Genomic DNA, 63020 nt, shown 5'->3' on the forward strand with positions numbered 1-63020 from the left:
TCATTTCCATAGTACTTTTCACCTTTTTTACAACAGGGTTGGCACTAGAAGCTTTCTTGGGGCCCATGATGACTTATTTTGCAGTTACAAGCACTAAAAACACTGTGATAATATGAAATGTACCATATGTATGCTTAGATGCGACCACACTGGTTGGCTTGTAAACACTGGCACCCACGGGGCAGCTGATTCTACACGTGGGACGCGTCCCAGACGAATCATGTAAGGCAAGTTTTTTATCATGAGGCGAGGCAAAATTTTTGCGTTCAAATGCTTCGTATGGCGGATTTAACGTAACGCGATGCGTTCGTAAGGCGGGGGTCCACAGTATTTGTATTTTTTCCTTACGTTCCATTGAAAAGACATTCTGTATATAAGATGCGAGCCAAAAAAAAAAAAAAAAAAAAAAAATGCCATCCTATTGGAAATCTCTTGTCACTGAACCTGCTCATAGTGCTAAACAATTCTTTAAACAGTCACACATACTTTTTCACAGACTTAAGAAACTTGTGTACATAGTGCTTGTAGATTCTATCATTACTTACAGAAATTATGCTATGGTTATTCATTACTCTGTACCGTACCCAGAAGTATATCTCCCTACATTCATGACTTTTGAGAAGAGCAAGTTTTGTGTGGTCCCACAAAAGGAATCCAAGAGTTCATACTTTGGGTTTTGCCTCCACTCTTCACTATCACATACCACAAATCATTTTATGTCTATATTCCATAAATTCAGGACACTAAGGTGGAAGATTAGGGCCTTTTTTAAGATGTGAAACACAAAGAACCCATATCTTGGCATCAAGTTCTCTAAATGAAATCTATAAACAGTCTTGGCAAAGCTCCTTGGATCAAGAACCCTTCAGCATTGAGAAAATTCCCTTGAAGGGATCTTAATTTCAGAGAAATCCATACTTTGCTTTTACAGCTGCTGTAAGTTTGCTTTCATCCACATTTGGAACAAAATAATATTCAATGAGGTACATATTTTTTATATGCTGTACCCTTGCTGTGAGACCTATATGCTGTAACACACACCAATACCTGGTTTTTGGTTTTCCTCCATGAAAACCAAACTGCCATGTCAGCTTTATTATTATTATAAAGCACTAAACCTGTGTGGGTCATATAGCTCACTAAACCTCATTTCAGTTACTTAAGATGAAGCTCAATAGCAATTATAAATACAAGACCTGAATCTTTACTGAAAATTGTTTCTTTGGTAGATGTAAGTGCATTTATGCAGTGTATGATAATGTTCCACTTTTGTATGTGGCAAGTTATGAAAAGATTTGTTTTTTTATAACAAGCCCCAGATATCTGCTCTTAGACCACAGTTTGTACTGTACATGGCAATGAGTGCTGTTTTTCAAGCAAAGTGAAAGAAAAAATAATTTAAGGAGCTAAGGTACTTTTAAAATAATCAAGTTAGTCTGTTAATTCATCAAACTAATTACCATTTAATATTAAAAAATAAATGCCATGTATGATTTTCCTGTTACACATGCCAAAGGAACATTAGCAAACATCAGATTGAACTTCTGGTGATCTATCATGAATGCTAAGATAATACCATTTTCTACAATTTTTAATTTGTTAAATCTCTGCAGATTTAACCATAATACATAATGCAGTCTTCTTACTTTATTTTGTTTGATTGTATTATTTTCTCAGTTTTGTATGTAGTACAGTATTTCTAAATCTTTATACAGTTATACCTAATTAATACAGTTCAATACTATAGACTCTACATTCATCTTACTTTGTATCTCTTTTAAAAACAATAAAACAGAGTACCAAATTTGCATTATTATATAGTCAAACTAATAAAGGTGCTGTGTGTTCAATTATGATATATTCTAAATTCATTCGTATTGTGTAAGGTAGAGCATGATGCAGTTGTGATATTGCTTGTGACTGAGTTATTAACTCAGTAATGAAACTATAGTCACTTGGTAATCACCCATAAAATACTGTATAATGTAGGTAACAGAAAAAAGTATATGTGCTTCTAATTAAAAGAGATAAAATGAATTAGTTTGTTTAATACACTGATATTATATACCTTGGTATTAATCTCTTATTTTACCACTTGGGCTAATTATTAAAATATTTTTAAAACATTCGATAATTTATAGTAATTTAGTTTTAATTTTCTAGTGGTATTTCCATAAAAAAAAAGCACAAGAAATGGCCCAAAACTGCTCCAGTAGCTTTTAATGACATACATTTTTTCTTGACCCTAATGATAAACTTCTGATCTAGCACATATTAATGGGAAGCAATGAAAATTTCTCAGAATTAGAAGCAAGATTTGTCCTTCTGCATCATAACATTAGAAGAGGCTGGTTTGAAATAATAATGCAGAGACTTCAGTAGATGTCTAGAGTGTGCTAATGAATGGTAACCAACATGTTTGTAATAAACTAAGATTACTTAGAATTGTGCCTAGTGACCATTTCAAACTTTGCTGCTCAACTGTAAATTGTACTTAAAAGCTCTCATATCACAAGTGTCATATCCCACAAATCACAAATTATCTCAAAAATCTCATTCTCATAATACTCATTCCAGGAATCTCATTTTCATGCATTGATGCCAATCATTTTCATAAAAGAAAAATGTTTTCTTCAATACACAACTATAATGTAGTTTTATATGTTTAATACTTATTTAAACTACCCTGCTCTTTTGACCTCTCATTATAAAATAGTTACAGAAACTTTACATATACAGTGTTCCAGATGTCATATGTACTGGCCTTGGTGGCAAATGTCCTCATCCTCCTCTATTACTTTATTCCAATTTATTTCCTCTGATTTTTTTACTACTAATGCTAATTATGTTTACTGCTTTCCCCATCCTATTCTTTCTATTCATCTCATTTTTATTATTAAATCTCATTATTTTTATTATTAATAAAGAATTAACTTTAATCCTTTTTTTAATACCAACCTCTTAGAAATATTTTAAATAAAATCTTTTGGTAGATATACAAATGTCTTTCAAAATTACTGTCTATAAAACATACAATAATATGAAAGCCCACAGGATGCACTTAAAAATCTAGTTTTATTTTAACCCCTTGACCGTCGCAACCCCCAATCCTGTGGTGTATACGGGTGTCAAAAAATCCCCCCCCCCCCCCCCCAAAAAAAAAAAAAAATTCTTATGAAATGATAAGAGAACTTTTCCTGATTGTAACGACACCAAAAAAAAACGAAATTTGATGGAAAACTGACGGAATTACACTCTCGCGAAGTTAGCGACCTCGGCGATATTTACAAATCGGCGATTACGCCCACTTTGAGCCCTATTTTCAGCTAATTCCATTGTCCCAGTCAACCAAACTCATAGCTATTTCTTTAGAACTCCATTTTTTTCTATCGATTGAGTACAAGAAACTGCCCATTTACCGATTTCAACTACCCAATAACGTGGTCAGAAATTTGCAATTTGGCCAATTTCACGAAAATTAAAAAATATGACAATTTCAAAATAAGGTCCAGAATGAACAAGGCAGACATTCCTGGCTCTAAAATAACATTTTCTTTGTTCATCAGTCATGTCTCCAGGCCCTTCTGATATTACTCTTGCTTTCTATTTTGAATTTTTATTCAAACAAAAAATAGAAGATTTACTGTTATGCAGACTACTGTAATAATTATACAAATAATGTCAACCCATTCATAACTGCATATCAGAATAGATAGTTGGACATTTATTGGACAATGACATCATTTGTTTATTTTTGAACATCGGCAAAAATCAAACATTTCCCCTACTTTGAGCTCCATTTCCAGGTTCTTTTTATAGTAAAACCAATCAAAATCACCTATATTTCTATATGTTTTCCATTCTATCAAATGAGACCAAGGAAACGAGAATACAACCATAAATACTATATGAAAATAGACCACAAATTCGGCATTTTAATTAAAAAAAAAAAGGTCGGAGTTTTTTTTTTTCTCATTATGCACTGCGTGCCCCAGGATTTTTTTTTATATGGTGCACACTGACCACACAGGCCCATTCTCTCACATGTGGGCCTACCAGCTTTCTCCTGCTTGATTTGAAGCCGCTAGAATTTATGAGTACAGTGGACCCCCGCATAACGATATTATTTCAATCCAGAAGTCTGTTTGGGTGTCGTTATAGATCGAATTTGTTCCCATAAGAGATATTCTGAATTAGATTAGTCCGTTTCAGACCCCCAAAAATACACCTACAAAAGCACTTACAAAAATACACTTACATAACTGGTCGAGTTGGGAGCTGATCGTTATGCGGGGGTCCACTGTATATGTATATATACGTCAAACACTGTACCTCGTAAGACATATATATATATGACCGAAACAGTCAAAGGGTTAAGGGTCTAATACACATTATTAATGGATGGAAACTTAAAAACAGATACAAGTTACAAGATACAGTGGACCCCCGGTTAACGATATTTTTTCACTCCAGAAGTATGTATGCCATATACATAAGGAATATTGTGAAGTAGATTAGTCAAAAACACTGTACCTCGTAAGACATATATATATGACCGAAACAGTCAAAGGGTTAAGGGTCTAATACACATTATTAGTGGATGGAAACTTAAAAACAGATACAAGTTACAAGATAATTCATAAAATAAAAAGTAATTGTCAAGCTCTATGGAGATGAAGAAAAAGATCAGAGTATGGTGAGTGCGTGTCTCCGAGCTGGCCTGTATAATAAACCCCAATCAACCATGCTACTATTGGTGGTACAGTGACGTCATTTCAAAGCTGCTGCTGCTGTTTTCTGCTCAACTCTGCAGACCGTCTGCTGCTTTAGCATAAAAGCTGCTCTCATACTGTAATCTGTAGCACAAGTGTCATAGCTGCTGCTGCTGCTTATGGCTTATTGAGAATCCCACAATACAAGTCAATAAAATGAAATATAAGTTCTTGGAGCATTAAGTAAGTAAGTAAGTAAGTAAGTTTATTCAGGTATACACAAATACAGTTACATAGAATTATCGTACATAGCAGCATATGTGTAAAATTTTTTTTTTCATAGAGATTAATTTGATTTCCATTATTTCTAGGATAACCCAAAAAAGTCAGACAGTGACTTATTTCCATTTCTGCAGACATGGATATAAGAAGTAAAAACAAAGATAACACTACATAAAATTATCAGTACAACACCTATGTCTGAAAGGGATTGTTTCACACAATGATATAGTATATATGTTCTGCGAGAATTATTTCTTCAGCTATGTCTAAATGAAGGAATTGCTGCTTACCTTACCACATACGGAATTTGAAAGAAAAAGCTGAAATGAATAGAAATAGGATTGAATGAAAGCAAGCAGGTTTAAGATTTGTTTATCATAGTATACTGTTGTCAGGAGGTGCTTTTAACAGTAGCCTTGAAGTGGTTGGCCTCTTCAAGGGGTTCATTGACAAGGCAAAGAGGCTTTTGGTTTGAGGAACTGGACCTTTCGGCTTTCTTCCTCCGATTGAGCCTAATTACTCCCCATTCCTCCCTCCCTTACCCCCATCCTTCCCATCCCTGTCCTTTCCTCATCCCTCTTCTTTCTTTCCTGCTCTTGGCCTTTGGGGTCTTTCCCTCTGAAATTCGAGCTTGCAGGTTGGGGAAAGGATGTTGTTCTCCATCCTATTCTTTTGAGATCCTTGGTAGTAATGTTTGCCACGGAATCAGGATCATGGGGATGTCCTGATGCCCCTCCAGAGTTCCAAGGGGTGGCTTACGGTGTCCTTCAGGTGATGGGTGTATCTGTGGAGGATGCCTGTCAGTTCCATGAAGTGGTGACCAAAGGAGGTATGCCATGTGGCAAGTTTCCATCCACCCTTTCTTTTGTCCGCCAAGGTGACTCGGTAGATGTGAGGTTGCTATCCTGGATTGCTGGTTTAGTGGCATGAAGGGTAGGGTAGGGTAGGGCACGAGTTCCATGCAACATCTGAACTGCTGGCTGCACTAGGGGCCCTCTTGGGTGCAGAGGGGGATATATGATCCTTTTCATTCCTCCTAGGAGTTCTCTCTCCACATCCCCCCCTCTTTTTTGTCTCCTCCCCCTTTTTCTTTTTAAAGAAAGGGGAAACTTATCATGGGGACCCATACTCAAGACTTGTCTCCTCCCAAACCCTTTCCTGCAACACCCCCTACAGACCCTGGCATGCCTTTGGACCATTCTTCAAACCTCTCTTCCAATCTGGTACCTTCTCTGAGCAATGTTTCATTACCCTCCTCTGGTACTACAGTTCCCACCAACCCTTTAGACATTTCTGACCTCTGCACAGCTTTGACTGTGATCCCGGCTTCTCCACATACAAAGAATCAATTTTTGGATCATATACGTAATTCAGGACAGCCTGCCTCTAACCTTCCATCCAAACAACCCTGACCTGTCAATGATGACCCTACCTCAGTTTCCTCTTATGCTTCTAAGAAATGTCCAACTAAGCAATTCCTTCCATTACACTATGTTTCAAAGTCCTTCTTGAGCAAAATTTGTTGCACTCCAACCAACTTTTACTACTATCTTTCCGACCACAGCATCAGTGAGGCACTCCTTCACCATGCTGGGCAGAACATTTCCTTCCATGTTCTTAAGAGCAGTACACATGATGTCACAGTACAAAATGCAGAGCAGGCACATAATCTTTCACTTCTTGGCATATAGCACTGTATAACCCTAGTGGGTTTGGCACGTCTTTTTAATTATAATAATCACTTCTTGGCATTGTTGACAATGCACGAGTTATGATTCACAAGCACATCTTGCTATAGATCTATTGTCCTTCCACATATGACTGTACAACGCAACTTTCTCGCACGTAATGAAAACATTCTGGAGCAACTTGAGCTCCAGAATCTCCTGATCATTCAAGTTAACACTTACATACTCCCTGCCTGTGGATGGAGGTGCTATCCTTGCAATATAGTGAGGCTAGCTTTTGACAGCCGTTAACTGCCACTATCTATTTGTGTAGAAGGACAATGCCTACAAGTGCTGGAGATGATCCCGACCCCACAGCAGTGTAGAAAATGCTGGCACCAACCACCCAGCAAAATAATGCAGGTCAGTAGCAGAACGCCCTGTCTGTGGTGCAGCTGACCATAGCAGTCTATCTTGCAGCACCCTTCCTCCTTGCTGAGGCTGCAAAGAGGTGCACCCTGCCTATTCTCACTGTTGCCCAATTTTCCTAAGAGAAAGGAAGATCCAATCATTGTCTTAAAGAGAAAGAGGGCTTCTCTTATCCTATGGCAGTTACCCATCTCTGCCTCCAAGGGAGACTCCCATGGCTCTCCTATTCCAGGGTCACTAGTCTGTAGTCAACTCCATGTCCAACCCTTATGCAGTCCTGGGCTCCGAGGTTCCAACCTCATCATCTACTGACCCTACTTCTTCACCTTCCCACTGACATTTCAATATCTATGTGCTCCCTCCTTCCTAATACTGATGCCATACATCCCTTCTCCAAAGTCTACATTTTCATTACGTCCAAATCTCCTTCAACCCCCGAACCACATAACATTCCCAAACATTATTCTTTCCCTATCTCTGAGTCTAGACCTTTACTGTGAGATGCATCTGATACTGCTGTGGAGGTTTATCCACCCCCAAGTACTGCTGCTCCCTCGCCTGTCCCTCCGGATATTTCTGCCTGCCAAGACACCTCTACTCCTCCTCTTTTTACTAAAACTATGTCTTCACCCTCTGCCACCATGCTCTCTCTCTAGAGGTCTTCTCTCTCATCTGAAACTATTGAAGCCATCTCTGCATTTATTAAGGAGACAACATCTAAAACACCAAAACTAAACATGGTGTAATTATAGGCTTCTTCCTGTGTGCACTCAGAATCTGCAGCAATGAGTTTCTTGAGGAAGAATGCACTATAATTGAACAAGTATTTTCTGAACTCCACTATCCTCGTCACTTCATCAGAGACTGCAGACGACGTGCATTAAACATCTTCAACACACCCAGAGAAGACACTGCCGAGAAAAGATACATAGTCCTCCCCACCAACTCCATTGCCAAACACGTTTCCAACATCTTTTCCAATACCTCATTAAAAGTATCTACCTCCACAACCACGACCATCAAGGATATTACCAGTGATAGACATGACAAGCTTCCACCCTCTGCAGGGGTATACATAATCCCTTGTAATGAATGCAACAAGTTATACGTGGGCGACATCAAGGGACCTCCAAACACATATTTCAGAACACCAATACACAAGCAGGTCTGACGATACAAGGAATGCCTGTGTACAACACCGTAATTCACACAACCACTTGATAAACTACAGAAACTCAAGACTTATCGCCACAGAAGACAACACTCAATACCGAAGAATCCTAGAATCATCACTTATTTCTATATCCAACAACTTCAACCAGAATAGTGGCTTCTATAACATAGCTGAACCACTTGCCAAGAAACTTCTTCATCGCTATCCCACATAAGAGCATAGGAATGGAAGAACACTGCAGAAGGTCTGCTCACAAACTTATCCAATCTCCCTTCCAAGCTACCCAAGATTTTAGACTCTATAACCCCACTCGGTACATCATCAGATGCAGCATTCTCCACCTGACCTCAGCATTCTGAACCTGAGTATAAATACTCGCATACCTTCCACCCCAGGACAGCATCCACACCAAGGGCGATAGCACTATCCAGCCCAGACTTTTTATTTTCCCATCTGTTATAGAATGCTTCCAGGTTTTCTATGAAGGCTGCTTTGATGTTATCCTCTTTTAATACCAATGTGATTATAGTCTACAGATTGATCTCATTTGGGCATACCCAAAAACACTTCTCTGGTTTAATACTGCTTGTAGATAATTCTTGGATATCTGCACAAGGGGCGTGACACCAATTTTCACAAAAGTGGCATGTAATCCATGTGGAAGCCCGTTTGTTTGATTTACTGCAGACTACACAGAATTTCATAATGTGATTTCAATGGTTGATTTACTGTAATTCTACTAGTAACCCCTTGAATATTCTACTAATAACCTCCTTAAAGTGAAGATCTGGCTATTTGTATTTCTATTTCTAACTGTACTTGTACATTAGGACAAGCTTACCCCTCTACTTCTTCTTCTTCTTCTTTGTTGGGTTTATCAGGGCCACTGACAGCATAAGCCGTATCGAGCCCGGTTTCTCGATGGTACGAGGAAGATTTGTTGCCCAAGGCTGGGCGATGAAAGAAAAGGAACAAAAGTTCCTTTGAGATAGAAACTTGAAGTTTCCAATTAGATCCAGCGGACCCCCTTGCCAATCCCCAGCAGAGAGGGACACCTACACTCCCACCTGAGTTCAGTAACCGGCTTCCCACCAAAGACCGTTAAACAATAACAAACCATGAATCTAAGTTACTTCACCTTGAGAATAAGATCAACAGCCTTGAACAACAGCTAACATCAGCTGGCACGACTGATTTTGGCAAGACCCTTCAATCAGTCATAGCCAGTCACACAAATCAAATAACTTCCCTAAACACTAAGATTGAAGATGCTGTCAAGGACTGGAAAATAAACATGGATACCCAACTGAACAATTATTTTGCTTACCAAGATGACAAGGCAGAGCAAGATAAGCTAGCCGATGCAGTAGTGATTAACAGTCCACTCTTTCCTAGTGAATTAAACCATACCAACTGCAAAGCTACAACTCTCCAGATCATACGCGACCACCTACAGGTTTAATGTGCCAGTGTCGGAAATAAAAGAATCACTAGGGAACCAAGGGAGAAAAAGTGTTATGCTCAGATTTCACACACAAGACAAAAAAAGACCTAATAAGTTCATCTATTAAAGCAAAAAAAGATATATACATAAATGAGTGTCTCACAAGAAAACGACAGAACCTCCTGTACAGAGAAAACTAAAACGTGAGAACAATGATAAAATTCACCAGTGCTTTGTACGTGATGGACAAATTCTAGTAAGAAAAACAAATGTAGGCCGTGTGTACTATATTACAAATGAAAATGAACTAGCAAACTTCCTTCATGATGCAAACATTACAGAGTCTGATATTAGTGACCAAATCATTGCACTACATTAGTGTATGTTATTATGCCATAATTGAACTAACCCTGTACTATCACCTCCTTGATAGTATTTACTACCTCATTATCCCATGTGTCCCACACAGTTTCTTGTGTGACCCAATTTGTGTTATCTTCCCAGATTTCCCTTTCACAATTTTGTATCAACTACCTCAATTAATATTTCTTTAGTGATATTAACTGTGCAAACTTTATGCTATAAGGCAAATCCTACTCTCAGATTAATTTCATATCATAGTGTCAATCTATTTAGAGGTTGTTTTACCACTACTTAATTAAGTCCCTTTTTACATTTCTCCTGAAAAAATTCTCTATATACCAACACATTGTACTGCCCTTTATTCAGTAATTGCTATACTCCTAGTTCTAACAATTAAAGAGCAACTTTCAGGAGATTTAATATTTTTTCCCTCTTGTCCATATAGTCACATTTATTAAAATACTCCAGGTGCTACTGACTACCTCAGGTGCTACTGATTTTGCTTTTAATACATTCTTTTATTATTATATTCACTAGCTCCTTTGTTCTAGCTGTAAATATCTACCGTAGTTCATAAACTCACATTTGTTGAAATAATTAAGGTGCTATTAGATGCTTAACTGTATAATTGAATTATCTGTTCTGTAATAATCCCTTTTTCTTTCAAATTTTTACAAGTTTTAGAATAATTACAGAGTCTTATTCATAAGTCTAGTTGTAGATTCAGTATAACTCTTACATTATTTTACTCAGTAAATCTAGTTTGTAAAATTACTCTCATCCTATGATTACAGGCATAGATCCTGATGTAATCTTTTTACTAAATGAATTACACAAATCAAACAGTAACGGTAATTACTATACAGCAGACCAAGCAAAGACATTACTCAGTGCAAACAATAACATAACCATCTTTAACTACAATATCAGATCCTTGAGCAAACATTATGATGACCTCACAGCATTACTCAATTCCCTTCATTCCAAAATATCAATCATCACACTCACAGAAACCTGGCTTGAACCTGATATTACAAATGTCTATACCATTCCTGGCTACATGGCGATACACAACTGTAGAACAGACCAGCAAGGGGGAGGAACAACTATTTTTTTTTTTTCAACAAGTCGGCCGTCTCCCACCGAGGCAGGGTGACCCAAAAAAGAAAGAAAATCCCCAAAAAGAAAATACTTTCATCATCATTCAACACTTTCACCACACTCGCACATTATCACTGTTTTTGCAGAGGTGCTCAGAATACAACAGTCTAGAAGCATACACATATAAAGATACACAACATATCCCTCCAAGTACCAACAATACCACCAGTCCGATAACATTCTTCTTTGCAAATATACAGGGTCTAAAGCCAGCAACAAACAACAAAATACCTTTCATCCGTGGACTGCTTGCAGAGGCAAAGGCAATGTTCGCGGCTTTCACTGAGACCCACATAAAGGATCACTTGGACAACGAAATATGGATCCCAGGTTACAACCTATACAGATGTGACAGAGTGAACAGGCAAAAGGGGGGGGTTGGCCTGTACATTGCAGAGTCACTTGTTTGCACAGAACTGCTAAATGCCTCAAATGATGTAGTGGAAGTTTTAGCAGTAAAGGTCGAGAACCAAAACCTAGTCATTGTGATAGTCTACAAGCCTCCGGATGCAACATCCCAGCAATTCCAGGAACAGCTGTTAAAAATTGACCACTGTCTGGAAAACCTTCCAGCTCCTGCACCCAACATCTTGCTCCTGGGGGATTTCAACTTAAGGCACCTAAAATGGAGGAATATAGCAAATAATATTGTTGCAGAAATAACACCAGGAGGCAGCTCTGATGAAAACTCACACTCACGCGAGCTTTTAAATCTCTGCACAAAATTCAATTTAAACCAGCAAATAATAGAGCCTACTAGACTGGAGAATACACTAGACCTCATCTTCACTAACAATGATGATCTGATAAGAAATATCACCATATCAAAAACAATATACTCAGATCACAACATAATTGAGGTTCAGTCATGTATGCGCGGAGCCCCAGACCGACATAATGAGATTAGTCACGAGGGAGCATTCACCAAATTCAACTTCAATAACAAAAACATAAAGTGGGACCAAGTAAACCAAGTCCTAACCGATATAAGCTGGGAAGATATACTAAGCAACACAGACCCCAACTTATGCCTAGAACAGATTAACTCGGTAGCACTCGATGTATGCACAAGGCTTATTCCTCTAAGAAAAAGGAGGAGTAGATGTAAAACAGAAAGAGACAGGCGCTCCCTTTACAGGCGACGGAAAAGAATAACAGAGCGGCTAAAAGAGGTCAATATATCTGAAATGCGTAGGGAGACACTGGTCAGAGAAATAGCAAGCATCGAACTTAAGCTAAAAGAATCCTTTAGGAGTCAGGAATCGCGGGAAGAACTAAAAGCCATAAATGAAATCGAAAGAAACCCAAAGTATTTCTTCTCCTATGCCAAATCAAAATCGAGAACAACGTCCAGTATTGGGCCCCTACTTAAACAAGATGGGTCCTACACAGATGACAACAAGGAAATGAGTGAGCTACTCAAGTCCCAATATGACTCAGTTTTTAGCAAGCCGCTAACCAGACTGAGAGTCGAAGATCAAAATGAATTTTTTATGAGAGAGCCACAAAATTTGATTAACACAAGCCTATCCGATGTTATCCTGACGCCAAATGACTTCGAACAGGCGATAAATGACATGCCCATGCACTCTGCCCCAGGGCCAGACTCATGGAACTCTGTGTTCATCAAGAACTGCAAGAAGCCCCTATCACGAGCCTTTTCCATCCTATGGAGAGGGAGCATGGACACGGGGGTCGTCCCACAGTTACTAAAAACAACAGACATAGCCCCACTCCACAAAGGGGGCAGTAAAGCAACAGCAAAGAACTACAGACCAATAGCACTAACATCCCATATCATAAAAATCTTTGAAAGGGTCCTAAGAAGCAAGATCACCACGCATCTAGAAACCCATCAGTTACACAACCCAGGGCAACATGGGTTTAGAACAGGTCGCTCCTGTCTGTCTCAACTATTGGACCACTACGACAAGGTCCTAAATGCACTAGAAGACAAAAAGAATGCAGATGTAATATATACAGACTTTGCAAAAGCCTTCGACAAGTGTGACCATGGCGTAATAGCGCACAAAATGCGTGCTAAAGGAATAACAGGAAAAGTCGGTCGATGGATCTATAATTTCCTCACTAACAGAACACAGAGAGTAGTCGTCAACAGAGTAAAGTCCGAGGCAGCTACGGTGAAAAGCTCTGTTCCACAAGGCACAGTACTCGCTCCCATCTTGTTCCTCATCCTTATATCCGACATAGACAAGGATGTCAGCCACAGCACCGTGTCTTCCTTTGCAGATGACACCCGAATCTGCATGACAGTGTCTTCCATTGCAGACACTGCAAAGCTCCAGGCAGACATCAACCAAATCTTTCAGTGGGCTGCAGAAAACAATATGAAGTTCAACGATGAGAAATTTCAATTACTCAGATATGGTAAACATGAGGAAATTAAATCTTCATCAGAGTACAAAACAAATTCTGGCCACAAAATAGAGCGAAACACCAACGTCAAAGACCTGGGAGTGATCATGTCGGAGGATCTCACCTTCAAGGACCATAACATTGTATCAATCGCATCTGCTAGAAAAATGACAGGATGGATAATGAGAACCTTCAAAACTAGGGAGGCCAAGCCCATGATGACACTCTTCAGGTCACTTGTTCTATCTAGGCTGGAATATTGCTGCACACTAACAGCACCTTTCAAGGCAGGTGAAATTGCCGACCTAGAAAATGTACAGAGAACTTTCACGGCGCGCATAACGGAGATAAAACACCTCAATTATTGGGAGCGCTTGAGGTTCCTAAACCTGTATTCCCTGGAACGCAGGAGGGAGAGATACATGATTATATACACCTGGAAAATCCTAGAGGGACTAGTACCGAACTTGCACACGAAAATCACCCACTACGAAAGCAAAAGACTTGGCAGACGATGCACCATCCCCCCAATGAAAAGCAGGGGTGTCACTAGCACGTTAAGAGACCATACAATAAGTGTCAGGGGCCCGAGACTGTTCAACTGCCTCCCAGCACACATAAGGGGGATTACCAACAGACCCCTGGCAGTCTTCAAGCTGGCACTGGACAAGCACCTAAAGTCAGTTCCGGATCAGCCGGGCTGTGGCTCATATGTTGGTTTGCGTGCAGCCAGCAGCAACAGCCTGGTTGATCAGGCTCTGATCCACCAGGAGGCCTGGTCTCAGACCGGGCCGCGGGGGCGTTGACCCCCGGAACTCTCTCCAGGTAAACTCCAGGTAAACTGCCAATATCCCAAACCCCTCCTTTAAAGTGCAGGCATTGTACTTCCCATTTCCAGGACTCAAGTCCGACTATATGAAAATAACCGGTTTCCCTGAATCCCTTCACTAAATATTACCCTGCTCACACTCCAACAGATCGTCAGGTCCCAAGTACCATTCGTCTCCATTCACTCCTATCTAACACGCTCACGCATGCTTGCTGGAAGTCCAAGCCCCTTACCCACAAAACCTCCTTTACCCCCTCTCTCCAACCCTTTCGAGGACGACCCCTACCCCGCCTTCCTTCCCCTATAGATTTATATGCTTTCCATGTCATTCTACTTTGATCCATTCTCTCTAAATGACCAAACCACCTCAACAACCCCTCTTCTGCCCTCTGACTAATACTTTTATAAACTCCACACCTTCTCCTAATTTCCACACTCCGAATTTTCTGCATAATATTTACACCACACATTGCCCTTAAACAGGACATCTCCACTGCCTCCAACCGTCTCCTCGCTGCTGCATTTACCACCCAAGCTTCACACCCATATAAGAGTGTTGGTACTACTATACTTTCATACATTCCCTTCTTTGCCTCCATAGATAACGTTTTTTGACTCCACATATACCTCAACGCACCACTCACCTTTTTTCCCTCATCAATTCTATGATTAACCTCATCCTTCATAAATCCATCCGCCGACACGTCAACTCCCAAGTATCTGAAAACATTCACTTCTTCCATACTCCTCCTCCCCAATTTGATATCCAATTTTTCTTTATCTAAATCATTTGACACCCTCATCACCTTACTCTTTTCTATGTTCACTTTCAACTTTCTACCTTTACACACATTCCCAAACTCATCCACTAACCTTTGCAATTTTTCTTTAGAATCTCCCATAAGCACAGTATCATCAGCAAAAAGTAACTGTGTCAATTCCCATTTTGAATTTGATTCCCCATAATTATATACTATAATTATATAACTATATACTATATAACTATATACTACTCAAATCAACTCGAATGCATCAATAAATCTTGCACAAGGGACGAACATGGAGACTATATCATAGCCAAATTTAAATCAAAAGACCTGCAAAAACCCCTCAGTTATAAACATCTACAGAGTACCACAGTCAAACATTTACCACTTTAGTGAAAAACTAGGAAACATGATTACTGATGCACACATGAATAAAGACCACCTACTACTAACAGGAGATTTCAACATAAACATACTACAAGACCAGGACCCACAAGTAACTGAATTCACAAACACAATGAGTAACTGCCTGTTGCTACCAGCAATATCTAAACCTACAAGAATCACCGAGACAAGCATCTCCTTAATAGATCACATCTGGACAAACACCATATCCCCTTTAAAATCAGGCATAATCACGGCCAACACTACAGACCACTACCCAACCTTTCTCATAACTAATCTGGGCAAACTGCCACAAGACATCACAAAAGTAACCTTCAGACTACATAACAAGACCAGTTAATAACTTTATAGCAGCTATGAATAACATCGATTGGCAAAATGAGCTCGAAACATACAGATATGAATGAATGTATAAATAATTTTCTAAAAAAAGCCCAAAGCCTCTATAACAAACATTGCCCCCAAAAAACTAAACAGATCACAGCAAAGAGACTGAATAATTCCTTGCTAACACCAAGCATCCTCAAATCCATTAACACAAAGCACAAATATGAAAAACAGTATAGAATGGGTCAAATAACTAGAGAACCGCCTAAACGTTACTCGTCAGCACTTACCAGCTTGATAAGAAGATCTAAAAATATTGTATTATGAAAATAGATTACATAACATCAAAGGTGATATGAAAAAAACCTGGAAAACTCTATCTGAAATTCTTGGAAATAAAAAGTTATCCAAAAACAAAACAATCAAACTAACAAAATCAGATGAACCCCTACTCACACCTACTGAAACAGCAAACAGACTCAATGTTTTCTTCTCCACCATAGGAAAAAATCTAGCAAACAAAATACCAAGCGTAAACACCCGTACATCAGACTACCTCATAGGTACCTACCCAAATACACTATTCCTAGCTCCAACCAACCCCATGGAAGTTACGCTCATCATAAACACCCTTAAAAACAAGACAGGAGACATAAACAACTTGCCTGCTTTTATGTACAGAAAAGCTTCTCAAGTATTGTCATCAATTATTGCTATGCTCTTTAACAAATCCATTGAATCATCTACCTTCCCAACAATCCTCAATATAGCGAGGGTCACTCCAATCCACAAAGGAGATGACCAAGCTGACTAGAATAACTATCAACCAATATCTAACTTACCACTGCTCTCTAAAATCTTTGAAAAATTAATTCATCGATGGATCTATTCCTACCTCGTCTCACACAACATATTAAACCCTTGTCATTTTGGATTCAGGAACAATAAAAGCACGAATGATGCTATCATACACATGCTAGAACTAATATATGCCGCACTCAAAAAGAAATAAGTCCCGCTGGGCATTTTCATTGATTTACGCAAAGCTTTCGATACAGTCGACCATGAACTGCTGTACTCCAAATTAATGCACTATGGTATCAGAGGCCACTCCCTCAACTACCTAAAATCATACCTTAGTAACAGAACTCAATATGTGTATGCAAATGATGCAAACTCTTCCACCCAACCAATCACAGTAGGAGTCCCACAAGGAAGTGTCCTTGGACCACTCCTCTTTCTCATCTACATCAATGATCTACCGAATGCATCACAGCTACTCAAACCCATATTATTTGCAGATGATACTACATATGTCTTTTCCCACCCAAACACAGTCATACTAGCAAACACAGTCAATGCCAAATTGCAGAAAATATCTGCCTGGATGATGACTAATAAACTTACCCTGAATACTGATAAAACCTATTTCATTCTGTTTGGAAACAAAGCTGCAAATGATCCGATTAACATAACGCTAAATGGATCATAAGTCACAAGACTCACAGAGGGAAAATTCCTAGGTATCCACCTTGACAGTAGCCTTACGTTCCAGACACACATACCTGGAGTTTACCTGTTCCGGGGGTCAACGCCCCCGCGGCCTGGTCTGTGACCAGGCCTCCTGGTGGATCAGAGCCTGATCAACCAGGCTGTTGCTGCTGGCTGCACACAAACCAACCTACGAGCCACAGCCCGGCTGGTCATGAACCTACTTTAGGTGCTTGTCCAGTGCCAGCTTGAAGATTGCCAGGGGTCTGTTGGTAATCCCCTTATGTATGCTGGGAGGCAGTTCAATAGTCTCGGGCCCCTGACACTGTATGGTCTCTTAACGTGTTAGTGACACCCCTGCTTTTCATTGGGGGGATGTTGCATCGTCTGCCAAGTCTTTTGCTTTCGTAGTGAGTGATTTTCGTGTGCAAGTTCGGTACTAGTCCCTCTAGGATTTTCCAGGTGTATACAATCATGCATCTCTCCCGCCTGCGTTCCAGGGAATACAGGTTTAGGAACCTCAAGCGCTCCCAGTAATTGAGGTGTTTTATCTCCGTTATGCGTGCCGTGAAGGTTCTCTGTACATTTTCTAGGTCAGCAATTTCACCTGCCTTGAAAGGTGCTGTTAGTGTGCAGCAATATTCCGGCCTAGATAGAACAAGTGACCTGAAGAGTGTCATCATGGGCTTGGCCTCCCTAGTTTTGAAGGTTCTCATTATCCATCCTGTCATTTTTCTAGCAGATGCGATTGATACAATGTTATGGTCCTTGAAGGTGAGATCCTCCGACATGATCACTCCCAGGTCTTTGACGTTGGTGTTTCGCTCTATTTTGTGGCCAGAATTTGTTTTGTGCTCTGATGAAGATTTAATTTCCTCGTGTTTACCATATCTGAGTAATTGAAATTTCTCATCGTTGAACTTCATATTGTTTTCTGCAGCCCACTGAAAGATTTGGTTGATGTCCGCCTGGAGCCTTGCAGTGTCTGCAATGGAAGACACTGTCATGCAGATTCGGGTGTCATCTGCAAAGGAAGACACGGTGCTGTGGCTGACATCCTTGTCTATGTCGGATATGAGGATGAGGAACAAGATGGGAGCGAGTACTGTGCCTTGTGGAACAGAGCTTTTCACCGTAGCTGCCTCGGACTTTACTCTGTTGACGACTACTCTCTGTGTTCTGTTAGTGAGGAAATTATAGATCCATCGACCGACTTTACCTGTTATTCCTTTAGCACGCATTTTGTGCGCTATTACGCCATGGTCACACTTGTCGAAGGCTTTTGCAAAGTCTGTATATATTACATCTGCATTCTTTTTGTCTTCTAGTGCATTTAGGACCTTGTCGTAGTGATCCACATCGCCAAGAAAATCTCCAAGACTGTAGGCATACTATCAAAGATAAGGTACTATGTTCCACAATCAGCTCTCCTGGCACTGTACGATTCACTCATATACCCTTATCTTACATATGTAATTTGTGCATGGGGATCAACAACATCCATTCACCTAAAACCCCTAATAACCCAGCAAAAGACAGCAGTAAGAATGATAACAAATTCCCACTACCGCCGGCATGCTCCACAAATTTTAAAAAATCTGAATCTGCTCACCATTAAGAACATCCATACTTATTCATGTGCCTACTACATACACAGAACAATATATGCAAATATAAACCCTCCACTCAAACTTCTCCTCACCAACTTAAACAGGACGCATGACCACAACACAAGACACAGATCTCTTTTTGATATACCTCATGTCCATATCACACTGTGTAAAAACTCAATGCACATAAAGGGCCCCAAAATATGGAATTCATTACCAGAAGATATTAAAGTGACCCAGTCTGAAAATCAATTTAAGACTTTTTCAAAAGCCACTTAATCACCCTAGACTAAATGCTACATACTCAGTACACACTTACTCACCTATGTACTCCCACATCATAACTGAAACAATCACTTTGAGCCTTTTATCCATTGTTGACAGGAATATAATTGAATCATTGTTTTCACAAAAAGCATTTTAGAATATATGAATATATCTTTTGTCTTATACAAAGTTGATTCACTTATAATTAATAACCTACTGTACAACTATGAAATAATTATTATCCTACTGTGCAACTATATAATCCTTATTGTTAAGTAGTCTTTAAGCTGATAATGTTAAGTTGGCCAATAATGCCTAGGCATAATAGAGGCTCTCTGCATTGCAACTTCCCCGAATTAAGCCCGAATGCCTTCCACATCCCCCCCAGGCGCTGTATAATCCTACGGGTTTAGCGCTACCCCCTTGATTGTAATAATAATAATAATCTGCATTGCAACCCACTATTGTAAATACAAAATCTCAATGTACTGCTTGCAAAGACATAAAATAAATAAATAAATAATGAATTATCTGCAGAGCGGAAAAAATGGAGCTGGCGACAGTAAGCCAATGTACAGATGTCCCTCCTGCAGAGTGCCCGGCGGGCAAAATAGAGGAGGACAAGCGTCCCAGAGAGAACGGTGGAAATTTGTCATTGATACACAGGCGAGAGAGATACGTCCACACCGAAGAAGGCTGGCGCAGAAGACCCTTACCGCTCTACGTTACTGCTTTATAGTTATTGTTTGTGTTTGATAAGGGCACCAAAAACCCCGTCTGTTTATAGTCTTTATTGTCCAACGACCTGTATAGCCCTTGTGGCTTAGCGCATCTTTTTGATTATAATAATAATAATTGTCCAACGGATCCGTTTGAAACCGGTCAAGGGTTCGGAACCAGTCAAGGGTTTGGAACCAGTCGGATCTGATCAGCGGATAAGATAAGACTCACGAAATCGTTCGGATTTTTAACCCCGGAGAGTTAGCCACCCAGGATAACCCAAGAAAGTCAGTGCGTCGTCGAGGACTGTCTAACTCACAACTTGTCCAATATCCCCGCCTAGCTACCCAAGACTCTATAACCCCACCCGGTAGATCATCAGATGCAGCATTCTCCACCTGACCTCAACATTCTGAACTATAAATACTCCCGTACCTTCCAACCCCAGGTAGATCCGTGTGTGACTTGAAAAAGCCCACTGTGTGGGTGAAACGTTGTCAATAAAGGATCACATTATACTGCATTTGTGTTTATATTTCCAACTTATTTCCATTGGGGTCCTCAATCTTGTCCCCAAGGATGCGACCCACACCAGTCGACTAACACCCAGGTACCTATTTGCTGCTAGGTGAACAGGACAACAGGTGTAAGGAAACGTGTCGAAATGTTTCCACCTGCCGGGAATCGAACCCGGGCCCTCCATGTGTGAAGCGGGTAAGTAAGTAAGTTTATTCAGGTATACACAAATACAGTTACATAGACTTATCATACATAGCAGCATATGTGTAGAGAACCTAGGATAACCCAAAAAAGTCAGACAGAGTGACTTATTTCCATTGGGGTCCTTTTACCTTATTATTATAATATAAAGGTTATAATATTTTCTTATTATTCTACAATGAAGATAACATCTTATTATCATACTAAAAAGACTATCTACTACACCAAGGTCATTAAGACTATCTACAATACGAGGGTCATTACTAGGAATATGGTAAAATTTACACGTATGTTAGCTAAAAAATAGAAAATCATTCCCCTCCCTTTCTGTAGCTACATTCATCAGACACCTTTTGGCACTCTTCTTGAACTGGCTCACGCTATGACTGGCTTTGACATGTGCGGGCAGTCTGTTCCATTCCTTTATTGCTGTACAATAAAAGGTGTTTGAAGCCTGGCCACTGACTGTGGGTACTACAAAGTTGTGCTCTCTCCCCCTAGTACTATGATTGCTTTGGTTCCCAACCTTGACAAAATTGACAGCAAGATATTCTGGACATTGTTTGTGAGCAATTTTATAAACATGATTTAGCTTCAGTTGTTTTACTCTGTCTTCAACATTCAGCATATCCAACTGCTGTAATTCATCCTGGCCTACATGTTCTCTTGGTCCCAGCCCCAGGATGAATCTTACGATTTTGTTCTGGGTGATTTGCAGTCTAAAGCGGGAGCTTTAGCCACCAGGCCACCGGGCCACAACGTATCTGGTCGGTGATTTGGGCTAACACATGAAGGAACTACTGAAAAATATTTAACCGAGTAATATGTGATTAGATTGATACAAAAGTATAACTTGCGTGTTGGAGAACCGGTGATTGCTGGCAGCTCCTACAATGACGAACGGTCGAGACCTCAACCCTTATTTACAGCCTGAAGGTTTATAGATCACTGTATTTAGCTTTTCTAGATTTTTTCCGTCTCCACCATAACAAATGCTATGTTTTCACTATAATTGGCTGGTGAAGATTATTGGAGGAAAGTCGCTTTTTCTGGAGTAATATTTGCTTTTCGTTGTGTATATTGTGACTGTAACTTGCTCAGCTATCAAAACTTTGGAGTCCAGTCCCTGGACCAATTATGTACCTCTGTAATCTTTTGACTACCGCCCACAGGATGGGTATGGGGTGCATAATAAACATATTAAACTAACTATTGTGACCGCTGCTAACTACAGGTTACATGAATTTCCACTGTATACGTCTACGTATTTCCTTACCCAGGTCTTTTCTGGTGATCTGGCAGTGGCTCCCAAAGGAGTGTCGGAGTTTGTACAAGTGATTTACCATTTACAGCCCTATGGCAGGGCCACAGCGAGCATTCTTATCAAGCGGAGTACCGCTTGCAGCCCTATGGTGGGGACAACCCTATGACAAAGATGGAAATAAATGGTATAAAATACCGACACAATGGAAATATAAACACATATGCAGTATAATGTGATCCTTTATTGACTACGTTTCGCCCACACAGTGGGCTTTTTCAAGTCACAAACAGAACTACTGTTTGTGTAGTTCTGTTTGTGACTTGAAAAAGCCCACTGTGTGGGCGAAACGTAGTCAATAAAGGATCACATTATACTGCATATGTGTTTATATTTCCATGACAAAGATGCAGGGAGCCGTCTTTGTGTCAAGTGGACAAGTGGTTACGAACGAACGAACGAAAGTTCAGGTAAGATCCCAAATGGGATTAGCGGGGGAGACGGGATAGACGAAGAATAGTGCTGGAGAGGAGTGTTCTTAGTCGTAGAAATAGAGCCAGGGCTTAACCCAGCAGCGAGGCGATCGTGGGACAGATATTGAGAAGAGAAATTCAGGCTCTTCTGTTGGGACTCCGGTGGGGTGAGCGGGAAGGAAGGGACATGCGACGTTTAGAGCTAGAGAGGAGTGTAGAACTGAGCCATGTCTTAACCCAAAGGGTAAGGCGAACGTGGATCAGAGAATGGTACCTGTCATAGAAGGTACCTCTCGGAGAATCCAAGGTTATTTGTAAATAGGGCTAGGAGCAGGATCATGCAAGGAGTAGAAAAGGTTGTGTTGGTTTGTGGGTCTGCGAATGTCTTCGTCAAGGAGAGAGGTCCAGTAGTCATGTCGTGTCACAAGTTTGTCAATCTGTCTGTCACTGAGCGTCTTCCAGTACAGATTCAGCGCAGGGATGTCTAACTGGGCATGTAGAGACTCGCATGTGGCGAAGTCCTCCCATCTGACATCAAGCACCCAGCGCAGCGCCTTGTTCTGGACACGCTGCAGTTTAAGTAAGTTTGTTTTTGCTGCAAGAGAGAGGGCTAGAGGAGAGTAAGTTATCAGAGGACGTATAAGGGATTTGTAGAGGTGTAGTTTGGTGCGTTGAGAGGCATGTTTCAGTTTGTAGAGGCCCGCAAGGGCCTTACTAGCTATTGCATGCCTTGAGTGAATGTGTCCGTGTAAGCGTAGAAGGTAGTCAAGATTAACGCCAAGGACAGTGACAGATTGTGTCATGGGGATGTAAGTGCGGGTGTCAGCTGTTCTGAGCTCGACAGGTAATGGAGGATCACGTTTTCTGTAGTTAAAATATGTAATGCTGGATTTAGCTGCATTGGTTTTGATCCTCCATTTTTGTTCCCAGATGGCTATCCTGTCGACCTCATTTTGTGTTTTGTGTGTGAGTGTATCTATATTGGCATGAGTGATAAGTTGTGTAATGTCGTCTGCATAGGCTAGTGTGATGGAGTTTTGGTATACAGGTGTTGGAATGTCGTTAGTGTATAAAATGTAGAGGGTAGGGGAGAGGACAGATCCCTGGGGTACTCCAGCATTTAGTGTGAAGTAGTCAGAGTAACAGCCTTGGAATTTGATTCTCATGGTACGGCCATCTAGGAAGTTGCAGAGGAGTTTACGAGTAGTGAGAGGCAGGTTAAAGTTAGTGCAGAGTTTGTACTTGAGCCCTTGGTGCCAGACAGTGTCAAAAGCTTTTTCAACGTCTTTTGCAACCAGGGCTATCCTGTTTCTTTGTTCTGTGTTTATGTGGATGTAGTTGAGAATGATGTTAATGGCATCTTGTGTGGATCTGTGTGTTCTGAAGCCAAACTGACCATCAGAAAGTATCTGCGAAGGCGATGGTTGATGAGTTTTTCAAAGAGTTTTCCTAAAGTTTCGAGGAGGCTGATAGGGCGATAGTTTCTAGGATCAGAGTGGTCTTTTTTGGGTTTAGGAAGGAGGATAGCAGTAGCAGCTTTGAAGAGGGAAGGGAAGTATCCAGAGGCAAGGGAGGCATTGAGGAGGTTCGTGTAGGCAGAAATGATTGAGTCAGGAAGGTGTTTTAGGATAATATGGTTTAGGCCAGAGGCGCCAGGAGCCTTGGGAGGAAGGTGTCTGAGGAGAGTTTTAATGTCTGTGTTGGTGAAAGGAGTGTCGAGTTCTTGGGAGGAGGTAAGAGAGTCTAGATGAATGTGGCTATCTGGTGTTGTATCTTGTGTGTGTGCAGTATTCCAGTGTTCTATGTTCTGAATGTGTTGGATAACGTTAGGGTGAGGTCGGTGAAGGTGGAAGATGTTCTCCCAGATGTGTTTGAAGATGTTGGTAGCAGCCTGCGGGTCTGAGATGTGTGTGTTGTTGTGGGTGATGTGTTTGAATTTGTTGGTGGGAGTAGTACCTCTTATTTTTTTGATAAAGTTCCAGAAGGCTTTAGTGTTTTTAATACGCTGTTTGTCAGCTTGTTGTATGAGTTGTGACCAGTGATTGTTGTGGTCTTGGTCTAGACTGTGTAGAATGTTGTTTCCAAGGTAAGTGAGATCTAATCGAACTTGATTAAATCTGTGTGTGTTGTAGAGGAAGCGGTTGTGGTAGCAGATAATTAGTCTTCATCGAGGACTGTTTAACTTATTTCCATTGGGGTCCTTAATCTTGTCCCCCAGGATCTTGTTCTGAGTGACGGTTTGAAGGAATAACGAGTGGTGTGAGTTTTCTTTGGTATTGCGTTGTTGGCTGCTTGTGTAATGGTGTCCTGGATGAGATCAAGTTGAGTATCGATGTCAGAGATAGGTTTGTTGTTGTAGTCATAGGTGAGGTTAATATTGTCTATGTGTTGTTTGAAAGCATCCCAGTCAGCGTTCTTGTAGGAGAAGGAAGGTGTGGTTGGAATGAGGATAGGGTTGGAGGAGATGTGCAAGATGACTGGGATGTGATCAGAGCCTGTAATAGGGCCAGGTGAGATGTAGTGTTGAAATAGAGAGCTGGCTCGGTTTGCCAGAATGATGTCTGGTTTGCCTTGGCCCGTGTGATTGAAGAAGGTATTGAAGTCTGGGCCGAGATGAATTAGGTGTTTATGGTTAGTGAAGTAGAGTAATTGGTGACCAAGTTGGTTGTCACTGGTGTGATGAAAGGCGGTGTGTTTGGCATTCATGTCAGCTAGTAGGTATGTTGGTGTGTTGGTGTAGTTGAAGACTAAGGAAAGGTCGTGTATGTTGAGAATAGTGTTTGGGCGAGCATAGGTGGTGAAAAAGATAAAGGGGCCAAGGTGGGTGTGTATTCTGACTGCAAGACAGTGTTGGTGAATAAACGGGATTGGGAGAGATTCGTGTTTTATGTTGGATTTGACAAGGATGGCAACCCCATCGTGGGGATCATAGGGGGATTGTAGTGCAGTATAACCATAATGGCGGATACGTTGAGGGGCTTTGAGGCAGGTACTGTTTAGCAAAACAATATCTGGTCTCTCTGCTTCAAGGAGCTCGGCCAGTAGGTGTCTAATAGTAAAGTAAGAACGTACGTTGAACTGAATCACTTTAAACATGATTTAATGGTTTCGTCATAGCAAAGTTAATGTCGGGGGAGGAGTTTGGATTAAAACCCGTGATAGTGGTGCCATCAGTGGATGCGAGTTTGTAGGTGTTACGGACCCGTTTCCTGGAGGGGGAGGAAGAGATGGATCTGTTTTTATGTTCTTTTGTATGTCTGTCAGAAGTTGGGGCAGGTTTAGGTTTGAGTGGATTTTGTCTGGAGGAGGTGGAGTTGGACCTGGATGAAGTTTTGGTTGTGGTGGAGGAGTGGGCAAAGGTAGATGCAGAGGAAGTGTAAGCCCGGTGGCCAGGTGGCTAAAGCTCCCGCTTCACACACGGAGGGCCCGGGTTCGATTCCCGGCGGATGGAAATTCCGACACGTTTCTTTACACCTGTTGTCCTGTTCACCTAGCAGCAAATAGGTACCTGGGTGTTAGTCGACTGGTGTGGGTCGCATCCTGGGGGACAAGATTAAGGACCCCAATGGAAATAAGTTAGACAGTCCTCGATGACGCACTGACTTTCTTGGGTTATCCTGGGTGGCTAACCCTCCGGGGTTAAAAGTCCGAACGAAATCTTATCTTATCTTATCTTTGGAAGGGGATGAGGAAGTGGAAGCTATGGTACTGGGTGAGGAAGCGGAAGCCTTGGTTAGGGATGAGGAAGTGGGTAAGGAGGTCGGGGGAGGGGTGGTCGTAGCAGCAGCAGTAGGGGTGTTGGTGGGAGGGGTGGAAGTAGTGAAGAGGGGTAGGGGGGGTGGAGAGCTGGTGGGTGTAGGAAGCGTAGGGGTGGGAAAGAGGGAGGAGGTAGAGGTTGTAGGGGGCTTAGCAGAGAAGCAGGAAGGAGGGATAATTAAAGAGGGAAGATTGTTAGCGGACAAGATTAGGTTAAGGACATGCGAGTAGTCTGATTGGTAGGCTTGAGAGAATACCATCGCAGAGTGGGCAGCAGTGGCGAGTTGGCAGTTAGTTTTGTAGTCTAGTGTGGGTGTAGGTGTAGAAGGAGAGGTGATTGTAGTCTGTGTTGGTGTTTGAAGTGTGTAGAGTAGGAGGGGTAGACCAAGTGCGTGGGGTAACCCAGGCATTGGGGGTAGGGGTGGAAGGTATTGTAGGAGGGGGAGGTGCAGGGAAGGGGTTGTTTACCTGGAGAGAGTTCCGGGGGTCAACGCCCCCGCGGCCCGGTCTGTGACCAGGCCTCCTGGTGGATCAGAGCCTGATCAACCAGGTTGTTGCTGCTGGCTGCACGCAAACCAACGTACGAGCCACAGCCCGGCTGATCAGGAACTGACTTTAGGTGCTTGTCCAGTGCCAGCTTGAAGACTGCCAGGGGTCTGTTGGTAATCCCCCTTATGTGTGCTGGGAGGCAGTTGAACAGTCTCGGGCCCCTGACACTTATTGTATGGTCTCTTAACGTGCTAGTGACACCCCTGCTTTTCATTGGGGGGATGGTGCATCGTCTGCCAAGTCTTTTGCTTTCGTAGTGAGTGATTTTCGTGTGCAAGTTCGGTACTAGTCCCTCTAGGATTTTCCAGGTGTATATAATCATGTATCTCTCCCTCCTGCATTCCAGGGAATACAGGTTTAGGAACCTCAAGCGCTCCCAGTAATTGAGGTGTTTTATCTCCGTTATGCGTGCCGTGAAAGTTCTCTGTACATTTTCTAGGTCGGCAATTTCACCTGCCTTGAAAGGTGCTGTTAGTGTGCAGCAATATTCCAGCCTAGATAGAACAAGTGACCTGAAGAGTGTCATCATGGGCTTGGCCTCCCTAGTTTTGAAGGTTCTCATTATCCATCCTGTCATTTTTCTAGCAGATGCGATTGATACAATGTTATGGTCCTTAAAGGTGAGATCCTCCGACATGATCACTCCCAGGTCTTTGACGTTGGTGTTTCGCTCTATTTTGTGGCCAGAATTTGTTTTGTACTCTGATGAAGATTTAATTTCCTCATGTTTACCATATCTGAGTAATTGAAATTTCTCATCGTTGAACTTCATATTGTTTTCTGCAGCCCACTGAAAGATTTGGTTGATGTCCGCCTGGAGCCTTGCAGTGTCTGCAATGGAAGACACTGTCATGCAGATTCGGGTGTCATCTGCAAAGGAAGACACGGTGCTGTGGCTGACATCCTTGTCTATGTCGGATATGAGGATGAGGAACAAGATGGGAGCGAGTACTGTGCCTTGTGGAACAGAGCTTTTCACCGTAGCTGCCTCGGACTTTACTCTGTTGACGACTACTCTCTGTGTTCTGTTAGTGAGGAAATTATAGATCCATCAACCGACTTTTCCTGTTATTCCTTTAGCACGCATTTTGTGCGCTATTACGCCATGGTCACACTTGTCGAAGGCTTTTGCAAAGTCTGTATATATTACATCTGCATTCTTTTTGTCTTCTAGTGCATTTAGGACCTTGTCGTAGTGATCCAATAGTTGAGACAGACAGGAGCAACCTGTTCTAAACCCATGTTGCCCTGGGTTGTGTAACTGATGGGTTTCTAGATGGGTGGTGATCTTGCTTCTTAGGACCCTTTCAAAGATTTTTATGATATGGGATGTTAGTGCTATTGGTCTGTAGTTCTTTGCTGTTGCTTTACTGCCCCCTTTGTGGAGTGGGGCTATGTCTGTTGTTTTTAGTAACTGTGGGACGACCCCCGTGTCCATGCTCCCTCTCCATAGGATGGAAAAGGCTCGTCATAGGGGCTTCTTGCAGTTCTTGATGAACACAGAGTTCCACGAGTCTGGCCCTGGGGCAGAGTGCATGGGCATGTCATTTATCGCCTGTTCGAAGTCATTTGGCGTCAGGATAACATCGGATAGGCTTGTGTTAATCAAATTTTGTGGCTCTCTCATAAAAAATTCATTTTGATCTTCGACTCTCAGTCTGGTTAGCGGCTTGCTAAAAACTGAGTCATATTGGGACTTGAGTAGCTCACTCATTTCCTTGTTGTCATCTGTGTAGGACCCATCTTGTTTAAGTAGGGGCCCAATACTGGACGTTGTTCTCGATTTTGATTTGGCATAGGAGAAGAAATACTTTGGGTTTCTTTCGATTTCATTTATGGCTTTTAGTTCTTCCCGCGATTCCTGACTCCTAAAGGATTCTTTTAGCTTAAGTTCGATGCTTGCTATTTCTCTGACCAGTGTCTCCCTACGCATTTCAGATATATTGACCTCTTTTAGCCGCTCTGTTATTCTTTTCCGTCGCCTGTAAAGGGAGCGCCTGTCTCTTTCTATTTTACATCTACTCCTCCTTTTTCTTAGAGGAATAAGCCTTGTGCATACATCGAGTGCCACCGAGTTAATCTGTTCTAGGCATAAGTTGGGGTCTGTGTTGCTTAGTATATCTTCCCAGCTTATATCGGTTAGGACTTGGTTTACTTGGTCCCACTTTATGTTTTTGTTATTGAAGTTGAATTTGGTGAATGCTCCCTCGTGACTAATCTCATTATGTCGGTCTGGGGCTCCGCGCATACATGTCTGAACCTCAATTATGTTGTGATCTGAGTATATTGTTTTTGATATGGTGACATTTCTTATCAGATCATCATTGTTAGTGAAGATGAGGTCTAGTGTATTCTCCAGTCTAGTAGGCTCTATTATTTGCTGGTTTAAATTGAATTTTGTGCAGAGATTTAAAAGGTCGCATGAGTGTGAGTTTTCATCAGAGCTGCCTCCTGGTGTTATTACTGCAACAATATTATTTGCTATATTCCTCCATTTTAGGTGCCTTAAGTTGAAATCCCCCAGGAGCAAGATGTTGGGTGCAGGAGCTGGAAGATTTTCCAGACAGTGGTCAATTTTTAACAGCTGTTCCTGGAATTGCTGGGATGTTGCATCCGGAGGCTTGTAGACTACCACAATGACTAGGTTTTGGTTCTCGACCTTTACTGCTAAAACTTCCACTACATCATTTGAGGCATTTAGGAGTTCTGTGCAAACAAGTGACTCTGCAATGTACAGGCCAACGTTGGGAGGGAGGGAGGTTGGCTTTCTCTGAGGGTGGAGAGAATGTCTTTTCTAGTAGGGCAGGAATTTGCAACTGCAGTGTGTGACCCACCGCAGTTAGAACATTTAAGGGGGAGGTTGCAAGTGTTCCAGAAGTGGCCAGTTGCTGAACATCTGGAGCAGGTTTGTGTGGAAGTGCATGAGATTTTGTCGTGGCCGAATTTGTAGCATTTCAGTCATTGTGTGATGGGGTGAAAGTTTGGAGTGAAGAGGGTGTTTGGAGGAATGCGGATGGACTTGGCAAGGATTCCTTGATTGAAGAGTGTAGAGGCGTCAGAAGGAGTTGAACAGCGTATTTTGAGGATGGTAGAGTTTTCAGGTCTATAAATATCGTCAACAGAGACTTTGTTCTTAGTACTAATGTCTTTGATTAAGTCTTCTTTGTCTGTGTCATAGGCAGTCAGGAGAGAATAGTCTACGTGTTTTGCGATCACTGTGCATTTGGCGCGGTGCTCAGGAGTCCAAATAATAGTGAAGCCTGCATTGACAAGTTTTTGTCTGGTCTCGGTTGAGGTGTACGTTTCGTAAGAATGTCTGTCAAGAAGTAGTTTGAATCCTGAGTTGGTTTTAAAGACTTTATGCTGAGGAGCGCCAGTGATCTGGTACAGTAAATTTCCTGGACAGATAGTGGTATGATCAGATTTAGAGTATTTGAGGTTAAGCGAGAAAGAATTGGGCTTGGAAGAGGTGGGGGCAGGGTAGGCCTTAGAAGCAGGAGTAGACAGAGTAGAGGCAGGTGTTGGCAGTAGAGGAGTGGTAAGGGGAAAGGAGGTGGAAGGCATTGCAGGCATCCTAAAAAGATGTGGCGGCCAATCCTGTGAGAAAAAATTGGCTAGGCAAGTACATGTGAAGTAGACTCACGTACTTGCCTGGCTATAACTTTAAAGTTTCTTGTGGAGTCCGTCTCTGGAGGTACAGGACACTGAGGAGGTGAGCTGTAGCTTGATGGAGCACTGTATGCCCTGAACGGTGAGGAGAGGCAACACTGGCTGTAAGGCGTGCAGACCACACGTACAGGCTGAGGCGTGGAGACTTCAGACAGCAACAGGAGTGCAGAGGGAGGCTTTCTGCCCTTGGGTAGGCAGCCACCGACGCACCAATCCTGATGGTGAAGACGAAGGTCCAGTAACCACACTCAGTGAAGAGAACAACTCTGGCTGTGAGCGATGAGGAGAGCCAACACTAGCTGAATGGCGAGCAAACTTCACATACTGGCTGAGGCGTGGAGACTTCAGACAACGGCGAGGAGAGGCAACACTGGCTGTATAGCGTGTAGACTACACGTACAGTCTGGAGCGTGGAGGCTACAGATAGCAACAGGAGTGCAGAGGGAGGCTTCCTGCCCTTGGGTAGGCAACCACCGACGCACCAATCCTGAAGGTGAAGACGAAGGTTTAGTAACCACCACTCTGAGGATAGTCACACTCAACACGGGGTAATTAGAGAGGCGACATCGTTCGTCGATGGAGCTGTGACCAATGAATGAATACAAGTGGTATACAAGCTGATCTTTTTATCTTTCTCCTCAGCCAATATCTATTCTTGATGAGATATCTCTGATTTTTTCCCTACCTCCTCCTCCTCTCCTCTTATTATGACATTTCCTCTGGGAGGATCTTCTATGACTTGTAGCGATAAGATAGAGGCTCTTCTCTAAATTACTGGGAACAGCTGAAGTCCCTTAATTTGTACTTCCTGGAAGGCAGGCAAGAAAGATTCATGATAACATACACTTGGAAAATCGAAGAGGGACTAGTCCCAGATCTGCATATGAAAATCACTCCCAACGAAAGCAAAAGATGTAAAGTAAAAGGACACAAGTGCAACTAATGTGACATTTTATTGTGGCAACGTTTCGCTCTCCAGGAGCTTTATCAAGCCGTAATGGCTTGATAAAGCTCCTGGAGAGCGAAACGTTGCCGCAATAAAATGTCACATTAGTTGCACTTGTGTCCTTTTACTTTACATATTGTCGGTAATTCTACCAACTTTATTACGAAAGCAAAAGACTTGGCAGACGGTGCAACATCCTCCCCAAGGAAGGATGAGTGAGCTACTCAAGTCCCAATATGACTCGGTTTTTAGCGAGCTGCTAACCAGACAGAGTCGAAGACCCAGATGAATTTTTTTATGAGAGAGAGACAGTATTTGGTAGACACAAACATGTCTTACATTATCCTGGCGTCAAATGACTTCGAAAAGGCGATAAATGACATGCCCATGCACTCTGCCCCAGGGCCAGACTCATGGAACTCCGTGTTCATCAAAAATTGCAAGAAGTCCCTATCACTACAGACCGATAGCTCTAACATTCCATATCATAACAATCCTTGAAAGGGTTCTAAGAATCAAGATCGCCACCCATCTAGATACCCACCAGTTACACAACCCAGGGCAGTATGGGTTTAGAGCAGGTCGCTCCTGTCTGCCCCAACTACTGGACCACTATGACAAGGTCCAGGATGCTCTAAAAGACAAAATGCAGATGTAATATACACAGACTTTGCAAAAGCCTTTCACAAGTGTGACCACGGTGAAATAGCACACAAAATGCGTGATAAAGGAATAACAGGAAAAGTCGGTAGATGGATCTATAATTTCCTAACAAATAGAACACGAAGAGTAGTAGCAAACAAAGTAAAGTCTGAGGCGGCTACGGTGAAAAGCTTTGTTTCACAAGGCACAGTACTCGCTCCCATCTTGTTCCTCATCCTCATATCTGACATAAACAGGGATATTAGCCACAGCGCCGTGTCTTCTTTTGCAGATAACATCAGAATTTGCATGACAGTGTCCTCCATTGAAGACACCCCAAGACTCCAGCGGATGTCAACCAAATCTTTAAATGGGCTGCAGAAAACAATATGAAAATCAATGATGAGAAATTTCAATTACTCCGATATGGAAAACGTGAGGAAATTAAAACTACATAGAAGTATAAAGCATATTCCAACCACACAACAGAGCGAAAAACTAATGTAAAAGACCTGGGAGTGATCATGTCGGAAGATCTCACTTTCATGGACCATAACATTGTATCAGTCACATGTGCTAGAAAACTGACAGGATGGATAATGAGAACCTTCAAAACTAGGGAGGCCAGGCCCACGATGACACTCTTCAGGTCGCTTGTTCTATCTAGGCTGGAATATTGCTGCACACTAACAGCACCTTTCAAGGCAGGTGAAACTGCTGACCTAGAAAATGTACAGAGAACCTTCAAGGCACACATAACTGCGATAAAACACCTCAATTACTGGGAGCGCTTGAAGTTCCTAAACCTGTACTCCCTAGAACGCAGGTGGGAGAGACATGATCATATACACTCCCTATGAAAGCAATAGACTCGGCAGACGATGCAACATTTCCCCAATGAAAAGCAGGGGTGCCACTAGTACGATAACAGACAACACAATAAGTGTCAGGGGCCCAAGACTGTTCAACTGCCTCCCAGTATACAGAAGGGGATTACCAATAGACCCCTGGCTGTCTTCAAGCAGGCACTGGACAAGCACCTAAAGTCAGTACCTGACCAGCCGGGCTGCGGTATGTACGTCGGTTTGCGTGCGGCCAACAGTAACAGCCTGGTGGCTCAGGCCCTGATCCGCCATGAGGCCTGGTCACAGACCGGACCGCGGGGGGCGTTGGCCCCCGGAACCCTCTCCAGGTATACACATTACAAAAGGAAGAAAAACAGCAACAAGAAAACCTTATCAACCGCTAGACGGGTTATCAGTAGAGGGATTCAGGAGTATCTTCAATCTTTTATCACTGTTATCAGTTAGGAGGGGTTACAGTACACTGCCGCCACAAACAACGTCACCTTTGCAGCATGTGTTGGTGGAGTCGCGCTCATATCAACTCCTGTTTATTTTATGAAGCGCTCAACCAGTGTGAATAATTAAGCTTAAGGAGAGCTGGAGGCTCGACCATTCGTCTGCTAATCACAACCTAATCTTTGATCAGTCAAGTTGTTGGTGAATCAATTGTGGGTAGAGTGGGGGAGTGTGGAAAACCAGGAGAAACGTTGTTGCTCCTTGACATTACTGACACAGTAACTGGAGACACTTCCAGATTACTCGCAGGCTGAAAACCTAAAATGCATCTCCTGCTGTGTGAAGTTGCCACCGTTTAATGATAAATAAAATAAAAATACGTGAAACGCTAAACCAGTGTGTCATTCAGTGCAGCGAGTGATGAAGGCTCGAGCCTCTATCCGGTAATCACAAGGTAGAAAGCTAACCCATTCAGTGGAGTTCTGAAGGTCTTGGATTCGATCTAATCTGGCTCCCGGACTTTTCTTAAAAAGGGTACTTCGAGTTCCTAATAGAATTTGTTGCGCCCTTTGCTCTGTAACAGTCTCCAATCCAAACGTGGGGCCAATCCGCTTCAAAACCCATACCTGGACATTTGTAGTAGCATTTACTACCCTTGCTCAGCCATATGAAAAAAAGAGAATCTTTGTTTCTAGTATCCCTTAACAACCTTTAAACTTTTGTGCTTCACTTGAGTTCTAGCACAAGATACACGACTAATTACTTTTCCTGGAAGTTGATACTCAGCGCACTATTATTATTGCACGTCTTATAGTCAACAGTGCTTTTCTTCACAAACTGAAGTAAAGGAACACCATATCGAATAATATTAATCACATATGGGTGGATAAGCACAATAATGGAATCCAAGGCACACACTGGAGTTACAACAAGCTAGAGTTTACAACAATCTGCGGAAGAACAAGTCATTCAAAGGTTTTCTCGATATCATGAGATGGTAACATTGGCAGAAGAAGCTTCTAGTTAGTTTACTGATGCAATATGATAAACAAGTGTCTTTTCAAATCACTAGAGTGACCTTGCAAAATTTAGTTAAGATTTTAATTTAAAAAAATGGCCTGAAAGGTCCTCTGCGAAGAAATTATAATTGCAAACATGTATTTATCATCATAGAGGATTCAGATCAGGCTCTCATGGCCCTTAAGGGAGTAGTAAATGAGGGTTTCCAGCCCCACGCTGGCCACACCAGAGCCCAGTCTGACGATAGATATGCCTGGTACGATGCTGAGGCCGGACCTTTGGAACCTGACACGGGGATGGCAGCCGAAGATAGACGGCAGCAACAGCCTTCTGCAGCCAGCTGGCAAGAGACTGAGTCCTTGGCGACTACTATGGACGTTGCTGCCCAAACTGAGGAAGCCCCTCAAACCATTAGCTCCTGGAAAATCCTTAGGACGAACGCTTCAGGGGAAGCGAGCACTTCGATATCATCAGGGTCTTCGGAATATGTAGTGATTGAAACCCGTTCCACTGGGTTCAACGCCGCTACACAAACTCGAGACGCGCCATTATTCCGCTATACCGATGCCCAAGTGTCAGATATGGTGATGGCTTGGAGGATGCTGACCATCTTCATGCCCTGTACGTGGTACTTGATCATGTATGTGGTTGACCAGATGACTTCAGTGATAGTGGCTGTAGACTTCTGCTCGTCAGGGAACCAGTGGTGGTGCGGCGTCACTGTCACCTTCCTCGTCCTGCCCAGCCTGGCTATCAATGCTTACTCTTATGAACAGTGAGTATACATTAATGTTCTTCCGTTGTCAACTATAAACTAAATATATTACAGTATAATATTTTCTTTTCTTTTAATCAGGTATTCCATTAGAATGAAAATGTATGTTATATCACTGTTATAATAAACTCAGAAGTTAAAAATGAGCTCAAAAAAATAAATAAAAAACTAAAACTAAAATGCATATCAGGCCATCTAATTGAGAACAGTGACTGGACTAAAAATGCTAATAACAATTCTGTAATTAACTTGTTAGATAAAACATTAGATAAAAATACGACCGCTGCTCTAGGTTTCGGTCTGAATTTTACAACTGGACGTTGCAAAACCTTTCAGTAATTTGGAAAACTCTACTGATTGATCCATTGATGAACTTAATATAAGAGGATGGTTTACAGTTGTATGATGAAACAAAATATTCCCAGTTGTCCTCAAAGATTCTGTAAGTCTTATCAAAATCTTATTAATAATAAAAAATCATATTACTAAAGCAGATAAAATAAATGCTGTAGTAATTTTAACAGAAACTGATTACCAAGGTAAACTGAATAATATCCCAGATGATACAAATACTTATTACAAACTTAGAAAGAATCCCTTAAATTCAGTTAACAGTAACTTTAATGAAACAATAAAACGACTGCTGATAGGCAAATATAAACTAATTAAAAAATGCATGACCACCAATCCATCTTTACCATGTATGTATGGATTAATAAAAACATACCAAGCAGGTAATCCAGCCAGACCCATAATTAGCTCCATATGTTCAGTTTCCTATAAATTATCGAAATGGTTAGTAGATATGTTGAGCCCAATTGTCGGCAAAATTTCTAACTCTAACATTAAAAAATAATACTGATTTAGTTGATAAATTAAGCACCATGACTGATTTAAATAATTACACATTGTTAGTTTTACTGTCACTTCTTTGTTTACAAAAGTTCCAGTTGATGATATATTAAGTTTCCTATCTGAAGAACTCGGTACTTACGATTCATCTTTGCCAATACCTACAATAATTGAGCTTATTAAACTTTGTATTGTTGATGCAAAGTTTGTGTTTAATGACGAGTTTTACACTCAGAAGTTTGGTATGGCAATGGGAAATCCTCTCTCACCTGTCCACCTGTCCTTAGCAATTTGTACATTGAATATTTTGAAACACGACTGCTTAACAAAATCGTTCCCAACTCAGCTAAGTGGTACAGATTATGTTGATGTTTTATGCCTAATGCCTAAGAATATGATATAAACCATTTCCTTGTGCAATTAAATAATCTAGCTCATTCCATATATTTTACTGTTGAGTTTGAGCAAAATAACTCATTGCCTTTTTAATTAAGGGAAACCATGATTTTTAATTCAAAATATACAGAAAACCAAGAGCAACAAACGGGCTTCCGCATGGATTACGTGTAACCTCTGTGGGAAATGGGCCCCACACATCTTGTGCAGATATTCAGGGATCATCTACAAGAGATATTAAACCAAGGAATGCCCATATGAGAACCAGCTGTGGAAAAAAATCACATTGGTATTAAAAGACAGAAACATCAAAACGGCCTTCATAGAAAACCTGACAGCATTCTATAACAGATGGGAAAATAAAAGTCTGGGCCAGATGGTGCTATCGCCCCTGGAGCAGATGCTCTCCTGGTAGGCAGTAATCGTAAGAATACAGAAATGAAAGTTGGTGGCCCGGAGGGAGACAGGAGCTCTAGTGGGGAAACAGGTGTAGACAAAGACATGCAAAATCCAAAGTTACAAACTAGCATACCACTAGAGACAATAAACAAGGGGATGCCCCAAGGAATAGTGAAGATAAAATACCAGAAAAAACTGGTGAAGGCACCATTGTGAGTACAAGTACTGAAGATAGCAAAGAGACAGAAAAACACACCAGTAGGGAATGCAGTCACGAAAAACCAAGGCAAACAGAAATCAGATTTAGATTTAGATTTAGATTTTGCCACCGAAGTGGCTAGTTTATTGTGCACCCCCATATTCATCCTGTGGACGGTAGCACAAGAGCATATAGATACACAAAAGGCCTAGGAACTAGGCCCCAAAAGGGTTAACAGGTGTACATATGGGTTTTTTATTTATCTACATATCTACAGTTCACTTATCTGTTACATGCAAATATAGGAAATTTGCTTAGTATATCTGGTATCTTATTTTCATTAATAAGATATCTTGACATGTCACATAGGTTATTATACTGTCTGTCTCTGTATTCCTCAATAAGTGGACAATTAAGCACATAGTGTTCAAGACAGTGACCATATGCCTGATCACATAATTTACATTTAGTTTGATCATCATCTGTGTGTCTCCCAAACTGCCAGAAGTACTTGTAACCAAGCCTAAGCCTGGCCACTACAACATCAGTCAGTCTGTTCACATTGCACATTGCTTCATAAACATACTTATCTACGTTCATGTTATCATAGTGGGTTATAGATCTACTCAGGCTTCTAACTGCATTCCTATAACAATCATTTTCATTATTTACTTCTCTCCTAATATTATTCCTAATGCTAGACACAGATATACCAAAGTTATATTCTACATTCTCCTTCTGGCTACTCTTCTTGGCTAACATATCAACTTTATCATGAAGGAGTAATCCAGTGTGTGATGGGATCCATAGCAATTGAACATTAATTCCTGGCTTCTCCAATGAGTATGTTGTTGGAGTCATTATATGAGTCAAGAGCCTTCACATAGAATCAGTAATGATGATAGAGTCAAGCTCAATGTCATAGGTTAGCTTTAACGCCATTAGGATTGCAAACAATTCAGTTTGCAGTGTAGACGCCCTGTTGAGAAATGTGTTACAAGTTAAGTCAAAGATTAAATAGTGGACTCTAAGGGGAACTTAGCTTGATAGACAGCTTTTGCCTACACAGCCGTCCCTGCAGGCAATGTCTTGAGAAGCTGTTGTATCCATCTCTCAACAGGCTGGAATAAAAAAATTGTTATGGGTATAAATTACCCCTAGGGAGTGTTATGTCAGCATATCTCAAAAACTGATTGTTGACAACACTTACTGTTGCAGGCTCAATGGCCTGCAACTCACCGGGGTATACGGTAATCTGTTAAGTGAACAGAATACTTAACTGTGCAGTCAATAATCATCACACACTAAACAGACTTACCTGGGTTTGTGTATCGGACAGTTACTCCCGGGTATCGTTGTCTTGACTGAAGAATAGTGTTCTTTGAAGAATGTCGCACTACACTCTGTTGGATTGCAACACTCGTTGTTACACTGTTCATCAAGATTTGTTTATTTATTCACAATCTTATCACTCCGTGTTCATCAAGAACTGCATCACGAGCTTTTACCATCCTATGGAGAGGGAGCATGGACACGGGGGTCATCCCACAGTTACTAAAAACAACAGACATAGCCCCACTCCACAAAGGGGGCAGTAAAGCAATAGCAAAGAACTACAGACCGATAGCACTAACATCCCATATCATAAAAATCTTTGAAAGGGTCCTAAAAAGCAAGATCGCCACCCATCTAGATACCCATCAATTACACAACCCAGGGCAACATGGGTTTAGAGCAGGTCGCTCCTGTCTGTCCCAACTACTGGACCACTACGACAAGGTCCTAGATGCACTAGAAGACAAAAAGAATGCAGATATAATATACACAGACTTTGCAAAAGACTTCGACAAGTGTGAACATGGCATAATAGCGCACAAAATGCGTGCTAAAGGAATAACAGGAAAAGTTGGTAGATGGATCTATAATTTCCTCACCAACAGAACACAAAGAGTAGTAGTCAACAGAGTAAAGTCTGAGGCGGCTACGGTGAAAAGCTCTGTTCCACAAGGCACGGTACTCGCTCCTATCTTGTTTCTCATCCTCATATCTGACATAGACAAGGATGTCAGCCACAACACCGTGTCTTCCTTTGCAGATGACACCTGAACCTGCATGACAGTGTCTTCCATTGCAGACACTGCAAGGTTCCAGGTGGACATCAGCCAAATCTTTCAGTGGGCTGCAGAAAACAATATGAAGTTTAACGATGAGAAATTTCAATTACTCCGATATGGTAAACATGTGGAAATTAAAACGTCATCAGAGTACAAAACAAATTCCGGCCACAAAATAGAGCGAAAAGCCAACGTCAAAGACCTGGGAGTGATCATGTCGGAGGATCTCACCTTCAAGGACCATAACATTGTATCAATCGCATCTGCTAGAAAAATGACAGGATGGATAATGAGAACCTTCAAAACTAGGGATGCCAAGCCCATGATGACACTCTTCAGGTCGCTTGTTCTATCAAGGCTGGAATATTGCTGCACACTAACAGCACCTTTCAAAGCAGGTGAAATTGCTGACCTAGAAAATGTACAGAGAACCTTCATGGTGCGCATAACGGAGATAAAACACCTCAATTACTGGGAGTACTACTCCCTGGAACGCAGGTGGGAGAGATACATGATTATATAGACCTGGAAAATCCTAGAGGGACTAGTACCGAACTTGCACACGAAAATCACTCACAACGAAAGCAAAAGACTTGGCAGATGATGCAACATCCCCCCAATGAAAAGCAGGGGTGTCACTAGCACGTTAAGAGACAATACAGTAAGTGTCAGGGGCCCGAGACTATTCAACTGTCTCTCACCATACATAAGGGGGATTACCAATAGACCCCTGGCTGTCTTCAAGCAGGCACTGGACAAGCACCTAAAGTCGGTACCTGACCAGCCGGGCTGTGGCTCGTACGTTGGATTGCGTGCAGCCAGCAGTAACAGCCTGGTTGATCAGGCTCTGATCCACCAGGAGGCCTGATCACAGACTGGGCCGCTGGGGCGTTGACCCCCGGAACTCTCTCCAGGTAAACTCCAGGTAATGTCGCCAGCCTGGAATACAGCAGTATTCCAGCCTAGAGAGCACAAGCGATTTAAAGAGAATCATAATGGGCTTGGCGTCCCAAGTTTTGAAGGTTTTCATTATCCATCCTATCATTTCCTAGTGGATGAGGAAGATACATTGTTGTGGTCTTTGAAGGCGAGATCCTCTGACATTATCACTCCCAGGTCCTTCACATTACTTTTCTGCTTGTTGAGCTCTTCACATACCTCTTGATCGTTTCTTGTGGATTCCCCACCTTCTTTCCTCAGCCTGATCACCTGGTCTTTGACTGTTGTCTTCCTCCTAATGTGGCTATACAGCAGTTTCGGGTCAGACTTGACTTTCGATGCTATGTTGTTTCCTAACTGTCGTTGGGCCTCCATCCTTATCTGTGCATACTCGTTTCTGGGTCTTCGACTAATCTCCTTGTTTTCCTGTTTTTTTTGCCTTCTGTACTTTTTCCATTCTCTAGAGCACTTAGTTTTTGCCTCCCTACACCTTCGGGTAAACCAGGGGCTCGATCTGGTCTTCCTATTATTTCTGTTGCCCTTGGGAATAAACCTTTCCTCTGCCTCCTTGCATTTTGTTGTTACAAATTCCATCATTTCATTTACTGACTTTCCTGCCAATTCTCTGTCCCACCGAACCTCATGCAGGAAGTTCCTCATACCTGTGTAGTCCCCCCATTTATAGTTTGGCTTTTCCCATTCAACTCGTGTTACCCTCTCCACTTGCAACCCTACTATGTATTCAAAACACAGAACCATGTGATCACTAGCTCCAAGGGGCCTCTCATATGTGATGTCCTCAATGTCTGAACTGCTCAGGTTGAACACAAGGTCCAGTCTTGCTGGTTCATCCTCCCTTCTCTCTCTGGTAGTGTCCTTTACGTGTTGATGCATGAGGTTTTCCAGTACAGGGTCTAAAGCCAGCAACTAACAACAAAATACCTTTCATCCGTGGACTGCTTGCAGAGGCAAAGGCAATGTTCGCGGCTTTCACTGAGACCCACATAAAGGATCACTTGGACAACGAAATATGGATCCCAGGTTACAACCTATACAGATGTGACAGAGTGAACAGGCAAAAGGGGGGGGGGGTTGGCCTGTACATTGCAGAGTCACTTGTTTGCACAGAACTGCTTAATGCCTCAAATGATGTAGTGGAAGTTTTAGCAGTAAAGGTCGAGAACCAAAACCTAGTCATTGTGGTAGTCTACAAGCCTCCGGATGCAACATCCCAGCAATTCCAGGAACAGCTGTTAAAAATTGACCACTGTCTGGAAAATCTTCCAGCTCCTGCACCCAACATCTTGCTCCTGGGGGATTTCAACTTAAGGCACCTAAAATGGAGGAATATAGCAAATAATATTGTTGCAGTAATAACACCAGGAGGCAGCTCTGATGAAAACTCACACTCACACGAGCTTTTAAATCTCTGCACGAAATTCAATTTAAACCAGCAAATAATAGATCCTCATATCCGACATAGACAAGGATGTCAGCCACAGCACCGTGTCTTCCTTTGCAGATGACACCCGAATCTGCATGACAGTGTCTTCCATTGCAGACACTGCAAGGCTCCAGGCGGACATCAACCAAATCTTTCAGTGGGCTGCAGAAAACAATATGAAGTTCAACGATGAGAAATTTCAATTACTCAGATATGGTACAATGAGGAAATTAAATCTTCATCAGAGTACAAAACAAATTCTGGCCACAAAATAGAGCGAAACACCAACGTCAAAGACCTGGGAGTGATTATGTCGGAGGATCTCACCTTCAAGGACCATAACATTGTATCAATCGCATCTGCTAGAAAAATGACAGGATGGATAATGAGAACCTTCAAAACTAGGGAGGCCAAGCCCATGATGACACTCTTCAGGTCACTTGTTCTATCTAGGCTGGAATATTGCTGCACTCTAACAGCACCTTTCAAGGCAGGTGAAATTGCCGACCTAGAAAATGTACAGAGAACTTTCACGGCGCGCATAACGGAGATAAAACACCTCAATTACTGGGAGCGCCTGAGGTTTCTAAACCTGTATTCCCTGGAACGCAGGAGGGAGAGATACATGATTATATACACCTGGAAAATCCTAGAGGGACTAGTACGAACTTGCACACGAAAATCACTCACTACGAAAGCAAAAGACTTGGCAGACGATGCACCATCCCCCCAATGAAAAGCAGGGGTGTCACTAGCACGTTAAGAGACCATACAATAAGTGTCAGGGGCCCGAGACTGTTCAACTGCCTCCCAGCACACATAAGGGGGATTACCAACAGACCCCTGGCAGTCTTCAAGCTGGCACTGGACAAGCACCTAAAGTCAGTTCCTGATCAGCCGGGCTGTGGCTCGTACGTTGGTTTGCGTGCAGCCAGCAGCAACAGCCTGGTTGATCAGGCGCTGATCCACCAGGAGGCCTGGTCACAGACCGGGCCGCGGGGGCATTGACCCCCGAAACTCTCTCCAGGTAAACTCCAGGTAAACTAGACTGGAGAATACACTAGACCTCATCTTCACTAACAATGATGATCTGATAAGAAATGTCACCATATCAAAAACAATATACTCAGATCACAACATAATAGAGGTTACACATGTATGCGTGGAGCCCCAGACCGACATAATGAGACTAGTCACGAGGGAGCATTCACCAAATTCAACTTCAATAACAAAAACATAAAGTGGGACCAAGTAAACCAAGTCCTAACCGATATAAGCTGGGAAGATATACTAAGCAACACAGACCCCAACTTATGCCTAGAACAGATTAACTCGGTGGCACTCGATGTATGCACAAGGCTTATTCCTCTAAGAAAAAGGAGGAGTAGATGTAAAATAGAAAGAGACAGGCGCTCCCTTTACAGGCGACGGAAAAGAATAACAGAGCGGCTAAAAGAGGTCAATATATCTGAAATGCATAGGGAGACACTGGTCAGAGAAATAGCAAGCATCGAACTTAAGCTAAAAAGAATCCTTTAGGAGTCAGGAATCGCGGGAAGAACTAAAAGCCATAAATGAAATCGAAAGAAACCCAAAGTATTTCTTCTCCTATGCCAAATCAAAATCGAGAACAACGTCCAGTATTGGGCCCCTACTTAAACAAGATGGGTCCTACACAGATGACAGCAAGGAAATGAGTGAGCTACTCAAGTCCCAATATGACTCAGTTTTTAGCAAGCCGCTAACCAGACTGAGAGTCGAAGATCAAAATGAATTTTTTATGAGAGAGCCACAAAATTTGATTAACACAAGCCTATCCGATGTTATCCTGACGCCAAATGACTTCGAACAGGCGATAAATGACATGCCCATGCACTCTGCCCCAGGGCCAGACTCATGGAACTCTGTGTTCATCAAGAACTGCAAGAAGCCCCTATCACGAGCCTTTTCCATCCTATGGAGAGGGAGCATGGACATGGGGGTCGTCCCACAGTTACTAAAAACAACAGACATAGCCCCACTCCACAAAGGGGGCAGTAAAGCAACAGCAAAGAACTACAGACCAATAGCACTAACATCCCATATCATAAAAATCTTTGAAAGGGTCCTAAGAAGCAAGATCACCACCCATCTAGAAACCCATCAGTTACACAACCCAGGGCAACATGGGTTTAGAACAGGTCGCTCCTGTCTGTCTCAACTATTGGATCACTACGACAAGGTCCTAAATGCACTAGAAGACAAAAAGAATGCAGATGTAATATATACAGACTTTGCAAAAGCCTTCGACAAGTGTGACCGACCATAGCGTAATAGCGCACAAAATGCGTGCTAAAGGAATAACAGGAAAAGTCGGTCGATGGATCTATAATTTCCTCACTAACAGAACACAGAGAGTAGTCGTCAACAGAGTAAAGTCCGAGGCAGCTACGGTAAAAAGCTCTGTTCCACAAGGCACAGTACTCGCTCCCATCTTGTTCCTCATCCTCATATCCGACATAGACAAGGATGTCAGCCACAGCACCGTGTCTTCCTTTGCAGATGACACCCGAATCTGCATGACAGTGTCTTCCATTGCAGACACTGCAAAGCTCCAGGCGGACATCAACCAAATCTTTCAGTGGGCTGCAGAAAACAATATGAAGTTCAACGATGAGAAATTTCAATTACTCAGATATGGTAAACATGAGGAAATTAAATCTTCATCAGAGTACAAAACAAATTCTGGCCACAAAATAGAGCGAAACACCAACGTCAAAGACCTGGGAGTGATTATGTCGGAGGATCTCACCTTCAAGGACCATAACATTGTATCAATCACATCTGCTAGAAAAATGACAGGATGGATAATGAGAACCTTCAAAACTAGGGAGGCCAAGCCCATGATGACACTCTTCAGGTCACTTGTTCTATCTAGGCTGGAATATTGCTGCACACTAACAGCACCTTTCAAGGCAGGTGAAATTGCCGACCTAGAAAATGTACAGAGAACTTTCACGGCGCGCATAACGGAGATAAAACACCTCAATTACTGGGAGTGCTTGAGGTTCCTAAACCTGTATTCCCTGGAATGCAGGAGGGAGAGATACATGATTATATACACCTGGAAAATCCTAGAGGGACTAGTACCGAACTTGCACACGAAAATCACTCACTACGAAAGCAAAAGACTTGGCAGACGATGCACCATCCCCCCAATGAAAAGCAGGGGTGTCACTAGCACGTTAAGAGACCATACAATAAGTGTCAGGGGCCCGAGACTGTTCAACTGCCTCCCAGCACACATAAGGGGGATTACCAACAGACCCCTGGCAGTCTTCAAGCTGGCACTGGACAAGCACCTAAAGTCAGTTCCTGATCAGCCGGGCTGTGGCTCGTACGTTGGTTTGCGTGCAGCCAGCAGCAACAGACTGGTTGATCAGGCGCTGATCCACCAGGAGGCCTGGTCACAGACCGGGCCGCGGGGGCGTTGACCCCCGGAACTCTCTCCAGGTAAACTCCAGGTACCACATCCATCATCTTGGCTCTCTATGTTTCAGGACCCCTGTGTGGCTCCAGGTATTCCCAGTCGATCTCCCTGCGGTTGAAATCGCCCATAACCAGTAACTTTGCTCTGCTCAAATGAGCTCTTCTTGCCACCTCGGTCAATGTGTCCACCATTGCTCTGTTGCTCTCTTCATATTCCTCTCTTGGCCTCCTGCAGTTCTGTGGTGGATTATACATCACTGCAATGACTACCTTATGTTCCCCAGACTGAAGTGTACCTACTATGTAATCCCTTCCTCCAATCTCGTCCATGCCTTCCATTTCCTCAAATCTCCATCATTCTTTTATGAGCAGTGCAACCCCTCCTCCCCCTCTGCTCCTTCTATCTTTCCTCAGGATCTTATATCCTGGTGGGAAGATTGCATCTGTTATTGTCTCAGTCAGTTTCATTTCTGTGACTGCTATGATGTCTGGGGACTTCTCATTGATTCTTTCATGCCACTCCTCATATTTATTTGTTATTCCATCCGCATTCATGTACCAAACCTTCAACTTCTTTTCTAATACTGTGATTCTGGGAGAAGATCGGGGTTGGGGGATCGAGAGCCCTGGTGGGTGCCTACAGGGGGGTTGCAGTGGGAGTGGGGGAAGAATTCCCATAGGGGGTTGCTGTATGGGTGGGGTTTGTGGCGTGGGGGGTGAGGCAGAGGGATCAGTGTGTGAGTGTCGGTTTACATTGCTCAGTTGCCTTGGGGTTGTCATGGTTGGAATCCTTCTGTGGGTGTTTCTGGAGGGTGTGTTTGCCCTTCCACCTGCATCTGGGTTCTTCTGTTCATCTTTGCCATTTCCTCTCCTTCCTTTCGTTTTGTACCTGGAGTTTACCAGCATCAACCTTTCCTCTTGTGTTCTGTCTCGATCGAGGTACACACTCTAGTGCTCTTGTTTGTCTCTCAGTCGTGTTTTCTCCTGCAGAATCATGGTTCAAGTTGATTCTGCCTTGAAAATTACTTTGAGAGGCCGTTTCTGTCCCCTTGCAAACCGCCTAATTCTCCGAAAATTTGCCACCTGGGTCATGTCGCTATCACCTATTGCTATCATGATAAAATAAGATAAGATTTCGTTCGGATTTTTAACCCCGGAGGGTTAGCCACCCCGGATAACCCAAGAAAGTCAGTGCGTCATCGAGGACTGTCTAACTTATTTCCATTGGGGTCTTTAATCTTGTCCCCAAGGATGCGACCCACACCAGTCGACTAACACCCAGGTACCTATTTGCTGCTAGGTGAACAGGACAACAGGTGTAAGGAAACGTGTCGAAATGTTTCCACCTGCCGGGAATCGAACTCGGGCCCTCCGTGTGTGAAGCGGGAGCTTTTAGCCACCAGGCCACCTTCAATCACTTTTTTCCCCTCCTGTTTCCTTTCATCATAAGTTTCCCCTTCAGCTTCCTGGAGCCCATAGACAAAAACTGATCTCGCCCTTTTTGTGAGTGTATGTGTGTGTGTGTGTCTCAATTAATATTTGCACTAATAACTCATTACAGTTGTGACCAGGTGTGGACATGTGAATGGCTCATTACTTTGTAATTTGTTCATGATTGTAACCTTGTATAGAAGTGTAGATGATTTATTACCTTTGTAACATGTCATGATTGTGACCAGCTCTACCTGGAGTTCAATACCTTTGTAACTTGTTCAGCTATCAAAACTTTGGGGCCCAGTCCCTGGACCCATTATGTACCTCTGTAATCTTTTGACTACCGCCCACAGGATGGGTATGGGGTGCATAATAAAGATATTTAACTAATTGTAATGTCTATGTAAGGTTATATTTCACCTTCATAAGTCTTCTATTGTTCTATTTTTTACAGGCTAATGTGAGAAATTACGAACGCGCTTGGATGTTCGCTATTTTTTCACAGTGGTTATTTTGCATATATTTAATATATTTTGCATATACATGTATGTATAATTAAAATGAACAACGTCATTCAAGTGTATAGCAGCCAGAGAACAATAATTGTTATATTTACCTGCAGATTGACGAGGCCAGACATTGCTAGTGTTGCTCCAGTCAACAAGTGGCTGGCTAGACTCCTGTTCCTCATCCAAGTGGCTCCCCACTACCTGTGAGTTACTCCCACTACATGTGTAGAGAGGAGAGAGAAATTCCATCACTCACAAATAAACCTCATGAAGATACTGCAAGACCTGAATCTGGTTTATGTAAAGAGAAACTACGAGGTGACCTAATTCAATCCTTTAAAAGGCTGAATAAATTTGACATACTCAAACAAGAAGTTATTGAAGTGTAAAAACGAGCTCAGAGAAAGACGAAGAGGACAGGAGCGAGAGCGAGAGCGAGAGCGAGAGAGAGACTGGAAAGAAAATGAGAAAAATATCAGCAATGTAATTGCTTCAGATTCAGACTGATAAGGAATGCTTGAAAGACTCCCACGAGAATGATACACGTTCAGCGAGTTAAGAGTGAATGCAATTCTAATAGTAACTTCAAAGTTGTATTGAAGTATATGTTAAATTTTACAGCAAACTCGGCATGTAGTGGATTATTGGAGTTAAATGAGAGGAATGGGATGGTCAGATGCATGAGAGAGAGAGAAGTAACAGTGTGCAAGTATTTAGAAGCAAAAAAACAAAAAAAATGCATAGGCCGAACGGAAAAAAATCCTTAAAATATAATTATTTTTTTCAGAATCTGCCGCAAAGTCATCTGGTGTTTCCGTGCTTGGCGAGCCCAGAGCTGGCAACAAAAAAAGCAACAGCAGCAGCAGCAGCAGCCACAAGAAACGCAACAGCAACAGTATTTAACACTGAGGAAGCTACCGCAGGAGCTGTGGGAACAGGCGAGAGCGGAGACTGACTCAGCCACAGTAAAATGGTTTCATTCATTGCTAGAGTCTGTACCTCAACTCAGTATCCAGTCTTATATCATGATGGTAATGGTGCAGCCAACTCAGTGTGGTTAGTAGTGGTGATAATATATCTAATGTATCTTGTATTCAGTACATAATTCAGTCACGGTACCCCTTGGCCTGGTGGCCAATGCTCTCGCTTCACACGGCGAGGGTCTGGGTAAAGAAACACTGGGCGTGTTTCTTTACACAGTGTTTCTTTACACCCATCAGTAAACTGGGTACCTGGGAGTTAGTCGACTGGTGTGGGTCGTATCCTGGGACAAACGGACCTAATTTGCCCGAAATGTTCTGCATAACAAGCGGCTTTCTAAGTAGTAGTATGTCATTGATATCAGCTAGGCCTGTATACATTGTACATGTACTTGTAGTAAATATTATTATTAATAATAATAATAATAATAATAATAATAATAATAATAATAATAATAATAATAATAATAATAAAGCAAGGGATGTCAACAAACTTAATTCCCAGATTCTAGTAACATACAGTGCTGGGGAAAACTAATAATCATCTTTAATGTAAGGAAACATCAAGACTCTACCCCTGAAGGATCGCCTCGTTTTATGCTGATTTATTCACAAGTCACAGATCGCCTGAGAAGTGAATTCCCTACGGTATAGTTACTGGTGTTCCACGGGTACAGTGACTATGGTGTTTCCACGGGTACAGTGACTATGGTGTTCCACAGGTACAGTGATTATGGTGTTCCACAGGTACAGTGACTATGGTGTTTCCACGGGTACAGTGACTATGGTGCTCCCACGGGTACAGTGACTATGGTGTTTCCACAGGCACAGTGACTGTGGTGTTCGACAGGTACAGTGACTATGGTGTTCCTACGGATACAGTGACTATGGTGTTTCCACGGGTACAGTGACTATAGTGTTCCACAGGTACAGTAATTATGGTGTTCCACAGGTACAGTGACTATGGTGTTTCCACAGGTACAGTGACTATGGTGTTCCCACAGGTACAGTAACTATGGTGTTCCCACGTGTACAGTAACTATGGTCTTCCCAAGGATACAGTGACTATGGTGTTCCCACAGGTACAGTAACTATGGTGTTCCCACAGGTACAGTAACTATGGTCTTCCCAAGGATACAGTGACTATGGTGTTCCCACAGGTACAGTGACTATGGTGTTCCCACAGGTACAGTAACTATGGTCTTCCCAAGGATACAGTGACTATGGTGTTCCCACAGGTACAGTAACTATGGTGTTCCCACGGGTACAGTGACTATGGTGTTCCCACAGGTACAGTAACTATGGTGTTCTCACGGGTACAGTGACTATGGTGTTCCCACGGGTACAGTAACTATGGTGTTCCCACAGGTACAGTAACTATGGTGTTCCCACAGGTACAGTAACTATGGTGTTCCCACAGGTACAGTAACTATGGTGTTCTCACGGGTACAGTGACTATGGTGTTCCCACGGGTACAGTAACTATGGTGTTCCCACAGGTACAGTAACTATGGTGTTCCCACGGGTACAGTGACTATGGTGTTCCCACGGGTACAGTGACTATGGTGTTCCCACGGTACAGTGACTATGGTGTTCCCACAGGTACAGTAACTATGGTGTTCCCACAGGTACAGTAACTATGGTCTTCCCAAGGATACAGTGACTATGGTGTTCCCACAGGTACAGTAACTATGGTGTTCCCACAGGTACAGTAACTATGGTCTTCCCAAGGATACAGTGACTATGGTGTTCCCACAGGTACAGTGACTATGGTGTTCCCACAGGTACAGTAACTATGGTGTTCCCACGGGTACAGTGACTATGGTGTTCCCACAGGTACAGTAACTATGGTGTTCCCACGGTACAGTGACTATGGTGTTCCCACGTGTACAGTGACTATGGTGTTCCCACGGTACAGTGACTATGGTGTTCCCACAGGTACAGTAACTATGGTGTTCCCACGTGTACAGTGACTATGGTGTTCCCACAGGTACAGTAACTATGGTGTTCCCACGGGTACAGTAACTATGGTGTTCCCACAGGTACAGTGACTATGGTGTTCCCACGGTACAGTGACTATGGTGTTCCCACGGTACAGTGACTATGGTGTTCCCACGGTACAGTGACTATGGTGTTCCCACAGGTACAGTGACTATGGTGTTCCCACAGGTACAGTAACTATGGTGTTCCCACAGGTACAGTAACTATGGTGTTGCCACGGGTACAGTGACTATGGTGTTCCCACAGGTACAGTAACTATGGTGTTGCCACGGGTACAGTGACTATGGTGTTCCCACGGTACAGTGACTATGGTGTTCCCACAGGTACAGTAACTATGGTGTTCCCACAGGTACAGTAACTATGGTGTTCCCACGGGTACAGTGACTATGGTGTTCCCACGGTACAGTGACTATGGTGTTCCCACAGGTACAGTGACTATGGTGTTTCCACAGGTACAGTAACTATGGTGTTCCCACAGGTACAGTAACTATGATGTTCCCACAGGTAAGGTGAAGGCAGCACTGATAGCGAGTGTGGTGGTGAGTTTAACTTCAGCATCGTCTGGCCTGGCTTCTGTACTCAGTGAACGAGCTTGGGAACGTGTTGCAGCATCCATGGCTATATTCCTTACTCTAGGTGCGTTTTCTGTCTGATTTTTTTTCTTTCGTGCATGTTGTGCCACTATGTACTACAGATATACAGTAACCATGTGTGTACTCACTTAACTGTGGTTGCAGGGGTCGAGACTCAGCTCCTGGCCCCGCCTCTTCAACGAATGCTACTAGGTCCTCTCTCTCCCTACTCCATGAACTTCATCATACCTCGTCTTAAATCTCTGTATGGCTCCTGCCTCCACTACATCACTCGCCAGACTGTCCCACTTCCTGACTACTCTATGGCTGAAGAAATACTTTCTAACATCCCTCTGACTCATCTGAGTCTTCAACTTCCAAGTGTGACTCCTTGTTTCTGTGTCCTATCTCTGGAACATCCTGTCTCTGTCCACCTTGTCTATTCCACGCAGTATTTTGTATGTCGTTATCATGTCTCCCCTAACCCTTCTGTCCTCCAGTGTCGTCAGGCCGATTTCCTTTAACCTTTCTTCGTAGGACATTTCCCTTAGCTCTGGAACTAACCTTGTCGCAAACTTTTGCACTTTCTCTAATTTCTTGACGTGCTTGACTCGGTGCGGGTTCTAAATTGGTGCTGCATACTCCAGTATGGGCCTGACGCACACGGTGTAAAGTGTCTTGAAAGATTCCTTACTTAGGTATCGGAACGCTATTCTCAGGTTTGCCAGGCGCCCATATGCTGCAGCAGTTATCTCTGTCTCGTGTGTGTGTGTGTGTGTGTGTGTGTGTGTGTGTGTACTCACCTAGTTGAGGTTGGAGGGGTCGAGTCCTAGCTCCTGGCCCCGCCTCTTCACTGGTCGCTACTAGGTCACTCTCCCTGAACCGTGAGCTTTATCATACCTCTGCTTAAAGCTATATATGGATCCTGTCTTCACTACATCGCTTCCCAAACTATTCCACTGTGTGTGTGTGTGTGTGTGTGTGTGTGTGTGTGTGTGTGTGTGTGTGTGTGTGTGTGTGTGTGTGTGTGTGTGTGTGTGTGTGTGTGTGTGTGTGTGTGTGTGTGTGTGTGTGTGTGCGTGTGTGTGAGCGTGTGTGCGTGTGTGCGCGTGTGCGTGCGTGGTGCGTGCGTGTGTGTGTACTCACCTAGTTGAGGTTGCGGGGGTCGAGTCCGAGCTCCTGTGTGTGTGTGTGTGTGTGTGTGTACTCACCTATTTGTACTCACCTATTTGTGGTTGCAGGGGTCGAGTCTTAGCTCCTGGCCCCGCCTCTTCACCGGTTGCTACTGGGCCCTCTCTCTCCCCGCTCCATGAGCTTTATCAAACCTCGTCTTAAAACTATGTATGGTTGCTGCCTCCACTACATCACTTTCTAGGCTATTCCACTGCCTGACAACTCTATGACTGAAGAAATACTTCCTAATATCTCTCTGACTCATCTGTGTCTTCAACTTCCAATTGTGACCTCTTGTTTCTGTGTCCCCTCCCTGGAACATCCTGTTTTTGTCCACCTTGTCTATTCCGTGCAGTATTTTATATGTCGTTATCATGTCTCCCCTGACCCTCCTGTCCTCTAGTGTCGTCAGGCCGATTTCCCTTAACCTTTCTTCATAGGACATTCCCCTTAGCTCTGGAACTAACCTTGTCGCAAATCTTTGCACTTTCTCTAGTTTCTTGACGTGCTTGATCAAGTGCGTGTTCCAAACAGGTGCTGCATACTCCAGTATGGGCCTGACGTATACGGTGTACAGTGTCTTGAACGATTCCTTATTAAGGTATCGGAACGCTGTTCTCAGGTTTGCCAGGCGCCCCAATGCTGCAGCAGTTACCTGGTTGATGTGTGCTTCCGGAGACATGCTCGGTGTTATACTCACTCCAAGATCTGTCTCCTTGAGCGAGGTTTGCAGTCTTTGGCCACCTAGCCTATACTCTGTCTGCGGTCTTCTGTGCCCTTCCCTTATCTTCATGACATTGCATTTGGCGGGATTAAATGTGTGTGTGTGTGTGTGTGTGTGTGTGTGTGTGTGTGTGTGTGTGTGTGTGTGTGTGTGTGTGTGTGTGTGTGTGTGTGTGTGTTTATTCACTGAGTTTTACTACTACAACTGCTGCATCTCACTACTTCTTCCACTGACTCCAGTACAAAAGTAACCGTCCTAATGCCTCTGTATTAGGTTGATGAAGCCTGGAGTGCTGGTGAAACGTCTCTTAATAATGATACTCATGTGCTGCGTATGTCTTATTCATCAACTCAAGGAATGGAGTTTGAAAGCTAGACAGCGAAGCCCTTAAGTTACCAAGTCAATGCAATTAGCAATATTAGACTAAAATAATATTTTTCTAACTAGATGTAAGAGAAAGGTTAATATGGGCTACCAATGTGACCACAGAGGTACGTTTGTATGGAAGAATCTTCCTCCAACATTACTAGTGAACCCAGGGGCTGCCTGGCCGAGGAAGATCGAGGCTTGTATTAACATATGTAGAAAAGAATCTGGATATAACGAAATTATTTTCCAATAAATGAAGATCGTACAAAGGGATGTGTGATGTCACTGTAGTTGATAAATGTATTTGTAGATAGAAATGCAACAGTGAAACTGCTATAAAGTGACAATTGCTACAGATGCGCTTTGCAACCACCATGAGTTTTATTACTTCCATCTCCTCCTCCAACAGGTTCTCGTGTGTTGGTGTGTGGAGGAGTGGGTACCATCCACCCAGCTCTCTGGTTTGCCCCCATCGCTTCAGCAACCTTACTTGGTTTCGTTACCAAGATAGCAGAGTCCAAGGGAGTTACCTTCGTCGCCATCATCACCAAGACGCATAAATATGCCTTTGAAGCCTTAATGATGGCAGCTGTGTGTCCTCCCTTCAACACGGTGGGAGTGTTCGCCTCCGCTCCCTATGTGTTAGCCGGAATCTGTTTCCTTATGCTTGACCCAGGAGCTTTCGCCAACATCGGTGTCTTCCTGTTCTCCATTCTTGGCCAGAGCGTCTGGCTCGCTGTCGGTTTCTTTGTGACCAAGTGATCATTTTCCCACTGTGACAACATCGAGAACCTTGAAAATAGTGATGGTTTTCTCTACCACAATAACTTTCCTAACAGAGACCTCACGAATTACGCTTCCCCCTATCATAAGAAATTTCATAACAATTGAGGCAAGGCCAATTATATTATTTAAGGCACTTGTGCTCTCACGTTTGGAATGTTATATGCTCAGGGCTCCTTTCAAGGCAGGCGGGATAATTACGCTCATTATTTGCATCTCATAAAATAATATGTTCTTTGAGTTATTAGAGCATTTTACAGTAATTTTTATATAGTTTAAATATTACCTTTTAAAAATCACAGAACGGGTGGGGATCGAGCCCATGACAGGGGAGTCCAAAACTCCTGAGAGTTTTAAAGACTCTCTGCCATAGGTACTCCTGTCTGTGTACCTTTTCTTCTAGGCTTTGCTTTCGTCCCTATTTCCACTGTGACTTTTTCAAATCGTTTGTTCAACATTGCACAGACTTTCTTGTCGTTTACGTGAGCTCTTTCTTCAATCGAATTATCTGGTCTTTTACTGTCGTCTTTGTTTTGGTGTGGTTATGGAAGAGTTTTGGTTCAGACTTGGCTTTTGCTGTGTCATTCTCAAATTGTCGCTCAGCCACTGTCCTCTCCCTAGCACATTCGTTTCTGGCTAATCTGTTCACCTCTTTGCTCTCGTCTGCCCTTTGCTGTCTAATATTGTTTCCACGCTTTTATGCATTTCCTTTTTTGCGTTTCTGCATTTCGGGTTTAACCAAGAGGCTCTCTCTCTCTCTCTCTCTCTCTCTCTCTCTCTCTCTCTCTCTCTCTCTCTCTCTCTCTCTCTCTCTCTCTCTCTCTCTCTCTCTCGTGTATGCGTGTGTGTGCACTCACCTAATTGTAGTTGCAGGGGTCGAGACTCAGCTCCTGGCCCCGCCTCTTCGCTGAACGCTACTTGGTCCTCTCTCTCCCTGCTCCATGAGCTTTATCATACCTCATCTTAAAGCTATGTATGGCTCCTGCCTCCACTACATCGCTCGCCAGACTGTTCCACTTCCTGACCGCTTTATGACTGAAGAAATGCTTCCTAACATCCCTGTGGCTCATCTGAGTCTTCAACATTCAAGAGTGACACCTTGTTTCTGTGTCCCCTCTCTGGAACATCTTGTCTCTGTCCATCTTGTCTATTCCACGCAGTATTTTGTATGTCGTTATCATGTCTCCCCTATCCCTCCTGTCCTCCAGTGTCGTCAGGCCGATTTCCTTCAACCTTTCTTTATGGGACATTCCCCTTAGCTCTGGAACTAACCTTGTCGCAAACCTTTGCACTTTCTCTAATTTCTTAACGTGCTTGACCCGGTGCGGGTTCCAAACTGGTGCTGCATACTCCAGTATGGGCCTGACGCACACGCTGTACAGTATCTTGAAAGATTCCTTACTTAGGTATTGGAATGCTAATCTCAGGTTTGCCAGACGCCCATATGCTGCAGCAGTTATCAGGTTGATGTGTGCTTCCGGAGACGTGTTCGGTGTTATACTCACGCCAAGATCTTTCTCCTTGAGCGAGGATTGCAGTCGTTGGCCACCTAGCCTATACTCTGTCTGCGGTCTTCTTTGCCCTTCTCTGATCTTCATGACTTTGCATTTGGCAGGGTTAAATTCGAGAAGCCAGTTGCTGGACCACGTGTCCAGCCTGTCCAGGTCTCTTTGAAGGCCTGCCTGATCCTCATCTGATTTAATTCTCCTTATTAATTTCACATCATCTGCAAACAGGGACACCTCTGAGTCTATCCCTTCCATCATGTCATTCACATATACCAAAAATAGCACTGGTCCTAGGACTGACCCCTGTGGGACCCCGCTCGTCACAGGTGCCCACTGTGATACCTCGTCACGTACCACGACTCGTTGTTGCCTCCCTGTCAGGTATTCTCTGATCCATTGATGTGCCCTTCCCATTATACGTGCCTGATCCTGTAGTTTCTACACTAATCTCTTGTGAGGAACTGTGTCGACGGCCTTCTTGCAGTCCAAGAAGATTCAATCAACCCACCCCTCTCTCTCATCTCTTACTTCTGTTACTTTACCATAAAACTCCAGAAGGTTTGTGACACAGGATTTGCCTTCCATGAATCCGTTCTGGTTGTCATTTATACTTTTGTTCCGTTCCAGGTGCTCCACCACTCTCCTCCTGATAATCTTCTCCGTGACTTTGCATACTATACACGTCAGTGACACTGGTCTGTAGTTTAACGCCTCTTTTCTGTCTCCTTTTTAAAAATGGTAACTACATTTTCCGTCTTCCATACCTCAGGTAGTTGCCCAGTTTCAAGGGATGTGTTGAAGATTGTGGTTAATGGGACACACATCATTTCTGCTCCCTCTCTAAGGACCCATGGGGAGATGTTGTCTGGTCCCATTGTCTTTGAGGTATCAAGGTCACTTAGTAGCTTCTTCACCTCCTCAGTTGTGTGTATGTCATCCAGCACTTGTTGATGTACTCCCTGTTGGTTTCCCCCTCTGTCCTGTCTTCCCAGTTCCCCCTGTCTCTCCACTGTGAATACTTCCTTAAATCTCTTGTTGAGCTCCTCATATACCTCTTGATCGTTTCGTGTGAGTTCCCCACCTTCTTTCCTCAGCCTGATCACCTGGTCTTTGACTGTTGTCTTTCGCCTAATGTGGCCATACAGCAGTTTCGGGTCAGACTTGACTTTTGATGCTATGTCGTTTTCATGCTGTCGCTGGCCATCCCTCCTTATCTGTGCATACTCGTTTCTGACTCTTCGACTGATCTCTTTATTTTCCTGGGTCTTTTGCCTTCTGTACCTCTTCCATTCTCTAATGCACTTAGTTGTTGCCTCCCTGCACCTTCGGGTAAACCAAGGATTCCCTTTGGTCTTCCCATTCATTCTGTTGCCCCTGGGAACAAACCTTTCCTCTGCCTCCTTGCATTTTGTTGTTACATATTCCATCATTTCGTTTACTGACTTTTCTGTGTGTGTGTGTGTGTGTGTGTGTGTGTGTGTGTGTGTGTGTGTGTGTGTGTGTGTGTGTGTGTGTGTGTGTGTGTGTGTGTGTGTGTGTGTGTACGTACTCACCTAGTTATAGTTGCTCCTGGTCTCGCCTCTTCACTGGCCGCTACTAGGTCACTCTTCCTACTCCATGAGCTTTATCATACCTTTTCTTAAAGCTATGTATGGATTCTGCCTCCACTACAACACTTCCCAGACTATTCCACTTCATGACAACTCTGTGACTGAAGAAATACTTCCTAACATCCTTGTGATTCATCTGAGTCTTCAACTTCCAACTGTGACCCCTTGTTACTGTGTCCCATCTCTGGAACATCCTGTTTCTGTTCACCTTGTCGATTCCTCTCAGTATTTTATATTTCGTTATTATATTCCCCCTATCTCTCCTGTCCTTCAGTGTCGTCAGGTCGATTTCCCTTAACCTCTCTTCGTAGAACATACCCCTTAGATCCGGGACTAGTCTTGTTGCAAACCTTTGCACTTTCTCTAGTTTCCTTACATGCTTGACTAGGTGTGGGTTTCTTATTAAGATGTCGGAATGCTGTTCTTAGGTTTGCTAGGCGCCCGTATACTGCAGCAGTTATTTGGTTGATGTGCGCCTCAGATGTGTCCGGTGTTATACTCACCCCAAGATCCTTTTCCTTGAGTGAGGTTTGTAGTCTCTGGCCTCCTAGACTGTACTCCGTCTGTTGTCTTCTTTGTCCTTTCCCAATCTTCATGACTTTGCACTTGGTGGGATTGAACTCCAGAAGCCAGTTGCTGGACCAGGTCTGCAACCTGTTCAGATCCCTTTGTAGTTCTTCCTGGTCCTCGTTCGATTGAATTCTTCTCATCAACTTCACATCATCTGCAAACAGGGACACTTCGAGCGCGCGCGTGTGTGTGTGTGAGAGAGAGAGAGAGAGAGAGAGAGAGAGAGAGAGAGAGAGAGAGAGAGAGAGATATTCTCACGTAGACTATCAAAGCAAATGAAGTTTTGTATGTATATTTCAACCTCCAGGTTACGTCCTGGAGTATACCTGGAGGTTTCGGGCATCAACGCCCCCGCGTTCAGGTCTGTGAACAGGACTCGTGGTGGATCAGGTCCTAATCAACCAGGCTGTTACTGCTGGCCACGGGTAAACCGATGTACGAACCACAGCCCGGCTAATGAGGTACTGACTTTAGGTGCCTGTCCAGTGCCTTCTTGAAGACACCCAGGGGTCTATTGGTAGTTCCCCTTAACGTATGCTGGGAGGCAGCTGAACAGTCTTGGGCTTCTGACACTTAGTCTCTTAGTGTATTCGTGGCGCCCCTGTTTTTCATTGCGGGGACGTTGCATCTCCTGACAAATCTTTTGTACAAATTTGGTACTAATCCCTCTAGGATTTTCCAAGTGAATATTATCATGTATCTTTCTCACCTGCGTTCCAGGGAATACAAATCAAGGGACTTCAACTGTTCGCAGTAATTTTGATGCTTTATCGAACTTGATGTGTACAGTCTTCAGGTCAGTAATTTCACCTGTCTTGAAAGGGACCGTTAGTGTACAGCAATATTCCAGCCAAGAGAAATAAAGAAAATCCATGTGTTTTCTTAATCAACGTTTTTCCTTTAAACAACGATACGCATTCATTACAATACCTAACCGCATCAAAGCTATCTGCAGAGAACGACTATCTGGGGAGAGAGAGAGAGCTCATATCTTTCCCTTAAATCCCTTGTGGGAATTTATTATCTCATATCTCACCGCCGGGCTCGTATGTAAATATTTTAGGGTCGTGGTCACAGGGATGGTGAGAGTCTGAATCACGCCCTTAAAGTCCACTAACATCAAAATCAAGATCTTTATTTTCTTGTAAAGCTTACAATGTGTGGTTTACATGTTATAAAATATTAATTACAAAGAAGGCCACTAGCATGCCTAGGCATTTCGGGCAGACTAATACTAATTCTTACTCTACTGATATAGTTTATGTAGCAATACATTTGAAGATACATTATTAGATATATACAATACATACATAAGTAGATACATACCTAATTAGGTACATACACAATTAGATTTAAAATAGTTAGGCAGTACAAATCATATAATAATAGTATTACAAATAGTAGATTTAGCGATGGGATTGGATTCATCTTGGCATGATACATTGTTTTTATTAACGCTCATATACTGGAAGAGTATCTTAGGCAAACTTAGGACTAACTTAATTAAGATTTAATAGGCAATAACTATATTGGGAATTTTATGTTTAGTCATTTGGGTGGGTGTGAGCGTAAATTAGGAGGAAATTACAGATAACGAGAGTAAGACTATATTGTTTTGGATGTGTTCATTATACAAAAAGAGAATTAGGTGGTTTTCATTTGGTTAGCTGATGATGGGGTGTATTAGGGAGATGAAATGTTTTTTTAACGGTAGTTTTGAAAATGGTGGTTGAGTCCGCGGTTCTGGAGTTATCAGTCAGGGAGTTCCAGATTTTAGGCCCTTTTATGTACATTGAATTTTTGTGGAGGTTTAGTCGGACACGGGGAATGTCATAGAGATTTTTGTGTCTGGTAGTGTGTTTATGTGTCCTGTTGCAACTATCAAGAAAGTGTTTTAGTTCAGGGTTAATATTAGAATTTATGGTACTGTAAATGTAGGTTTCACAACAGTAAGTGTGAATGTTCTGTACGGTGAGTAGGTTTAGGTTTTTGAAGGATGGGGGTGTGTGTTGTCTTGCATTGGATTGTGTGTTAATTCTTACTGCGACTTTCTGTTGGGTTATTATTGGCTTTAGGTGAGTTGCTGCTATTGAACCCCAGGCACAAATAGCATACGTGAGGTAGGGATAGAGGAGTGAATAGTACAGTGTGAGTAGGGATGATTGGGGTACCTAGTAACATATCTTGGAGAGGATCCCAACTGTTTTGGACACTTTTTTTTTTATTTGTTGGATGTGGGTGTTTAATTTCAGGTTGCTGTCAAGGTGCAGGCCCAGGAATTTGCCCTAATTATGTTTAGCAGCAAGAGTGTTGTCAATCGTTATGTTCAGCTGAGCAACACTTGTTCTGTTCCCAAACAGAATGTAGATTTTGTCAATATTAAGTGTAAGTTTATTAGCAGTACTCCAGGTTAATATTTTTACTAGTTCTTCGTTAACAATAATGTTGAGTGAAGCAAGATTAGGGTGGGAGATGACATAAGTCGTATCGTAAGCAAAGAGAATAGTTTTAAGGTGCTGTGATACATTAGGAAGATCATTAATGTATAAGAGGAAGAGCAGGGGACCAAGGACACTTATCTGTGGTACTCCAGTATCCACTGGTCTTATTGATGAAGGTGTATCCTTAATAAAGACGTATTGCTGCTGCATGTTAATAAGGTAGGATTTGAAAAATGTAAGTGCATGGCCTCTTATGCCATAATGATCAAGTTTGTGGAGTAGGATGCTGTGGCTTACTGTATCAAAAGCTTTCCTTAGGTCGACAAAGAGTCCTAATGGATTTTCATTTTCTTCAAGTGCTGTGTACAGCAGGTCTATCATTTTTACAATTGCGTCGTTTGTGCTTTTGCTTTTCCTGAAGCCAAATTGGCAGGGGTTGAGAATGTTTTGCGCTGTTAAAAAGGAATATAATCCTTTGTGTATAAGTTTCTCGAAGATTTTGGATAGCAACGGTAAGTTTGATATTGGCCTGTAATTGTTTACATCTGTGGAGTCACCACCTTTGTGTATTGGTGTGACCCTTGCTATCTTGAGTAGTGCCAGGAAAGTGCTGGTTTCTAATGATTTGTTAAAGAGTAATGAAATAGCAGGTGAGAGAACATGAGCCGCTCGTTTGTACAACAATGGAGGAACTTGAGCCAGATTTCCTGATTTATTTTTTGTAGTGATTTCTGTGGGCTTGGTTGGTGCAAGATAGAAAGAGGTTGGGAAATTTCCATCTAAGTAATCGCTTGCTCGGGAATTGGTACCTGGGATTTTGCTGGCGAGATTTGATCCTATGGTCGAGAAAAAGGCATTTATTTTTTAACTGTATCAATAGGCTGTAGCTGGGCTTCATTCGGCTTAGGACAAATCCATAGTTTTTCTCATTTTGTGGGTGCCTAGAATTTGAAGGAGTGTCTTGTTTTGTTTAATATGTTTATTATGCACCCCATACCCATCCTGTGGGCGGAAGTCAAAAGATTACAGAGGTACATAATTGGTCCAGGGACTGGACTCCAAAGTTTTCATAGCTGAGCAAGTTACATAGGTAATGAACTCACAATTTACAAAGGTAATGAACTCACAATTTACAAAGGTAATGAACTCACAATTTACAAAGGTAATGAACTCACAATTTACAAAGGTAATGAACTCACAATTTACAAAGGTAATGAACTCACAATTTACAAAGGTAATGAACTCACAATTTACAAAGGTAATGAACTCACAATTTACAAAGGTAATGAACTCACAATTTACAAAGGTAATGAACTCCAGGTAGGTCTAGTCACAATCATGACAAGTTACAAAGGTATTTACAGATTACAGAGGTACGTAATGGGTCCAGGGACTGGGCCCCCAAAGTTTTGATAGCTGAACTAGGTACAAAGGTAATGAATCCTGTAAGAATGGTTACTTACGTTTATACATGGCTACAATCATGAACAAATTATAGAGTAATAAGTAATTCACACTTCCACACCCGGTCACAACTGTAATGAGTTATTGGTGCAAATATTGATTGTTGAGTCACACACACTCACACACACACACACACACACACACACACACACACACACACACACACACACACACACACACACACACACACACACAATTACAATTACAATGAGGAAAGATTAAGGGAAATCGGCCTGACCACACTGGAGGACAGGAGGGTCAGGGGAGACATGATAACGACATATAAAATACTGCGTGGAATAGACAAGGTGGACAAAGACAGGATGTTCCAGGGAGGGGACACAGAAACAAGAGGCCACAATTGGAAGTTGAAGACACAAATGAGTCAGAGAGATAGTAGGAAGTATTTCTTCAGTCATAGAGTTGTAAGGCAGTGGAATAGCCTAGAAAATGACGTAGTGGAGGCAGGAACCATACACAGTTTTAAGACGAGGTTTGATAAAGCTCATGGAGCGGGGAGAGAGAGGGCCTAGTAGCAACCGGTAAAGAGGCGGGGCCAGGAGCTAGGACTCGACCCCTGCAACCACAAATAGGTGAGTACAAATAGGTGAGTACACACACACACACACACACACACACACACACACACACACACACACACACACACACACACACACACAAACTCACACACACACACACACACACACACACACACACACACACACACACACACACACACACACACACTCATACACACACACACTCATACACACACAGAAATACAACATAATTAACTAAACATGGAAACAAACGCGATGTATGCAGCGTCTGACACACACACGCACACACACACACACACACACACACACACACACACACACACGCACACACACACACACACACACACACACACCTACACACCTACACACCTACACACACACAACAGGCCTAGTGTCTAATCGACATGTGCCTAGGACAAAATGGTAACTAACACACACACACACACTCATACACACACACACACACATACACACACACACACACACACACACACACACACACACACACACACACACACTCATACACACACACAGGAGGCATAGGACCCAGGAAAACAAGGAGATTAGTAGAAGAGCCAGAAACGAGTATGCACAGATAAGGAGGGAGGCCCAGCGACAGTATGAAAACGACATAGCATCGAAAGTCAAATCTGACCCGAAACTGCTGTATAGCCACATTAGGAGGAAGTCAACAGTCAAGGACCAGGTGATAAGGCTGAGAAAAGAAGGTGGAGAACTCACAAGAAACGATCAAGAGGTATGTGAGGAGCTCAACACGAGATTTAAGGAAGTATTTACAGTAGAGACAGGAAGGACTCTGGGGGGACAGACCAGATGGGGACACCAGCAAGGAATACACCAACAAGTGTTGGACGACATACATACAGATGAGGAGGAGGTGAAGAAACTGCTAAGGGACATCGATACCTCAAAGGCAATGGGACCGGACAACATCTCCCCATGGGTCCTTAGAGAGGGAGCAGATATGTTGTGCGTGCCACTTACCACAATCTTCAACACATCCCTGGAAACTGGGCAACTACCTGAGGTATGGAAGACGGCAAATGTAGTTCCCATTTTTAAAAAAGGAGACAGAAAAGAGGCACTAAACTATAGACCTGTGTCATTGACGTGTATAGTATGCAAAATTATGGAGAAGATTATCAGGAGGAGAGTGGTGGAGCACCTGGAACGGAACAGGAGTATAAATGCCAACCAGCACGGATTCACGGAAGGCAAATCCTGTGTCACAAACCTTCTGGAGTTTTATGATAAAATAACAGAAGTAAGACAAGAGAGAGAGGGGTGGGTTGATTGCATCTTCTTGGACTGCAAGAAGGCCTTTGACACAGTTCCTCACAAGAGATTAGTGCAGA

General features: G+C 42.8%; 1 protein-coding gene across 1 annotated transcript; it reads left to right on the top strand.

Annotated features, from left to right (window-relative positions):
- Positions 1–33359: 33359 nt before the first annotated feature.
- On the top strand, positions 33360–58065 carry LOC128691143 (uncharacterized). Its single transcript, XM_070089224.1, has 5 exons — positions 33360–35136; positions 47004–47093; positions 47678–47946; positions 50375–50506; positions 53118–58065. Exons 1-5 carry the CDS (start codon positions 34535–34537, stop codon positions 53468–53470), a joined length of 1446 nt encoding a protein of 481 aa, XP_069945325.1. The 5' UTR covers positions 33360–34534; the 3' UTR covers positions 53471–58065.
- The last annotated feature ends 4955 nt before the right edge of the window (positions 58066–63020 follow it).

Source organism: Cherax quadricarinatus, chromosome 27, assembly GCF_038502225.1.
Source record: "Cherax quadricarinatus isolate ZL_2023a chromosome 27, ASM3850222v1, whole genome shotgun sequence".
NCBI classification, from domain to species: Eukaryota; Metazoa; Arthropoda; class Malacostraca; order Decapoda; family Parastacidae; genus Cherax; species Cherax quadricarinatus.

What these genes read in the sequence shown, in the direction of transcription:
- LOC128691143 (XM_070089224.1), top strand. Translation starts at nt 34,535, where the DNA reads ATGGCCCTTAAGGGAGTAGTAAATGAGGGTTTCCAGCCCCACGCTGGC. An exon ending in AATGCTTACTCTTATGAACA is followed by an intron (nt 35,137 to 47,003) that starts GTGAGTATACAT and finishes ATTTACCTGCAG; the next exon opens with ATTGACGAGGCCAGACATTG. An exon ending in CAAGTGGCTCCCCACTACCT is followed by an intron (nt 47,094 to 47,677) that starts GTGAGTTACTCC and finishes TATTTTTTTCAG; the next exon opens with AATCTGCCGCAAAGTCATCT.